Source organism: Pan troglodytes, chromosome 21, assembly GCF_028858775.2.
Source record: "Pan troglodytes isolate AG18354 chromosome 21, NHGRI_mPanTro3-v2.0_pri, whole genome shotgun sequence".
In the NCBI taxonomy this organism is placed as follows: Eukaryota; Metazoa; Chordata; class Mammalia; order Primates; family Hominidae; genus Pan; species Pan troglodytes.
Window position 1 is genome coordinate 60,436,961 of NC_072419.2, and position 56,308 is coordinate 60,493,268.

Genomic DNA, 56,308 nt, shown 5'->3' on the forward strand with positions numbered 1-56,308 from the left:
TTCGTCATGTACCAGACAGCTTCTAAGAGTTTTAGTGCATTGTTTCCATTGATTCTCTCAACAACTGTATGAAATATGTTTTGATCATTATTTCGGTTTCATAAATGAGAAAACTCAAGCACAGAGAGGTCAGAATCACTTCCCCAATGCCACACAGCAGAGGAGCTGGGATTTAAACCCAATCTATCTGCTTCCAGCGCTCAGTTCTTTTTTTTTTCTTGAGACAGAGTTTTACTCTTGTTGCCAGGCTGGAGTGCAATGGAGGGATCTTGGCTCACTGCAACCTCTGACTCCTGGGTTCAAGCAATTCTCCTGCCTCAGCCTCCCGAGTAGCTGGGATTACAGGCACATGCCACCATGTCCAGCTAATTTTTTTGTATTTTTAGTAGAGACAGGGTTTCACCATGTTGGCCAGGCTGGTCCCGAACTCTCGACCTCAGGTGATCCACCTGCTTTGGCCTCCCAAATTGCTGGGATTTCAGGCATGAGCCACTGTGCCCGGCCTGCGTCCAGTTCTTAACCACCTCGATACACTGCCTATTTTTCTTTTCTTTTCTTTTTTTTTTTGAGATGGAGGCCTATTTTTCTTTTAAATTATTTTGACATAATTTCAGAAAAGTTACATGAACAGTACAAAGAATTCCCATATACCATTCACCCAGATTCTTCAAGCGTTTGCATTTTACTACTTTGGTTTTGTCCTTCTTTTTCTCTCTTTCTACATACACAGACACACACACACACACACACACACACACACACACACACACACACACATCTTAACTCTGAATGCTGAGCTTGCCTAGAAGGAGTAACATCCCAGTAGCAACAAGCACCAGGAGCCAAAATCTCGATATCTAAATGTTCTTTTCTACTGAAACAAATTAGGACTTCTTGAAGAAATAGATGATTCCACGGTGGGGCAGGTAAAGTACAAGATCAGCCTGGAATATTTTATTGTTCCAGAAAGCACGAAGTGCTCAAAAATGGTAACAACATGTCAAAACAAACAAACAAACAAACAAAAAACCAGCAACAATGCACAGGAACCTATTTAAAGAGGCTCCCATTAGCCAAATCTGGGGCAATCTGAATATCAAAATGAATAATGACAGTGTAAAAATTATAACCCATTCAAAAACATAAGAATCTGCAAGCTCGCACTGACATAAATAGACATAAATTATAAATAATTAATTCTTCCTGACAGCACGACTGTAATCTCAGCACTTTGGGAGGCCGATGTGGGCAGATCACAAGGTCAAGAGATCGAGACCATCCTGGCCAACATGGTGAAACTCTCTACATAGCTCACCACAATAGCAAGTTTATATGCATTTCTGTGATTATTTGATTGACATTTCCTCCCCTTGTTCTTCCCCATCCTCCGTAGTAGGATACAGATGGTGTAAGAGCAGGGACATGTTTATTTTGGTTTGCCCCTGTACCCATGATGCTTGGCTTACAGATCTTCACAGGCACTCATTAAATATTTCCTTTTACCTGGTTGTCCTAGTTGTAATGTTTACAACCACCATTTATGGTAACCAATAAAGCTAGGCAAATTTCCCAGGACTTGTGCCAAGTTGTAAATCCTCCTCTCCAAGGTCTTCTAGATTACCAGGTCATACAGTGCCTGTCACAGGGTAGATGCTTAGTGACTCAGGGCTATTGTGATTGTCATCAGTAACACACGCTGCTCAGTGCTCGTAGCTTATTATGACACCTTTCTGGTCCCTATTCTGTCTCCCTCAAGGCTGACTCCATATTTTAGCTTTAACAAAATTTCCAGGGATATTTGTGGGAAACCAGTACACAATAATATATATGGAATTCAGTCCAGTTGGCTTTTGTGATGTCCAAATAATTTTTTTTTGAGAGAGGAAGGGAAAAATAAAAAGAGAGAAAGGAAAAAAAATGAAGGAGGAAATGGAGAGATCAAAGGAATTCCTCAACGTTTGTAGCAGGGATTCTACAGACCAGGTACTGCTCCCCTGGAGAGTAGGAATTATTTATAGGGAAACTACTTACACAGGGGATGGAGTGAGGTTGCATTATATGCACACTTAACCCAGGCACATCCAACCATCCATGCTTGGAGTGGAAAGATGACTATGGAAGGATGTAGCCCAGGTGATTCCAACACCCTCACTCAATGAGAACAGCAAGATGAGAAACGAGATCCACCTCTTGCCTTATTTCTCATGCACATCTCAAAATGTGAGCTCCTGATGCCCTTGGTGTGGTTCTAGCATCTGAGGAAGTGCATTTTTCATGTGACATGGACCCTAGACATAAGCCAACTACTTTAGGTTGTTTTCACCCACTAGAGCAGAAAGTTTTTCCAACACCGGAAGGAATCCTCTGTGGATTAAAACCCATTTATGCCTAGTGTTCCATTAGTGGAACGCTAAGCTTCTGGGAGTTATTGAAATCCCACTGCTTAAGGTCATCGCTAAGGTCTGATTTTTCACAAAAAAATTTGCAACCTCTGGCATAAATGGGTTAATGAGGGATGAAACTATGTGTTTATGGTATACTTTACAGATAATTGAAGGGATGTAAAGTTTACTATAACTCTAAGAAATTTTTACTCTGGTTGACTTTCAAACCTAAATCCCCAATGCGCTTTCTCGCTAATGAAACACCTGTGAGTTCCATACCCCTTAAACTTCATGCTGATATAGCAGGAAAAATCCTAGATTTTATTTTTTGATATTGAATTTCACTTTTTCGCCCAGGCTGAAGTGAAGTGGCATGATCTCGGCTCTCTGTAACCTCCGCCCCCCAGGTTCAAGCAATTCTCCTGCCTCAGCCTCCCAAGTAGCTGGGATTATAAGCACCTGCCACCATGCCCAGCTAATTTTTAGTACAGATGGGGTTTTGCCATGTTGGCCAGGCTGGTCTCGAACCCCTGACCTCAGGTGATCCATTGGCCTCGGCCTCCCAAAGTGCTGGAATTACAGGCATGAGCCACCGTGCCCAGCCAAAAAACCCCTAGATTTTAAAGTTGTTAACTTCTTTAATTTTTATTAAAGGTTTTAATTCTAGAGGAGTCATTTCCCAACTGTGTGACATGGGGAGTTTACTTAACCTCTCTGAGCCTTAGCTATTCAATGGACATTAACATATGCGATGCACAAGTGTTCTCATGAAGATTAGAAAATTTGAAATGTACGTAGCTCGGTGCTGAGCATAGAGCAGGGATGGTGTCCGAATTCTTATTTCCTCAATCAGAGAGGCAAAAGTCAAACAACTCCCTTTACCGGGGCAGAACCTGTCAAAAGAAATGTGCTGGACCCAAATGGGAAAAATGAGACAATTACACCATCTGAAAATACAAACACGATCAGTTTTACCTACTTGTGGAGCAGACCCTAAGAGACTTACGGGAAATTAATTTTTTTTTTAAGTGAAAGCAAGTTTATTAGGAAAGTAAAGGAATAAAGAATAGCTACTCCACAGGAAGAACAGTAGCATGGGCTGCTTGATTGAGTATACTTGTAGTTATTTCTTGATGATATGCTAAACAAGGGGTGGGCTATTCATGAGTTTTCCAGGAAACAGGTGGGCAATTCCCGGAAGTGAGGGTTCCTCCCCCTTTTAGACCATATAGGGGAACTTCCTGATGTTGCCATGGCATTTGTAAACTGTCATGGTGCTGGTGGGAGTGTCTTTTAGCATGCTAATACAGGAAATTAATTTACTTTTCTGTTTAGAGTCTTCTTGGGACTGATGGAGAATCACCAGGACAATTACAAAATACAGTGAACTCCATCAACCCAATGGTCTAATCATGGGAGGTTTTACCCTAAATACTGGAAACTACAAATCCACAGATTAAATTTGATACATTTGGTTTGGTTCAAATCTAGTTGCCAAATAGTGATTTTTCTAATCCCATCAATTTTGTATACTTTTATTTAATTAATTTATTTTTTGAGACAGAGTCCTGCTCTGTCGCCAGGCTGGAGTGCAGTGGCATGATCTCGGCTCACTGAAACCTCCGCCTCCTGGGTTCAAGCGATTCTCCTGCCTCAGGAGAATCTGCCTTTCTCCTCCCAAGTAGCTGGGACTACAGGCGCGTGCCACCACGCCCAGCTAATTTTTTGTATTTTTAGTAGAGATGAGCGGTACATGACGTGCATCCCACAGGGCCGGGAACCAATCTATCTTTGTTGGAATCCTGGCTTCCCTACATACTAACTGTGATTCTAAGGAGATTACTGAGCACCTCTGTGCCTCAGTTTCCCCAGGTGTGAAATGGGAAGAATGATCACATCTACTTACAGGGCAGTGACAAGGATTTGTGAATTCATATGTAGCAAGTGCTCAGAGGAGAGACTGGGGCAGCAAGATCAGTCAATAAATATTATTATCATCATGACCACATTGGCCATGTCAGTGTCGGCTCCAGGCAACCTGCTCAGGGAGGTGAGGGGCAGCAGACGTGGCCCTTGCTCCACCCTGTGCTCCTCACACTCATTTGCTGGTCTTTGTGCCCTTCGCCCAGGTTTTTCATGCTTTGCTCCTCATGGCTGGCACCTGCAGCCTTCCTCAAAGACTACCTTCTGGCCACTATAGCCATTTTGCCTGGACATGTAAAGTCTAGAAGTATCTTAGAGTTTATACCCCAAGGTGCAGCCTGAACTGAAGGAGTGTGGAAGCCCTGCTCCCTGGGCACAAGGAGAACAAACTGAGCTGCAATGTACACTCCAGAGCTCCCAGAGATCAGGCTGAGGCTGGAACTTCACTCAAAACCACACGCTTGTTTGGCTTCTTTCCCTTCCTCATCCTGCTGTCCCCACCGTCGCACAGGTCTCCTTGGGAATCACAACCCTAATGAATCCCGGTGCTGGGGACAGCCCCTGTGGGATCTAAGTCATCAAGGAAGATTTCCTTCAGGAAATGAAAGCTGGGTGGACGTAGATGGTGCGTAGGAGAAGAACAGGCAGAGAAAGAGCATGCCGGGAGGGAGACGGTGGGAAGAACCCTCTTGCTAGCATTTAAGGAACAGCAGAAACTGGCAGAAGCCACTGTGGCCTGGTTCCAGAGGCCTCTGGGGGTGGATGATGTGGGCTGAGGCCTGGGGGGATCAGTGGGACCTCAGTTGATAGGGCTTGGAAGTGTGGATTGCAGAATCGGATCTTTACGTAAGAGCAATGGGAAGCCCCAGAGGCAGGATGAGGCATGATCAGGTTTGGGTTTGAAAAGACCAGTAAGGCAAGTGTGCAAAGAACAGAGGGGAAGGAAGCAAGAGAGGATTGAGATCAGCTGGGAGCTCCTGCAGAGGCTAGAGATATTAGTGGTCCAGGCAAGAGATTGTCAGTATTGCTCCCAGCCACGGAAAATTTGGCTGTTGTAGGTCTTTCATTGTGAAATGTAAACTTATTCTTGGGAATTAAATATTCAAACAGTGAATGTGGTAGGCAGGGGCTGAAATGGTTCGTAACCTCTACCTGACTGCCAAGTGCCAGCCTCCCTTTCATGTCATGAAAGATGCAAGAGAGAACAGGCTCCCAGGCTGTTCTACCCCCCTTTCAATCACACAACCAGTGTGTGACTGATTGTGTGATTGGAAAGGGGGTAGAGATAGAAGTAACTGGACTTGGGAAATATTTAAGCAGCAACAAAATGGAAAGTTATTTTGCAATTACAAGAATAAACTTTCAGTAAAACTGCTATTAAAGTCTAGATTTATCTAAGGGTAAATTTTGTGATATAGGGCTTGTAGGCCATATAAGAAAATTTTCTACTAGTAAAATAAAGTTTGAGGAAAGCATTCAGTAGAGGGAGGAGCCAAGATGGCCGAATAGGAACAGCTCCGGTCTACAGCTCCCAGCGTGAGCGACGCAGAAGACGGGTGATTTCTGCATTTCCATCTGAGACCTGCAGCTGAGGGTCCTGTCTGTTAGAAGGAAAACTAACAAACAGAAAGGACATCCACACCGAAAACCCATCTGTACATCACCATCATCAAAGACCAAAAGTAGATAAAACCACAAAGATGGGGAGAAAACAGAACAGAAAAACAGGAAACTCTAAAATGCAGAGCGCCTCTCCTCCTCCAAAGGAACGCAGTTCCTCACCAGCAACGGAACAAAGCTGGATGGAGAATGATTTTGACGAGCTGAGAGAAGAAGGCTTCAGACGATCAAATTACTCTGAGCTACGGGAGGACATTCAAACCAAAGGCAAAGAAGTTGAAAACTTTGAAAAAAATTTAGAAGAATGTATAACTAGAATAACCAATACAGAGCAGTGCTTAAAGGAGCTGATGGAGCTGAAAACCAAGGCTCGAGAACTACGTGAAGAATGCAGAAGCCTCAGGAGCCGATGCGATCAACTGGAAGAAAGGGTATCAGCAATGGAAGATGAAATGAATGAAACGAAGCGAGAAGGGAAGTCTAGAGAAAAAAGAATAAAAAGAAATGAGCAAAGCCTCCAAGAAATATGGGACTATGTGAAAAGACCAAATCTACGTCTGATTGGTGTACCTGAAAGTGATGCGGAGAATGAAACCAAGTTGGAAAACACTCTGCAGGATATTATCCAGGAGAACTTCCCCAATCTAGCAAGGCAGGCCAACGTTCAGATTCAGGAAATACAGAGAACGCCACAAAGATACTCCTCGAGAAGAGCAACTCCAAGACACATAATTGTCAGATTCACCAAAGTTGAAATGAAGGAAAAAATGTTAAGGGCAGCCAGACAGAAAGGTCGGGTTACCCTCAAAGGGAAGCCCATCAGACTAACAGCGGATCTCTCGGCAGAAACCCTACAAGCCAGAAGAGAGTGGGGGCCAATATTCAACATTCTTAAAGAAAAGAATTTTCAACCCAGAATTTCATATCCAGCCAAACTAAGCTTCATAAGTGAAGGAGAAATAAAATCCTTTACAGACAAGCAAATGCTGACCGATTTTGTCACCACCAGGCCTGCCCTAAAAGAGCTCCTGAAGGAAGCGCTAAATATGGAAAGGAACAACCGGTACCAGCCGCTGCAAAATCATGCCAAAATGTAAAGACCATCAAGACTAGGAAGAAACTGCATCAACTAACGAGCAAAATCACCAGCTAACATCATAATGACAGGATCAAATTCACACATAACAATATTAACTTTAAATGTAAATGGACTAAATTCTCCAATTAAAAGACACAGACTGGCAAGTTGGATAAAGAGTCAAGACCCATCAGTGTGCTGTATTCAGGAAACCCATCTCATGTGCAGAGACACACATAGGCTCAAAATAAAAGGATGGAGGAAGATCTACCAAGCAAATGGAAAACAAAAAAAGGCAGGGGTTGCAATCCTAGTCTCTGATAAAACAGACTTTAAACCAACAAAGATCAAAAGAGACAAAGAAGGCCATTACATAATGGTAAAGGGATCAATTCAACAAGAGGAGCTAACTATCCTAAATATTTATGCACCCAATACAGGAGCACCCAGATTCATAAAGCAAGTCCTGAGTGACCTACAAAGAGACTTAGACTCCCACACATTAATAATGGGAGACTTTAACACCCCACTGTCAACATTAGACAGATCAACGAGACAGAAAGTCAACAAGGATACCCAGGAATTGAACTCAGCTCTGCACCAAGCGGACCTAATAGACATCTACAGAACTCTCCACCCCAAATCAACAGAATATACATTTTTTTCAGCACCACACCACACCTATTCCAAAATTGACCACATAGTTGGAAGTAAAGCTCTCCTCAGCAAATGTAAAAGAACAGAAATTATAACAAACTATCTCTCAGACCACAGTGCAATCAAACTAGAACTCAGGATTAAGAACCTCACTCAAAGCCGCTCAACTACATGGAAACTGAACAACCTGCTCCTGAATGACTACTGGGTACATAACGAAATGAAGGCAGAAATAAAGATGTTCTTTGAAACCAACGAGAACAAAGACACAACATACCAGAATCTCTGGGACGCATTCAAAGCAGTGTGCAGAGGGAAATTTATAGCACTAAATGCCCACAAGAGAAAGCAGGAAAGATCCAAAATTGACACCCTAACATCACAATTAAAAGAACTAGAAAAGCAAGAGCAAACACATTCAAAAGCTAGCAGAAGGCAAGAAATAACTAAAATCAGAGCAGAACTGAAGGAAATAGAGACACAAAAAACCCTTCAAAAAATTAATGAATCCAGGAGCTGGTTTTTTGAAAGGATCAACAAAATTGATAGACCGCTAGCAAGACTAATAAAGAAAAAAAGAGAGAAGAATCAAATAGACGCAATAAAAAATGATAAAGGGGATATCACCACCGATCCCACAGAAATACAAACTACCATCAGAGAATACTACAAACACCTCTACGCAAATAAACTAGAAAATCTAGAAGAAATGGATACATTCCTCGACACATACACTCTCCCAAGACTAAACCAGGAAGAAGTTGAATCTCTGAATAGACCAATAACAGGAGCTGAAATTGTGGCAATAATCAATAGTTTACCAACCAAAAAGAGTCCAGGACCAGATGGATTCACAGCCGAATTCTACCAGAGGTACAAGGAGGAACTGGTACCATTCCTTCTGAAACTATTCCAATCAATAGAAAAAGAGGGAATCCTCCCTAACTCATTTTATGAGGCCAGCATCATTCTGATACCAAAGCCTGGCAGAGACACAACCAAAAAAGAGAATTTTAGACCAATATCCTTGATGAACATTGATGCAAAAATCCTCAATAAAATACTGGCAAACCGAATCCAGCAGCACATCAAAAAGCTTATCCACCATGATCAAGTGGGCTTCATCCCTGGGATGCAAGGCTGGTTCAACATACGCAAATCAATAAATGTAATCCAGCATATAAACAGAGCCAAAGACAAAAACCACATGATTATCTCAATAGATGCAGAAAAAGCCTTTGACAAAATTCAACAACCCTTCATGCTAAAAACTCTCAATAAATTAGGTATTGATGGGACATATTTCAAAATAATAAGAGCTATCTATGACAAACCTACAGCCAATATCATACTGAATGGGCAAAAACTGGAAGCATTCCCTTTGAAAACTGGCACAAGACAGGGATGCCCTCTCTCACCGCTCCTATTCAACATAGTGTTGGAAGTTCTGGCCAGGGCAATCAGGCAGGAGAAGGAAATAAAGGGTATTCAATTAGGAAAAGAGGAAGTCAAATTGTCCATGTTTGCAGACGACATGATTGTTTATCTAGAAAACCCCATCGTCTCAGCCCAAAATCTCCTTAAGCTGATAAGCAACTTCAGCAAAGTCTCAGGATACAAAATCAATGTACAAAAATCACAAGCATTCTTATACACCAACAACAGACAAACAGAGAGCCAAATCATGAGTGAACTCCCATTCACAATTGCTTCAAAGAGAATAAAATACCTAGGAATCCAACTTACAAGGGATGTGAAGCACCTCTTCAAGGAGAACTACAAACCACTGCTCAAGGAAATAAAAGAGGATACAAACAAATGGAAGAACATTCCTTCCTCATGGGTAGGAAGAATCAATATCGTGAAAATGGCCATACTGCCCAAGGTAATTTACAGATTCAATGCCATCCCCATCAAGCTACCAATGACTTTCTTCACAGAATTGGAAAAAACTACTTCAAAGTTCATATGGAACCAAAAGAGAGCCCGCATCGCCAAGTCAATCCTAAGCCAAAAGAACAAAGCTGGAGGCATCACACTACCTGACTTCAAACTATACTACAAGGCTACAGTAACCAAAACAGCATGGTACTGGTACCAAAACAGAAATATAGATCAATGGAACAGAACAGAGCCCTCAGAAATAACGCCGCTTACCTACAACTATCTGATCTTTGACAAACCTGAGAAAAACAAGCAATGGGGAAAGGATTCCCTATTTAATAAATGGTGCTGGGAAAACTGGCTAGCCATATGTAGAAAGCTGAAACTGGATCCCTTCCTTACACCTTATACAAAAATTAATTCAAGATGGATTAAAGATTTAAACGTTAGACCTAAAACCATAAAAACCCTAGAAGAAAACCTAGGCATTACCATTCAGGACATAGGCGTGGGCAAGGACTTCATGTCCAAAACACCAAAAGCAATGGCAACAAAAGACAAAATTGACAAATGGGATCTAATTAAACTAAAGAGCTTCTGCACAGCAAAAGAAACTACCATCAGAGTGAATAGGCAACCTACAACATGGGAGAAAATTTTCACAACCTACTCATCTGACAAAGGGCTAATATCCAGAATCTACAGTGAACTCAAACAAATTTACAAGAAAAAAACAAACAACCCCATCAAAAAGTGGGCGAAGGACATGAACAGGCACTTCTCAAAAGAAGACATTTATGCAGCCAAAAAACACATGAAAAAATGCTCATCATCACTGGCCATCAGAGAAATGCAAATCAAAACCACTATGAGATATCATCTCACACCAGTTAGAATGGCAATCATTAAAAAGTCAGGAAACAACAGGTGCTGGAGAGGATGTGGAGAAATAGGAACACTTTTACACTGTTGGTGGGACTGTAAACTAGTTCAACCATTGTGGAAGTCAGTGTGGCGATTCCTCAGGGATCTAGAACTAGAAATACCATTTGACCCAGCCATCCCATTACTGGGTATATACCCAAATGACTATAAATCATGCTGCTATAAAGACACATGCACACGTATGTTTATTGCGGCATTATTCACAATAGCAAAGACTTGGAACCAACCCAAATGTCCAACAATGATAGACTGGATTAAGAAAATGTGGCACATATACACCATGGAGTACTATGCAGCCATAAAAAATGATGAGTTCATATCCTTTGTAGGGACATGGATGAAATTGGAAACCATCATTCTCAGTAAACTATCGCAAGAACAAAAAACCAAACACCGCATATTCTCACTCATAGGTGGGAATTGAACAATGAGATCACATGGACACAGGAAGGGGAATATCATACTCTGGGGACTGTGGTGGGGAGGGGGGAGGGGGGAGGGATAGTATTGGGAGATATACCTAATGCTAGATGACGAGTTAGTGGGTGCAGCGCACCAGCATGGCACATGTATACATATGTAACTAACCTGCACAATGTGCACATGTACCCTAAAACTTAAAGTATAAAAAAAAAAAAAAAAAAAAGTTTGAATTTGTTTTTATTTTGTTGTAACAAAGGCAATAAAGAGGGGAAGTCACTCAAATATTTAAAAACTTTTATTTTTACTTTCAGAGAATTTGAAGGTATACAGATGAAATCTGACAAGACATGTGAATTTATAATTCTAAAAATAATTTCACAGCAGAGAGAAAGCATATACCTAGATATGTACATATTTATTACAATATAAAGACATAAACGTATATTTCTGAAATATTCTAAAAATATAATGTAGGAAGAAATATTTATCAAATACACAGAATTATATACAGTATGCATTTAGGAAAAGCAGTAGTAAAAATATTAACAAATAAACCATCTGTAAACACAATTTTTAAGTCTTATAAGTATTGCATGCATTTCTGTGCATTTTACATTTATGAAATCATATTTTTCCTAGGAGTTCAAATCACAAAACAAATGTTATATAACAGATCTCTAAGTTTTGCATGCTTTACACTTGTCCCATTTAATAGACAGAAAAATTATGGCATGGGAAATCATTTTATAATATTAAAGTCACACTGAATGTTTTTAAGCTGTGACTAAACTTTGAAACATTGCCCTGCACCACAGATCCTAAATCAAGTACTGCAAATATTAAAAAAATGACTGAGGCAAATTACCATTAGAACCCACACACACATACACGGACACACACACAGACACACACACACATGCATGTCTGTGCTTCATATGCACATACACAATTTAAAAATTATTGCTTCATCTTTACCCTAATGCCATAAAGGAATCACATTTAAAAAATAAACAATTTTAAGGTCCTCTAACAAAATAATGCCCCAGTGAATCACTAGTCTTATAAGATGTTTGACTTCGTTAAAGTCCTTTTAAAAATAGAGGTGTTCTCTAGTTTCCTAATAATGTTTTTATTTCGATGCAGGAAGAACGCAATTTCATGGGAGGCCTGATAACTTTAACCATCATTTAGCTTGGCTTACATTATTAAGCAGGGACATTTTCCTAAGTAGTACATGAAGCAGAGCTACAGTAAATGGATTGTCAGTATTACTCCCAGCCCCAGAAAATTTAGCTGTTGTAGGTCTTTCATTGTGAAATGTAAACTTATTCTTGGGAATTAAAGATTCAAACAGTGAATGTGGTAGGCAGGGCCTGAAACGGTTTGTAACCTCTACCTGACTGCCAAGTGCCAGCCTCCCTTTCATGTCATGGAAGATGCAAGACAGAACAGGCTCCCAGGCCATTCTAAGCACCTGAAGATGGTGCTGACACAGGTGAAGTGTAAACCAGCAGTGAACCCTGTAGAATGCCTTGGATCCCAGCACTCAGTCCGCTTCCCTGAGTTGGATATGATGTTAGCAAATACCACCATCTAGAAAGACAGTACAGCTTCTGGAACAATTTTGCAGAAGAAAAAGTATCAACACCTGGGCCTAAATATTCTTTATAAGCTGTTGTATGGTGCGGTGTTTGAAGTTTGCTTTCCGGTAACGTAGAAGCCATAAGCACCATTCTTGCAGAAAAGTTGAAATGGCTGTTTTGGTCTTGGTAAAAAAAAAAAAAAAATCTGAAAAAAAAAAAGGTATACCCTAATTGTATATCAAAGAAGTGTATTTAAACAAGACAAATTATTAGCCAAAGAAAAAATGCTAAAACTTAAATTGCCATGGGCTCATGCCAAAGGTGTGGCTTACTGTGATAAACATGCATGCTCTTTGCTGAAGGCTGGGGTGTCACAGTTCAGCTAGAATACTTTCCTTACCCTACTTGATTCAGTTCTGTTGGTTGGGATGCTCAGAATTTGACAAATTTCATAACAGCATCAGACACTTGGTGGAGGAATAATAATGTATTCATTTGGGCCTTCTTCAGAAATTTTATCTGTAATTGCATGTTTCTCTAAATAATCTACCAATAAGCAAATGCTCCTTAACTTGCCATTGGCAAACAGCATTTTTTTCTAGGAAAATCCTAGGAGGTGCTGCTAAAAGAACACAATGATAGAATCTGGGTTTAAACACCGACATGTCAGTCTATAAAGCCATATGTTACAAATGTCTTATTTTCACCACCGGGGGTGGTGGCTCACACTTGCAATCCCAGCACTTTGGGAGGCCGAAGCGGGTGGATCACGAGGTCAGGAGTTCAAGACCAGTCTGGCCAACATAATGAAACCCCATCTCTACTAAAAATACAAAAAATTAGCTGGATGTGGTGGTGTGCACCTGCCTGTAATCCCAGCTACTCGGGAGGCTGAGGCAGAAGAATCGCATGAACCCAGGAGGTGGAGGTTGCAGTGAGCTGAGATTGCACCATTGCACTCCAGCCCAGGTGACAGTGTGAGACACTGTCTCAAAAAAAAAAAAAAAAAAAAAAAAAAAAAAAAAAAAAATTAGGGCCTTCTTAGGCTAACTTTTGATCACTTCAATAGTTTTGAATTCATTTTAATGTCTATTAGGAGAACATAACTAGCCTTACTAACTCTTAATTTCATTACGGAAATTATTACTCCGGATGAGGCCAACATATACTATTTGGCTTATGTTAATTTAAAGGAAATAACTCAGTAGTATTGAAATAAATAGCACCTGGTTGGTATATGGACATGGCAAAAGTTGTGGAGGGAACATGAGAACTCCTCTATTGTCAGAAAAAATATTGAATGGCATACTGCAGAAAAAATATTCTATTGTGTTCAATACAGGCTGATAAATATATGCATTTATATTACATGTGGTTGCATAACACAAACCTAGACCCTAGGGCTAAATACAGTCCACTGCTTGTTTTTTATAAAATTTATCAGAACACAGACTTTGTAGGCAGAATAACAGCCCTCTTGAAATGTGAATGCCCTAATCCCTGGAACACGTGAATATACTACCTTATATGAAAAAAAGTGCTTTCCAGATGAAATTAAATTTATGAACTTTGAGATGGGAGACATGATCCTGGATAATATCTTGTCAGACAGAAGCAATGTAAGAAGAAAGAGAGATTCAAAGCATGAGAGGGACTCAACCAACCATTGTTACTGGCTTTCAGTTGGGGAAGGTTTCATGAGCCAAGGAATATGGGAAATCTCTCAAAGTTGAGGATCGCCTTCAGCTGACAGCAGCAAAAAAATAAAGACTTCAGTCCTGTAACCATGAAGAACTAAATTCTGCCAACAACCCAAACTAGCAAGAGAATAGAGCCTCCTCTAGAACCTCCTGACAACACGATAATTTTAGCCTGGAAGAGCCTCATCAGACTTCTGATCTATAGAACTGTAAGATAATAGATGTGTGTCGCGTAACTCACTAAGTTTTAGTAATTTGCGGTGGCAGCAATAGAAAGCTAGGACATCAGCTCACTCATTAGTTTACAAATTGCCTGTGGCTGCTTTCATGTTCCAAGGTAGTATTAAGAGGATGTGACAAAGACTGTATGGTCCACAAAACCTAAAATATTTGCCAACTGGCCCTTTACGGAAAAAGTTTGCCAACCCTTACTATTCACATGCAAAAACCATGAACAGCTGCTAGCATTTACTGAACATTTAATTGATGCCAGGCTCAGGAATAACTACTTGGTATTCATATTAAATTTTTGTGATACACTCTCTTTGGGTCATCATTTTACAAATGAAAAAAAAAAAAGGAAGTAGAGAGTTTAGGGAACTGCTCAAGGTCACCCAGCAAGTTAGAGGTGAGCTGGGATTCAAACCCCAGTCTGGCTGACTTCCCAGCAAAGCTCATCCCTTGTCATTCTCACTACCTTGCAGAGGATAATGAACCGCCTAGATGCTCACCTGAGGCGTATTATCGCTGGCAAAACGCGATGGGGAGCTCCCGGCTGGGCACCAGGGTGCCTGAGTGTAGTATCTCAACAGGCTCATTGTCTGTGGCCTGGATGTCATATTTGCGGACAATCTGTAATGCACACGCACACAAAAACAGATATTACCCCTCTCTTCTGCCTTGTGAAATAGCACAGAACATAATTGCAGAAACCGGTAAAGGTTTTACCCAACAAAGAGCCAAATGCAGTTGAAGCTCTGCTAATCGGCGACCAATGCACATTCTTTTTCCAATGCCAAATGGAAGATGCGCAAAAGGATTAATTTTTTCCTTCTCCTGAAGCCAACGTTCAGGTCTAAACTGACTTGAATCTTCAAAATTGTCTTCACTGGATCCCAACACCTGGGTATTTAGCATGAGCACTGTCTAAAAACATGCAGAGACACATAGTATTTAAAATAACCAGAAGAGACCTTTGAATGGCAAAATTGACACAAGTTGTCACCTTACAAATCAAAAGCCAAATCCACAAATTTATAATAATGATGATTGCCAACATGCGCTGAGTGCTTAAAATGTGCCAGGTAATAAGTAGGTAAAGGGCTTTAAAACTGTGCACCATACTCACAGCAACCCTGTGCAGCAGATTCTGTTATTAAACCCCTTTTACAGACGAAGTTGAGGCTCACAGAGATTATGTAACTCACTCAAGACAACACAGATAAAGGTGAAACTGAATCCAGGTCTCCGTCTCCATAGCCGTGAATTCTAATTCTATACTATGCAACATGTCAACTATTCTCTACCATCTCTGTATTCCCAAAATGAATATTTTCCACTACAAAGTCTAGGGAGATCTGGTGAATATTTGCAAAGTGTATATTCCAAGGTTTTGTAAGGTGTAGAATATACAAATTCTACTTACTCCTTTGGGTAAAGCATATTCACCCAGAACTGTTGCCTTGTCAAGAGTCCGAGTTGTAAATGGTATACTCGGCGTAAGCCTGAAAAGATAAAATCAAAGATGTAAAGGTGAGCACAGTCTAAGTTCTCTCTGAAGTGTCAATGGGAATGCAGATTGGATTAAATAAATGCTGCCCAAGTGCATACTCAAAGAGGCAGCATGATCACAGATCTTCCTAAAGAAGTTGTTTTTTTCTTCTCAATAATTGTATCTCTTGTTCCTCTCATCTTCTTGAGTTAGTTAAAACCCCAGTGCAAGGCTGTTTAGTAAACTGTTAACGTTGGTTTTCCCCCTTCATTCCAGACTAAAATGTGTATGTTTCCGTGCTAGCCCTTGAAGCGTGATGTTTGTTCTATGTTTCTCCAATCTACTCTTCACAAAGTTGACAGTATCCTTCTAATCCTAAAATGTTGTGAGTTTTGTTTTCCCAAAAGGATGTAAAAGGAATTTCCAAAAAATGTTTTATACCAGAGGCTCAAAAGCAAAGCTTTCTCTATGTCCTATTATATAATAATATAGCTCTTTTGTGAGCTTCCATCTCATAACCTTCAATCATGCCCCTATCTTAATTAGTGCTTACAGCGTTCATTAGAGTAGCAAGATTATTGAATTAAAGGGGAGGGCACTGACTTTCCAAGATTTAATAGAATTTGCCCAAATGATTTAGGAAATGAGTGCCAGAAAAGAAATATGGCTCCAAAGATTTTTTTGCAGTGTGATAATTGTTTCTAATTAGCTAGGGGAAGCCGCCCATGAGTAGGGGACCACTTGTTTTGTGTTTACGAGAACAGTGTTCTAACACATTTATATTGGCTCAGAGATAGGCTCTTACCTCATAGATTCTTTCAGACAGGCTTTTAAATACGGCATATTCCTCAAATCTTCTGCCCGTGGCACCTGATTCTCAGGTAATACACTTTGAATTTCCTTAAGAAGCTTTTGTTGCACTTGGGGATTATGGGATAAATTGTAGAGAATCCACATTAGACTGTTTGCTGTCTGCAAGCCAAATGGACATAAACTTGAGTTTTTGTAAATAACTGCATTAAACCACTATTAGCTAAAAAAAAGGTGATGCCCACCACCTGATTCTGCAAATGTATCAGTGAAGCTCTTTCACGCGTCCTTATAGCTATGCCTTTAGACAAATCCAATATATAAAAAAGCAGACTTATTTCATAAAACATATCAATTAAGGATATATTTTAAATTATTTACTGAGGGAATCAAAGTATAATCCTTTAATCAGCTGCTTCAGAACATTTAAATACAGTTTTTTTTTTTTTTTTTTTGAGATGGAGTCTCACTCTGTCGCTCAGACTGGAGTGCAGTGGCACTATCTCGGCTCACTGCAACCTCCACCTCCTGGGTTCAAGTGATTCTCCTGCCTCAGCCTCCTGAGTAGCTGGGACTACAGGCGTCCACCACCATGCCTGGCTAATTTTTGTATTTTTAGTAGAGATGGGGTTTCACCATGTTGGCTAGGCTGGTCTTAGACTCTTGACCTCAGGTGATCTGCCTGCCTTGGCCTCCCAAAGTGCTGGGATTACAAGCATGAGCCAACTGTGCCTGACCTAAAATACAGTTTGACACAATAATTGTTCGAACACAAATGAGTACATGTAAAATTGGTGAAATGAGAATATTAGTGGGTTAAATCAATGCCAATTTTCAGATTGTGACAACGTTTCCTCGTTAGACAGGACATTACTATTAGTGGAAAACTGGGTAACGGATGCAAGGGATCCCTTTCTATTTTTTCTTAGAACTGAATGTGAATCTACAATGATCTCAAAATAAACATTTAATTAAAAGTTGCTTGATATAAAAAACATTCATATAAAAATGGAGTAAACAGAGAGGGATGGTGATCCTCAGGGTGTTGCTAATGAGAGGCTTTAAGAGAATGTTATAGTGGAAATGGACAATAAATGGCATTTCTGAAATTTAAAAGTTCCTTTGGCCACACCCTAAAAAGTCACCACAAAAATAAACAGGCACTACCTACACTCAGGGTTACAACCACATGTAAACAGCCCTCATATGAGGGTGCCAACACCAAAAATAAGAAATTCAAACATTGAGTTGAGTACTCCAGCTACAGTTTCTGACAAAGGCCCACACCCTTTTAAGTGGCATCTTTTATTTCCTCTGCACAGGCAATGACTAGAGAAAAAATATTGGTGGAAACAGCCAATGTAGCTTTAAGCTACATAATATTCACCACTAGTAGTCATATGTATTTATTTTTTAGGCCGTACTTCGCTAATTTAAGCCAAATATTTCCTGAAAATGATCATTGTGTCCACCTCCGCAGACATGAAGACGCTGTTGCTAAGTGCCATGTGCCACTCACACAAATGAGCACCAAGTGCAAGACCATTCAGAGATGATGGTTATTTTATTATTTTTGGAAGAAGATGCCTCCAAGGCAGTCTTCTTCATGTCAGAGGACTGGCAGCCTCGGCTGCAAATAAACTGTAGATGCCATTATTATAAGAGTCTAATTTACAAAACAGGAAGAGGGTGTAGCCATCAAATTAGATACACTTTCAAATGGTTCTGATTTTCCAAATGTGAGTTTCAGAATAGCCAGGACCAAAAAAAGAAACAGATTTAACCATATCAGTGAGTCCCTCACCGCAAGTACCAAATAGAGTTTCCAAAAGGCAGATGACTGTAGCTTTTACCAAAGCCACGTAAGACAGTCTGAGCCTGTAGGGAAAACTGCAGGGGCTAAGCTGCAGCAGCTGATTTGAGGGGAAGTGGCCTGGAAAACCTCAGGGGCACAAACTATCCTTGATTGACCTCCATGGAACAGACCGAGCTCATTGACTGGCCTGCTGCACCCACTCTCTTGGCTAAGTCTATTCTCCATCCACCAGCCAGAGCCCACTTTTAAAAACATAAATGATCAGGTGATTCCCTTGCTTAAAATGCTGCAAGAGCTTCCCATCACAGGTGCAATCAAATCTAATGCCTTACCCAGGCTGGGCTCACAAGGCTCTGGCTAACATGGCCCATCCAATTCTCCAGTCTCAGCTCTGACCACATTTACTAGTTCTGTAGCTCCATCCCTCTTTCTGCCCCAGGGCCTTTGCATGGGCCGTTTCCTCTACCTGCAGTGTTCTTCCACGAGGTCTTTCTATGGCTGGCTCTTCTCATTATTCCAGAGTCAGCTCCAGTACTGCTTTCTCAGAGAGGGCTCCCCTTTAATCATCTCCATCGCTCTATATTACACCATCCTGATGGCATCCTCCACAATCCACATCACTATCTAAAGTGACCACATTTGTTTGTTTACATGGCTACTGTCTGTCTTCCCCACTTGCATACAAGTTCCATGAGAGTGGGAACCCTTGTCTCTGGTTCATGGTGGTCTCTCAAGAACCTGGAACAGTCCCAGGTATACAGTAGGCACTCAATAGTTCCTGAATTCCTTCATTTATTCAACAAGTATCTATTAGCCGCTACTAGATGCCAAGTACTGTTCTATGTCCTGGAAACACAGCAGTGGACAACTCTAAGCCATTGCCCTCAGAGAGGTCACGTTCCAGTTGAAAAAATAAAAGAATAATGGGTGACACTGTACTTTGATCACTGGAAGGAGCCACCCAGGGTAAGCAGTTCAACAGGAAAGTGAGCAAGGATGGATTCCCACTTTCAACAGCCTCGTTCAGCAAGAGGAGAAATGAGAACCTCGCTATCTCCTGATAGAGAAAACCCTACCTTTACTCTAGGCAAGAAACAGCACAGAAGGGGAAGCACGTGGAAAATAAACAACTGCTTTACATTTTGCTTAGAGACTTTAAGGTGCATGAAATGTTGGACTTAGGAGGAGGTTAGCGTGCGCCACTCCCATCACAGCTAGAACTAGTATCCAAGTCGATTAAACCTACCTGAATGCCTATGGCAGGATTTGTTTGGGGTTGGTCTCACTTAGTATCTGCTATCTCCTAGGGAGTATCGGCCACATCAGAGACAGAATTTTGGTCTTTACAATGGGCCGTTTCGCTTCAGTTGAAATCCACTTGTCCCAGACTCTTTGGGACTTTGTTTACAATTCTAAGCAGATAAAAATATTATTGGCTTGAAAGAGAGTATGCCTTTTTTTTTTTTTTTTTTTTTTTTTTTTACAGTAAGTAACAGCCACAGTTAGGCACTTTGGGGTAACATGTGCAACTGAACAAAATACTTCCAATTTTGAAAAATCCGGATTCTGTATCTTGCCAGGGCAGGGAACTTTACTGCTCCTGAACTCCCGTAGCAGTTTGCATGGACATCATGGCACTCATCACATCCTACTCTGGCTTTTTGTCACTGGGGCACATGAAGTCTCCTCCTACCCAGAGTTTAAGCACAGAAGCCCGTGCATGGAGGCACCGTGGCGTCTAGTATGAGGCCGTGCGCGGAGGCACCGTGGCGTCCAGTATGAGGCCGTGCGCGGAGGCACCGTGGCATCTAGTATGAGACTTTTCATTTTTGTGGAGTTGGTGCTAGTGAATCCCAGTGAAATGAATGAGATGAATTACTATTTAAAATCTGTCATCTAAAAATTGTACAGACCGTTCATTTAGCAAACTCAAATCCAGCCCACCCTTACCGTTTCCACCGCAGCCAGCTGGAGCTCTGTGACAGCAGCATACAATTCTTTCTTTGAAAGCCGATTCTGGTGATAAATGTCACAAAGGAAATCTGCACTAGGCTGCTGAGAATACTTCTCTAACCGGTTGTCGATACAAGCTTTGACTATTAGAGCAGAGAAGAAAGAGAGGAAGTCAGCTGAAAATTGGGATGAGGAAAATTACAAAAGAAAACCTCAGTCCAAACTCCTTCTTGCAATATCTAAATAGTCTTTTCAGGAACACTGACAATTTGCTACACACACTAATTATATTATTGCCTTCTTGTCAAGTCGGCAAGGATTTTTCAATACCGACATGAGCAAGGCTTCTCAAACTTTAATGTGGATAGGAGTCACCTAGGCATCTTCTCAAAATGCAGAATCTGAATCAGGGCTTGGGTAGGCCTGGAACTCTGCATTCCTAATAAGCTTCTAGGTGATGCTGATGCCACTGGGCTGCAGGTCATAGTTTTGAGTAGTAAGAGTTTAGATCTTGGGAGAAAAAAGTGTAAAAGAAGGTAGGATTTGGGTTCACTTTCAGAATCCAACTTGGATCCAGATATTACTAAGCACACATACCCCACATACATACGCACAAGTAGAGTGTCCATCCATGTTGACAATAATGGTAAAAATTTCTAATATTTATAACATAAAATCTAGGCGTGTACCTCCCTCACTATTAAGCAAACAACCACCAGGCTCATTATATGGTAATAATCATGCTGATCACATATGGCACAGCAGTTAGAGTTCGAGTCCTGGAAGCTCTTTGTCTGGCTTCAAACCTTGGCTTTGCCATCACCTAGCATGCAATCTTGGGAACGTTGGCTAACTTCTATGTGTCTCAGGTACCCCTCTCAGGGCTAATAAAAGGACCTACCTTATAGGTGTGTTGTGAGGATTAACTAAATGTATAAGTGAACAATGCCTAGCATCAAATATTCCCCTTCGTCATGTGGCAGAAATAGATCTAGTCCACGGAGATACTGTGATATGCCAGGTTTTTATGTTAACTGTAATCTGTAGTAGACCCAGAAACAGTTACATTGAGGTAGGTTCTCTTATTATTATTATTAATTATTAGTCCATTTTAGAGACAAGGCAACTGAGGATGAAAAGGTGATTGCACATTTGGCCAAGCCACCACAACCAGTGACAGAGCTGAACTTGAACTCAGGAGTCCCTGACTCTATAAATTTTACTTTTTTATTTTGAGATGGAGTCTCACTCTGCCTCCCAAGATGGAGTGCAGTGGCTCAGTCTTGGCTCACTGCAACCTCCGCCTCCCAGGTTCAAGCAATTCTCCTGCCTCAGCCTCCTGAGTAGCTGGGATTACAGGTGCCCACCACCACGCCCAGCTAATTTTTGTATTTGTAGTAGAGACTGGGTTTCACCGTGTTGACTGGGCTGATCTCAAACTCCTGGCCTCAAGTGATCTGCTCGCCTGGGCCACCCAAAGTGCTAGGATTACAGGGGTGAGCCACTGCACCTGGCCAGATTTTACTTTTAACCACTCTTAATTCCCAAAGAAGACTACAGAAAGCTTGTTACTTAGAATTTGTGTATGCTGGGGCAATCCCCAATAACACCTGTGTTTGCAAAACCTAAATGTGGTGATGAGGCTCAGATCACTCCAGACCTCCTCTCTGAAGCTCCAGACACGGGGGTGCTGGGCTGGTTCTGGCTGGTTGTGAAGGACGGCCCTTTACCTGATTTGAAAATGGTGTCCCAGGCCAGAGTGTGGTCCTGCCAGACCTTGGTGTTGAGGCTCTTGTGCAGCTCGACTGGAGTGACCATCATCCTCCCAAACGTGCTCATCATCTGAGAGAAATGCAAATGCCTTTTTATTCTGAATTCTCCTTCTCTCAAAGACAATGTTCGTTCTGGAAGAGGAACATTCTAAACCGCAGCACCCTGCACTTTTTAAAAGGCTGGAATTACAAGGACACCCCCGGCTCTCTCTGCACCGGTCCTGGGAGCAATGCCCGTACCCCACCTCCACCTCCTTTCAATATTGAAGGTAATGTGGGGGATGATTTTCCACTGGATGTGTTTGATAAAAATTGTAATCTTATGACCTAGTTGTAAAAAAAAAAAAGAGGAAAAACTATAACTTTCATATTCACTTCAATTTCTAATAATTTCCAAACTTCAGTGATTTCCAAACCAATTTCACAGCGTTTATCCTATCCACACGCCACCCAAACTATTCAAAAAGATAAAATCTGAAAAATTTTGGGCTCTTTTTAAAAAGTGTTTTTAATCAACTGATCTTTAATTAAAATAGCTATTTTAGCCTTGCCTAAACAAAGAAATAATGGATTTAATGTGCTTCTTTATGTTACGTGCATATATCCAGGGGTCCCCAACCCCCAGGCCATGAACCAGTACTGGTCAGTGGCCTGTTAGGAACGGGGCCGCGCAGCAGGAGGTGATCAGCGGGCCAGCAGGTGTTACCACCTGAGCTCTGCCTCCTCTCAGATCAATGGCTGCATTAGATTCTTACAGGAGTGTGAACCCTATTGTGAATTGCCTATGCGAGGAATCTATGTTCCACACTCCTTATGAGAATCTAATGCCTGATGATCTGTCACTGTCTCCCATCACCCCCAGATGGGACTTTCATGTTGCACGAAAACAAGCTCAGGGCTCCCACTGATTCTACATTATGGTGAGTATATAATAATAACAGAAATAAAGTGCACAGTAAACGTAATGCACTTAAATGGTCCTCCCTCCCCTGCCCCACCACCCTGCCCTGTCCATGGAAAAATTGTCTTCCACGAAACTGGTCCCTGGTGCCAAAAAGTTGGAGACAGCCGCATATATGCACATAAATATACTAAAATATATAATGCACATTAAAATGAACACTTAACTATTGAAATAAAATATGTGTGTATGCCATTTTTTGGGAATCACTGTGAAGTTCTGTAAAAATCGATCTGTAAAACATCAATCAAGAAAACTGCTTTCTTAAAGAGGCTGCTTACTGTTTTGATGGCCATGATGAAGTTCACAGCTTCATCCCCTGCATTCTTCTGGAGAAGCCCAAATCTCTTCTCATACAACACGAGGCAGATACCTGTCATTTAAAATAATCATCACTTTACACAAACAGCAATGCTGGAGTTGGAGTCTATGTTTATCTGGTTATTAAAGACTCAATTCTACGCCTCTTAAAAGTGTGGGATTTTCTGAGAAAAGGCAACAGTCCAAGAATATTGAGGAAAAGCAGAGTCTGAAAGGGGACACCATCACTTTCTTTTTCTAGAAATTATCTCTGGGTCCAGTGACTCATCACCTTAGAATGTCATGATCAGAGATCCACTGTCCTGAGTCATGTAAGTCACACAGGAGATCCAGGGGCCCTAGCAAAGGTGCTGCAGGGTTGGGTCTGCCCTATGCCTCTAACCCAGCTGTGTTTTTAGAGTCACTTATTGGATTCTATCTCCTGACATAATGAATTGGAAGCCATTCACCAGAGGAAGAGAAGGGAAGGGAATAATTATGTTCTAAACACCCATTACACGCCAGGTACTGGGCTAGCACTTCATATAGGGTTTTTTTTTCTTCCATTTCATCATTTTATTTAGAAGGAACCTTTTTACAAATAAAATTCTCAACTCTTCATTTCAAAACTTTTTACCTAGAGAAAAGTTGAAGGAATGGTAAAATGAATACCTGAATCCCCTGAACTCATCAACATCTTGCTGCCATTTCTTTCTCTTTGTGTGTATGTATGCATACAAGTGTATATGTGGTTGTGTGTGCTGAAGCACCTGAAAATAATTTTGAGCTCTCAGGACACTTCACCGTTAAATACTTTAGCAGTAATGTCCTAAGAATAAAGCATTCTCCAACATAACCACAATGTCATTAACATCCCTAAGAACCTTAGCGACCATTCCATAAAAAATCTACTGTGTCCCATTTTAAAATGTTCCCCATTGTCCTAAAAATTATCTCTTGGAACCTTTTTTTTTTAAAAAAGGACACAGGGCCGAGCGTGGTGGTTCACACCTGTAATCCCAACACTTCAGGAGGCTCGGGCAGGCAGACTGCTTGAGCCCAGGAGTTCGAGAACAGCCTGGGCAACATGGCAAAACGCTGTCTCTACAAAAAAATAAAAATAAAAAAATTATTCAGGCATGGCTACATGTGCCTGTAGTTCCAGCTACTCTGGAGGCTGAGGTGGGAAGATCTCTTGGGCCCAGGAGGCTGAGGTTGCAGTGGGCCGAGATCGTACCACTGGCCACTGCACCCTAGCCTGAGTGACACAGTCTGGAAAAAAAAAATTATACAGGATTACTGCAACCACCTTTTTAGTGGTGGATAATTGGCTCTTGACTTATAAAGTAGGAAACTAGCATTAAAAAGGTAAACAAATGGCCTAAAATCATAAACCTGAGGAGTGAGAGTCAATTAGCTTAGTCAGCACCCACTCACAGCTTTTCCAACTACCTCCATGTTTTCCAAACTCTACTTATTTCTTCCCAGCCTTTCAAGGTTTCCCCGTATTTGTGTTCCACAGTGGTTGGCAGGTGCACCACTGGGAATATGTGAGATAGCTCTGGATGGTACATGAACTTTAAAAATAATTAGTTACTCTGCTGGGCACAATGGCTCATGCTTGTAATCCCAGCACTCTCAGAGGTCGAGGTGGGAGCATCATCTGAGGTCAGGAGTTTGAGACCAACCGGTGGCAAAACCCCATCTCTACTTAAAAAACACAAAAGTTAGCCAGGCGTGGTATCGCACGCCTGCAATACCAGCACTTTGGGAGGCCGAGGTAAGTGGATCACCTGAGGTCAGCAGTTCGAGACCAGCCTGGGCAACATGGTGAAACCCCATCTGTACTAAAAAACACAAAAATCAGCCAGGCATGGTGGTGTGCACCTGTAGTCCCAGCTGCTCAGGAGGCTGAGGCAGGAGAATCGCTTGAACCCAGGAGGTGGAGGTTGCAGTGAGCCGAGATCACGCCACTGCACTCCAGCCTGGGGCAGAGTGAGAGTCTGTCTCAAATAAGTAATTAAAAAAAAAGTTACTTATATTTATCTATTTATGGCAATTTCTGAACTTGAATTTATGGAAGTGTTATAGGTTTTCCTTCTATCCCTCCCATCAGCAGCCACAGTGATCCTCCCAGCAAATCTGCCCATATCACACTGCTGCTGAATACATTCCCACAGCTCCCGGTTACTTACAGGCTAAAATTCAAACTCCCGCTCATACAGCCCTCCATGAGCTGGCTGCTCGCCCTCTGCCAGCCTCTGTTACAGGATATGCTTGTCATTCTGCACTTCTTCTGCAGGGACACTCTCCTTCCTCCCTTTTCACCTGGTGAACTCCTACTCAACCATCAGGACTTAGCTGAGGGGTACCATCTCTGTGAAGAGACCCCTGGCCATGTCCGGCTTAGGTGGCCCTCTCAGATTCTCCCACAGCCCTGAATGTCCTCAGCCAGGTGCTGTCCCACCTGATCACAGCTGCCTGCTCTCCTCCTGCACCCCTATGGGCAGTGAGCCCTGCCCTTTATTTCCAGAGTAATTTTTGAAGAAAGCGGTCATGTCCTCCCTCCCTTACTTGCCCCATCTGAGTCAGATGAGAGGTAAAGTCTTGCCAGGACCTATGAGCTGTGCCCTGTTGGACACCTGCCTTCTTTTTGACCTCATCTCCTTTCACAGGCTCCCCTTCCTCCTGGCTTGTTCATCGTGATCCACTCACACCAGCAGCTTGAAGTTCGTCAAACTCGGCGCTCATGCTTCCACCTCCTGGCATTTGCACTTCCTTCTCTGCTGCCTGGAACAATCCTCCACAGGTACCCTCATGATTTGCTCCTTCCCTTCCTTTAGGACTTACCTCAAATGTCTCCTTACTAAAAAGGACTTGCCCCTCTTTCATTCTTTCATGTTATTTCTTTCTCTCTCTCTCTTTTCTTCTTTCTTTTCTTTTTTCTTTCCTTTCTTTTTCTTTTCCTTCCTTCCTTCCCTCCCACCCTCCCTCCTTCCTTCCTTCCTTCCTTCCCTCCCTCCCTCCTTCCTTCCTTCCTTCCCTCCCTCCCTCCCTTCTTCCTTCCTTCCTTCCCTCCCTCCCTCCTTCCTTCCTTCCTTCCCTCCCTCCCTCCCTTCTTCCTTCCTTCCTTCCCTCCCTCCCTCCTTCCTTCCTTCCCTCCCTCCCTCCCTCCTTCCTTCCTTCCCTCCCACCCTCCTTCCTTCCTTCCTTCCCTCCCTCCCTCCCTTCTTCCTTCCTTCCTTCCCTCCCTCCCTCCTTCCTTCCTTCCCTCCCTCCCTCCTTCCTTCCTTCCCTCCCTCCCTCCCTCCCTCCCTCCTTCCTTCCTTCCCTCCCTCCCTCCCTCCCTCCTTCCTTCCTTCTTTCCCTCCTTCCCTCCTTCCTTCCTTCCTTCCTTCCTTCCTTCCTTCCCTCCTTCCCTCCCTCCCTCCCTCCTTCCTTCCTTCCCTCCCTCCCTCCTTCCTTCCTTCCTTTCTCTGTCTCTCTCTCTCTCTTTCTTGAGACGGGGTCTCACACTGTCACCCAGACTGCAATGCAGTGGTACAATCAAGGCTCACTTCAGCTTCAGCGTCCCAGGGTCAAGCAATCCTCCCACCTCAGCCTCCCAAGTAGATGGGACTACAGGCATGTGCCACCAACCCTGACTAATTTTTGTATTTTTTGTAGAGACAAGGTTTTGCTGTGTTGCCCAAGCTGTTCTCAGATTCCTGGGCTGGCCTCAAGTGATCTGCCCACCTCAGCCTCCCAAAGTCCTGGGATTACAAGCATGGGCCACCGTGCCTGCCTTTCATGTTCTTTCTTAACTCCCTTTCTCTTTTCCTTTACTCCTTGGAAGAGTATATTTTAAAATGTGTTTACTTGTTGACTATCACCTTGTCTAGCATATAAGCTCCCCAAGGGTACGGGGGTTATGCGTTTCATTCATTGTCATATCCCTAGTACCTAGCACAGTGCCAGACACACAGCAAGTATTCAACAAATGTTTGTTGTATGACTCATTAACAATCCATAGTTCAAGGCATAACTTAAGCACCTAAAAGAAGCATTAAAAGGGCTGCTCTGGCCTTTCCCTAGGCAGCAATAATGCCTGTTTACAAAAGAGTTGTCAAAAGAGCCATGTTTTATCCGCAAAATCACCTGCAAAATCAGTGAGCAAGTCTGTGACGACAACTTACTTTCAAACGACCATTTGTTCAGTTCGCTGTACAAGTCTTCAATGTGGCCTCTTTCATCACAGAGCTCATCTATTCTGCCCATAAAATCAGCCAAGACCTTCAAAGAAAACAACCGCAAAAGACACATTTTAAAGCCGTTGAAGGAAAACAAAACTTTAAAGCTCACTGAGCTAACTTCAGGTCTTGCTACATCGCATATTCACTGGCCATAATGTTATTCATCCTGAAGTCACACTAATTATATATTCTTCCTGGGAACCCACCTTATCCCCTAACGACCTCGTCCTGGGTTATTTCCTGAGCTTTTCCTGAAGCCACCCTGAAGCTTAAGTTTCAGCTTTTGATCTAAAAATAATTCTGGCAATTTAAGAAAAGGAAAACATTTTTTTTTCTAATCAGAATGGGGGAATAAACCACAAAGGAATCAGCTAACTGTCCCTGTTGGCCCAGCATCTCAAAGACTGTGTTGCAGCAGCTATCCTGAGGTGTGCCCTTCCATATCAGGGCAAGCAAACGTCTCTTTATTGGTTGGTGGTTATGTTAAGCATGTTGAACTTGGAACCAGAAGATCTACCAATTCTGGACACAGCTCCTTCCCTAAGTAGTCTATGACCTTGGGATAGTCACATAAGACCTTTGGATGCCAGTTTCATAAACCAGAGTTTTCAATAACTAATGCCTCACATTTAATGAGGTCCATATGGTACCAAACACTGTACGAAGTGTATTGGTTGATCCTCTGACAACCAAGTAGTAGTAGGTACTGTCATTACTCATTTCCCACGTAATAGATGAGAAAGCTGAGGCTTAAAGAGGCCAAGTCACTCACTTATGCACACAGAGCTGATAAGTTGCCATCCTGGACCCTGCCATGAGCTGGTGTGGCCATAAAGTCCACATGTGTGGATTTAGTTTGCATGTTTAATTTGCCCGCATAGTGCATTTAAAAGTTCTTTGAATTTGTTACCATTAAAAAAACAAGAGGTTTCATATGAACATATGGATTTACCACTACTAGTTTAAAAATGTAAATAATAATTATGAGACTTGGTGACATGAGGTCTGCATTCTGACATGGCATTCGTTTGCTGGAACTGGGGCTGCTGTCCCTCCTAGGAGGGGCATGCACTATCAAATTTCCTGAAATTTTTACTGGGTCTGCCTTATTATTTTATATTAGTCATGTGGCCCCTGGAAGCTTCTGAGTTTGCAATCCTTCACCTATATGATCCCATCTGGGGACGCATCCAGTTCAAAATAAACATCCAAAGTGAACAGAAGTAAAAAGAGATTACTTTATGCTTAAAACTCCCTTTGACTCTGTGCTGGCTAAGGGATAATGTCCAAATACCTTAGTATAATACAAAAATATTGTTAAGACCTATCCAGTATCATTTCAGAGAAAGCCTCACATCAGCTACACTAAATGACCGATTCTCTGAACACACCACGTCATTTCATGCCTCCCTGTTTTCAGAAGGCTACTCTGTCTGCCTTAATGCCTTCCCCCACCTTCTCTGCTTTCAGACTCCTCCTGCAAAACCCAGCTCAAATATCACTACTTAAGAACTTTACAAGGTTATCTCATTTAATTCTCACAGCAAACCCGTGGGGTGGGAACTGTTACTCCCATTTTGTAGATGGGGAAACTGAGGCTTAGGGAAGGTAAGTGGTCTATAGCCAGGTCTCATAGCCAGGGAGTGGAAAGCCGGGGTTCAAATCCAGGGCTGTAGAATACCAAAGTCCACACTCTCCATTGCTCCCTCATTGTGATATGACTTTAAAAGAGGGTGGAGGAGGGAGAAATAAGGGTTTGGTGGGGAGGAGGCTGTGGGAAGGAAGGGAGAGGAAGAGAAGACCCCCACTTTGAATCACCCGAATTGCATTCTTTTTTCCTTTGTACTTTGTAGCTGTGACTTGAAGCTCCACCAATATCCCTATGTCCCCACGAGCCCCAGGAAAGCTGGCCCCAGCCTACAGACCTCATTGATTTTGTTGTCCAGCTTCATCACTTCCCCTGGTTTCATTAGTTTCTTTTGAAAGGCACTCCGGACCCGCTGCCAGTCTTCCCCTTCCCTGTGAGAGAAGCAGGAATACATTTAGAGGACATTGAAAAGAAAAGAAGGAGATGCAGAAATACCTCCAGCTGCAACTTCAGGAACCATAAAATCAAACAAACACCGAGAATCATGCCAAGAAATAGCCAGAGAATATTAGCATCAGAATATTTGGGATAAAATAGTGATCATCTTTTGACAATAGTTTGACAATAGGATGAAAAAGCACCTTTCCTCCTAGTCAAAGATTGCACCAGAAAGTTGAAGTCCAGATAATTTGGGTTCAGGGATTTTGAGCTGTCCTTGCAGGGAGTGGGGCTGGGAGGCCTGGGGACAATTCCTAGCGGTAAAAGGGGGCATGTGAACACCCCATCACCAGCAACTCAGATCTGTTTGAGGGAAGAATCTTGTCTTCTTTCAACTCATTGGTGTGGGCTTCATATTTACAAAATATCTCAGATTTAGAATTTTGCCATCGCCTCCAAATAATAACATACAGCCAGAGAGTCACTGGAGTAATAAAAAGCCTTTTGCGATTGTGCACTTGTAGGCACCTGCCCCATAGCAGACCATACAGCCTGTGAAGCACCGCGAATTAATAGGGTTTTTAATTCCAGTCATTATATCCTGGAAAATGTAACTATTAGGCATTACAGTTTGGGGGTAAATAAAGGTGCTAACTTGTTAAATGCTAACAACTGAAAAGCAGAAGAATCACACCCCATCGTAGCATTTATCGACCTAAAACACAACTTTGATATCCCTCCTTATTCCACCTTTACAAGTAGAAATAAGGCATGTCCCCCAGTCCTCTGCAGAAAATGTCACTGTAAAAAGCCAAAGAGGCTAACTCCTGGCTTTTGAGCTTACAAGGTGTTTCAGGGAGTTTTAAGGGATAATTTTGTTTGTATAAGATGTTTGCCTGGTACGCTGACTTCAGAACCTCATCCTGCCCAAGAGTCTGAACACCACAGTTTGTACAACCCTGTTTTGGCGTTTCTTTGATGGGAGGGTGTGGCCCTTCCCTGTTGCCAGAGAGAACGCAGGTGCCGGGTGCACAGCACGGCTTTTCCGTGGACCGACTCTAATCTGTACAAGAGCTCAGGGTTGCAATGGCACGGGAGAGGGGCTTTGGTATCCGCCCTACATAAGAAGCTTCCAACCCCAGGGAACTCTAACTCCGCCTCTTCACAATTTCCAGGCGCCGTCAGGCTCATCAGGTCTGGCCGCATGCCCAGGTCCCTCGGATTGGACTCACAGGATCAGCAGCCCGTAGCCTTCTTCGCGGTAGTCGCGATAGGCCTTCCACGGTTTGATCTCCAGCCGCTGCGGGTAGGCGCTCTCGGTGCGGTACAGCGCTTCCAGCAGGCATGGCGAGCCCAGGTGCACCGACTCAAAGGAACCCAACTTCATGCGGAAAATCTTGCCATACTTCTTGTGGTACTCCACCTGCAGCCGGCCGGGCACAGCGCGGTGTCAGCGCGCATCCTCCGCCGTGCCCGAAGCGCTTTCCCTCCTCCCGCCTCCTTCCTCCTCGGGGACCGGGGACCCTCGCTGCCCAGACGCCGAAGCGCACCGTGCGCCCGAGGCGCGCACGTCGGGCAGGGTTTGGAGCGCCACTGGGAGGGTGGAGGAGGGAGGAGAAAGAGAGTCGGGCGCGAAAAGGTGTTTACCAGGGTGTCGTGCTGTTTCTTGAGCCCCCCTTTCCAGAGAATCTGCAGCAGGCTGCCCAGCAGTGGCCACCTGGTGGGGCCCGGCAGGGCAGCCGCGTTCTGAGTCTCGCCACCAGTTGTCAGCGGGCAGACTGGCACCTCTCGCGGCTGAGGGGACGTGTACGCCGTAGATGTCACCAGTCTCGGGGGCTGCCTCGGACTGCGCAGCTGCTGCAGGAAGGCGGCAAGCGAGCGGCTCTTGCTGATGGGGGAGCTCATGGCAGCGGGGGACACCGGAGCGCGGGAAGGCAGGAGGATGGGGTGGGGCGAGGTTGGTACGAGGTGCTAGTGGGAGTCGGGGCTTAACGATTCTGGGAAAAGGAAGCAAAGAGGGCCAGCTGGTGTGATGGAGCGGGGTGAGGCGGGACAGGCAGCAGAAAGGACCTCGGCGAGGATGCTCGACGCTGCACCACGCGACAGCCTCAGAGCATTGGTGCCTCCTTGCACTGGCCGCAGGGGCTGGAAGAGGGTGGCCGGTGTCTGGGGACCTCTTGAAAAGGGAAAGCTGGGAGTCCTCCTGTTGGTCCGCAAGGCTGACCTCTAGGGTCTGGCTGGAGCCACGGGGAGGAGGTGTCAAGGACGGTAGATGAGATGCTGCTGGCGCTGCGTTTCCTCCTGTCCCTCTCCATGTTCCTATGCCCAGGGACCATGCATTTATGGAGACAGAGCATGCCCTGGGTGGCCAATGAGCACGCAGAGGAGGGCGGAGTGGCCCCCGGCTGGCCAGACTCCGAGGGACGCGGGACCCAGGGGAGGGGGGTGGAAGGAGGATGGAGTCAGCGAGGTGAGCGAGGGCGTCCGGGCCTCGGGTGACCGGGGCTATGTTCGCTGGGCGCGGGAGGTGGGGTGGGGGCGGCAGACTCCACCCCGGAGATAACCCCCAGGAAGGCATGCGAAGCCCGGAGTTCACCGGGTGTGCTTCGAACGCGCCTCCCCGCCCTCCCCCGGCGGGCAGGAGCCGGCAGCGGCGGCCGTGGTTGCCGCCCGGCGCTTGCACAATCGCGATGCCGGGCGGGCGAGGTCCCTGAGTGCGGGCCCAGAAAAGCTGCCGGCGTCTGCCAGGGCCCCGGGGAGCCCGCGCGTCTCCCGGGGAGCCAGATACCCCCAGCCTGGACTGAAGTGTATTTCCTCCCCCTCCCCCTTTTTTTTTGAAGGAAGTTTGGCTTTCTGCGCCTCCCAGGGTGGGGAGGATTTGAGTCTTACTGAAATGCACCAGAAGAGGAGACTTTCTTAACATGAGCAAGAAGGGGAGTTTGTAGAATTTCCTTCCTGCTGTTTCATGTTTGGTTGTTTTGCAGATTAAATGAATTAATGCACGTAAAGCGGCAACAACGAAGCCTTGTCTATAGTCAACAGTCAATAAAAATTAGTTGCTGTTGTTACTTCTTTAGGAAGTTAGGAAATGCGCCTTGAGAGCGTGGCTTGCACCAACGATGCTTGAATTCGGGCTGGGCCACCTCCCCTGTGTCCACTGCCCGCCTCTGTTCTTGTACACCGACTACCTTGTGCAAAGGAGGGGCACACAGAGCTTGAAACCACCGCCCCCAGTACTCCCCCTCTCCCCCAAGGTGCGTCCTAGGCAGGTCCAGTGACAAACATACACAATTTCTAGAGTTATCGCGGCCGGCAAGAGTAGAACTCACTTTGCTAATTCAGGAACGGAAGTTGGAGATTTTTGTTGATTGTTTTAAAGTGGCTCGAATCCTTTCAACCTGATCCAATACAAAACTACCACCAGCCAGGGAGGAGCGGAGGGACATTCTGTTTCCTCGCCCTGCTTTTCGGTTACGTGTCTCAGTCATTTTTGCCCCGAGTGTTGGCAAATCCTTCCCTGGTAAATTCTTTTGTAAGCCTCTAGTTTGTTTCTTAAAAATCTTTTGCAGTCCAACTTAAGCTTTAACACCATCATTTCTGATTTGTCTGGAGGGGCTAATGACTGTTTATGTTAATAAAAATAATAGCTATTGATATATACTAAACTTTATGAATCTTATACATATTTATATATACATTGTATGGTATATATGTTACAGCATACACTATAGATTATGTTATATGCAATACACACTAAATATACATAATATAGTATAGATTGCATACAGTATGTAGATTCCATATGTTATATAATATTCTCATGAAAGCTTTCTAGGGCTTATGATAAGTCAGGCACTGAGCTAGACATTTTACATCATTTTTTCCATTTAGTTCTCATCTCAGCCCAATGTCAATAAAATGAAATAAAATAAAAAACAAAAAAAAATCAAAGACAAACAAACAAAAAAACCCTTGACTCTTACAGAGCTAAATAATTTGCCCAATGTCACAGACATTACTATTGGCTCAGGTGGGATTCAGACCCAATATTTTCTGATTCTAGGCTGGGCCCTAAATAATACACCCATATATATCATGCTATGTTATGTCACTTTTTCTTAAACCAGAGTGTCTCAGAATATTGGAAGTATTTCTTAAATGCGAATTATCACCAAGAGGAAAGTGGGGGGGATCAGAATGCCTACCATGTCAGTATGTGTGGGGCAGTGTGAGGCAAACGTTTTATGTGCTGACGGTGGTGAAAAAGAATAGCTCTGGCTGAGTGTAGCGGCTCACGCCTGTAATCCCAGCACTTTGGGAGGCCGAGGTGGGCGGATCACCTGAGGTCGGGAGTTCGAGACCAGCCTGGCCAACATGGTGAAAGCCCATCTCTACCAAAAATACAAAAATTAGCCAGGTGTGGTGGTGCATGCCTGTAATCCCAGCTACTCAGGAGACTGAGGCAGGAGAATCGCTTAAACCTGGGAGGCGGAGGTTACAGTGAGCCAAGATCGCGCCACTGCACTCCAGCCTGGGCGACAGAGTGAGACTCTGTCAAAAAAAAAAAAAAAAAGCTCTAAACAGAAGGTCTATGTTTTTCACTACTGTGTACCTTGATTCTGGTGAGGTGCTTGGACACAGTGAATGGTCTATTGTTATTTCAACTATTGAGTAATTTTCCCAATTATTCTTTCTTTTCCTTCTCTTTTGGCAGATATGCACAAGGAGAAGAGGAAATAATTTCAGATTTGCTAGGTTTTTCTAAGAGTTTCATGCTATATAGCTTTATATACTCTAGATATTTAAATATATGGGCAATGATTAGTTACATGATAGCTAAAAAGAAAATTCCTGTTTCAGGGATATTGGTTTCTCATGTTCAGTGGAGAAAATCCCCAGTAATTTTTAGACCGGATTGCAGAGGAAAGCAAGACTAGTTCTTTGAAACTTCATTGACCCCAATACATACCTGTCCTTGAGAAGTATGATTAAATTCAAAATGACTATTTTTGATCCCGCTTCCAGGAATTCACTATTCCTCATTTGTCCTCATCCTTCACTCACTACTTAGCCTCTATGAGTCATCCGGACAGGGATCTTGTTAGGAATTACTAATGAGAGATCTTGAAATGCCTCATAAATGCCTGCCATCATTACTGAGACAGGCTCAGGCCCTCTGTTTTGCTCTGGGAAATCTTACCAAGTCCTGGAATGGATAATTAGACTTCAGCCCTCATACCAAGGGACCACCCATGACAACATGTGTGTGTGAGTTCACACACCTGTGTACACATGTATAATGAGGGTGGGGTGGAGGAGCCTGTAGGAGTTCAAGGGCTGGTTTCTCTGCACTGGAAAATACAAAACACTTTCAAGTATATGCAATAGCAATATAGTTTTGTGCTTAAAACTGCTTAGGCCTGGCATGATGGCTCACGCCTGTAATTCCAGCAATTTGGAAGGGTGAGGCAGGCGGATCACTTGAGGTCAGGAGTTCAAGACCAGCCTGGCCAACATGGTGAAACCCTATCTCTACTAAAAAATACAAAAATTAGCCAGATGTTGTGGCAGATGCCTGTAATCCCAGCTACACGGGAGGCTAAGGCAGGAGGATTGCTTGAACCCGGGAGGTGAAGGTTGCAGTGAGCTGAGATCATGCCACTGCACTCCATCCTAGGCGACAGAGCAAGACTCCATCTCAAAAAAAACAAACACAAAAAACTTTGCCTAAACTGGGGCGTGAGTACTAGATCCACTTTCCGATTGCGGAAACCTGGAGGACTTACTTGCCACATTTGTTAAATGGACAGTGTTGGTTCCAACCTCATGGTAAAGTTCAAGCTTCATGGAAACAGGAGTAGTAACAATAGCCAATTTCATGGGGTTGCTGTGAGAACACTGCAAATAAAATTCCTACCACAGTAAAGTGCCCAGCAAATATGACCTTGTAGCTTTACTGTATTGCATGCCTTGGTTTTTTCAAAGTCCACAGAAGGGAGGCAATTTAGATGTCTCTGACTCAAGAAACTGTGTACTTGAATAAAGCCAAAGGAAGATTAGCAATGAAATGCTGGTGCATTCAAATCCCAGCTCAGCCACTGAGCAGCTAGAAAAACCAGGGACAATTTACTTGTCTCTCTCTCGGCCTTAGTTTCCTCTTCTCAAAAGTGGCGATCAGGACGGGTGCAGTGGCTCACACCTGTAATCCCAGCACTTTGGGAGGCCAAGGCAGGCGGATCACCTGAGGTCAGAGTTCGAGACCAACCTGGCCAACATGGCGAACTCCCGTCTCTACTAAAAATACAAAAATTAGCTGGGCATGGTGGTGGGTGCCTGTAATTCCAGCTGCTTGGTAGGCTGAAGCAGGAGAATCACTTGAACCTGGGAGGTCGAGGTTGCAGTGAGCCGAGATAGCGCCACTGCACTCTAGTCTGGGCGACAGAGTGAGACTCCATCTCAAAAAAAAAAAATGGTGATCATGGTAGTTCCCACTCCATAGGGTTTTTCTGAGGATGACAAAGCACTGAAAGTCCCTAGCACACGTGCTCACTGTTAATGTCATTAAGAACTACAGGAACTGGGCTGTCAAATAATTAAGGTCATAATCTTTATTACATGTGTCTTGGAGTTCTTTGCCCAATTAGACAAACCTTCTTGAAATTATAGGCCTTTTTTTTTTGTCTTTGTTTTTGTTTCTCCTAAAGCAGATGACACAGTGCTGTTTATGTTGGCCAGCACCCAATAAGCAAATAATGGGAAATTGATTATTGATTATTTCCTCATTCCCAAGTGAAAAGGAGAAAGGTTAGTATCAATGTATTCTTTGTTTTCTGAGGAAATCGTTGGGAATCCTGGAGGGCTTTATGTGTGGGTCATCTAGAAAATAGTTCTATATGGCAAAAACAATAGTTTTGGTCTCAAAAGCTTGGGCTGAAAGCATGGCTTCACCACTCATTAGCTGTGTGATCTTGGGCAAGTCATTTAACTTCTCTGAGTCTAGTTTCCTTAATGGTAAAATTGGAGGTTACTATACCTGTGTCTCAGGAAGGTCAAGATAAATACTAAAAATATTAGACAAAACACGATTGTCTACACTAAAATCTGTTTGGCCTCTGTACTTGATTGATAATTTCTGAGTAGAATTCAGTCATGTTGGTAAATTAAAGTTATATTACAGGTATGGAAAAATGGACCTTAAGTGCTTTAAAATGCAGTTCCGGGTGGGGCGGGGTGGGGGGAACTTTTCAACAGATTTATCACTGAAAGAGCTGCTTTATTGCAAAGGAGATGAGAAATACAGTATGCACACTCAAGTTTATGAATCATTCCACCATTACTACAAATTATAACTTATTAAGGAACTACTATGTGTGTGGCAGACATTGTATTGTCTCCACCCACACAACAACGCTGTAAGGTAAGTTTTGTTATTTTCCATTTTATAATGACAAAACCTCACTTTCTTACAGAGTTTAAGCCAGACCTGGGTTGAATCTACCCTGTTACATATTACCATTGTTACCTTGTCCTCATCTATAAACTAGAAATCATAACAGTGTCTCTTACATATTATTATAGTATTATAATTATAATAATATTATATAGTTACTGCCCTGTAACTTAAAGTCTAGCTTGCTTCAAGATGCCAGCTTCCTGAGGACAGGAAGACTGTCTGTCTTACCCTCTGCTGTATTCCTAGCACCTATAGCTATGCCCAGATCCGTTTAGGTATACTCAAGAAATGTTTGTCAAATAATACTATTGCAAAAATAACAGCGATTAAGTGCCTTACTTGTTATAACTGTACTTGTTCAATTGAGTCTATCTTTCTGTTAAACTTAGCTCCTGGTAAAAAGGTGTGTCTAACTGCAAACCTTATATATAAAGAAGCATTTTCCTTTGTTTTTTTCCTATTTTCAAAATATCTAGTAAAATAGAGATCTGTGTGAGACAGATGTGCACTCTTTAACGGGTTATCTCCACATGAAAACAGAGAATTTATTAAATGAATTAATATGTGTAAAATATTTGGGAAGATATAGATATAGTATAACTACTGATTTAGAGCCAAGCGAAGCCAGCTAATGAAAAATATCCATTGATTTTTTAAATGTTCCAATGGTGCCGTACATGTTTCATAATTTAGTTTTAAAATTACATAATCACATAGATACCTATTTTATCCTTTCTTGCATGATATGACTTGGCTAATACCATCAGAGTGAAAACTGGGGAAATTCCATGACAGGATTATTATTGTTGATTCATTTGGACCCAAAGTATAGTTTGCTCTGCTCCTATATGTCAAAATCCTGCCTCCACATAGCATCTTATTGGTGTTGACTTGGACAGCATTCTGCAGCATGATTGAGCTTAGGATGCATTTTTGCCAGAGCTTTAATATGAACCAACAAGCATACACCTTGATAGGAAATTGGCACCTAAAGGCACCTGGTGGAAAGTACCTCTGTGGTTAGATGAGTAAACTCCAGGAGTGAATAGGGATATCCGGTTTTTTGTTTATGAACATAAAGTGGCGAACAAAACAATTCCAAGCCAAGAAAAGTCTGGAAGTATCCTTTTATCTTTGGGAAAAAAAAAATCAGTTAGCAGAGTACTTATGCAGTCTTTGTGCAGTAGCAATTGCCAAACACCCCTCACAATCCAGATTTTATTACTTGATTTTTCACCAACAGAGAACAGCGATGTAACCTCCTTCTGATTTTTGTGCCATATGAAACAGTGGTGTTCACAGCATTGAGGAGGAAGTTTCTCAGAGTTCAGCCCTATTGCAGCTTGCATGGAATAATTTGGGATCTTACTTGTTTATGTGAATATTCACAGATTCCTTTAGAATAATGGGACTTTCCATTGAAAAATAATGTAATGTGAATTTCCAGTGATTTATTGATTTGTTTTATACTCTGTCCAGTTAGAATTCTTTGAAAGTGGAATCAGTCCAGAGACGGTTATTGAGCATCTACTATGTGCCAGGCACCATTCCTAGCACTAGGGATACAGTGATGGGCAAAGCAGACCAGGCACCTAGCTTTTTGGAGCTCAGATTCTACTGGGGAAGACAGATCACACACATGTAAACAAAGAAATAGTATAATTTCAGGTAGGCATAAAACTAACATTTGAGCTCAGACTTAAATTGCGGGAAATGGTCAGCTTCACTAAGGCTTGGAGGAAAAGAGGCAGGGGGCCTCTCTCAGCATCTTGAGCTCAAGGTGTAAAGAGAACCACGAAGAGAATAACAAAAAGGATGCTGATCAGATGCATAAATATATTTAATATTTATTCTAAAGACAAAGAGGTCATATTCCCTACTCCCATCTCTAAATCTAATTATCAAATGGCTCCTGGTTGGCATGCTTTCATGTTGCAGAGGTGTTTTATTTTTTCAAGATCATTTTGTTTAGTGGCACAGGTGTGAAAGTTAAGAGACTTTAAATAGACATGAAGCTCTTAAAATAAGAAATAAACTGAATAACGTCATTAGGATTACCTTCTTTATTTCCACCAGTTCACAGGTGCAACAAGGTTCTATGGGCTAAGCATAAGAAGAATGTAAACGTTGGTCAATTTCTCAAACACTGCAGATTACATTTAGAAGTTATTTGAAGGCCATTTGATCAGCCAAACACAGCACAGACACCCTTGAGCACCTGCAAGGTTAGAAGCACATGGCTAGCCTCTGTTCTTGTCCCTGAGGAATCTACTTGTTCTCAAATCATGTGTTTAAAATGAAACAGAGCTGGAGTCTGTGTGATGAACTTCCTTGGGTTTTACCTGTCCAGCAACCAAGATCTCGTCTTCTGATTGCTGAGTGGTTCACATAGGCTAATCTCACCCTACAAGGCAAAGCCCATGATTTAGGACCAATCCACACATTCCTTCCTCTTGGCTAAAGTTGAGTGCATCCATCTGGGATGAACTCATGTTCCAGGTTAGTCAGATCAGAGTGAATGTGGAGACTTCTGCTGGAGCAACTAGGAAACAGAAGACTCTTTCCCCTGGGAAGGTTACTTGAGGCCCTTGATTTGCTGGGGCCACCAAGTAGAGAAGGCTAGCCTCATGGCAAAGCCAGCACAAAGGAGAGCAAAACTAAAAGAGGAGATGGAGGACAGGGAAGAGAAGGGAATGTCAGATCCTCATGCCATCGTTCAGGGCCATTCATCCATCTCTGGATTTCCTGTACATGAGCCAACAAATTCCTCATGTTGCTTATTCCACTTTGATCTGAGTTTCTCCTCTTGCGATTTGAAGAATACTGACTGATATAGTCATTCTAACCTATATATTGCTATTTGGATTTTATTTATTTTTAATGATAAGAAACATTATCTGGGACTAGGAAAGGGTATAATCTTTCTGGCCTCAAGCAATTTAATGGAGCATAATTATGCATGGACCTAGCTAGAGATCCCAGTCCTGAAATCAACAGTATTTTATTTCTTTATTTTTGTTCATTTTACATAGATGTTCTATCCAGTATGCTTTTCAAAAATATATTTAATTGTTGGTTTGGAGGCATAATGTGGTGGCTACACACGTGGGCTCCAGATTAGGTTGCCACCTTCATTTTTTCACTTTTCAGCTGTGTGAGCCTCTCTGAAGATTCTTTTTTAAATTGGGGGAAGCAATATTTACCACGTAGCGTTATTGTAAGGATTAAGTAGGATAATATAAGTCAATTACTTAGCACAGTGCTGGCAGAGGGTAGGCTCTTATTTAAATTAGCTCTTATTATTATTCAATTGATAATATATGGCCCATCTGATGTCACGTGCTTTAATCTGGTATTATTTGTGTTTATCACATATGCTTCCCTCACAAATCAACCACAAGCTATCTGTTACTTTGTCTTTCCCTTTAGGTATCTCTATTGGAGATGAACACATGTTCAATACACGTGGCCTGCCTGAGTCATTAGCAAAGTGTCCAACAACTCTGAGGTACTGAAAAATGAAATGACTAGTTAACGTAGATTGAGAGTCCACATGCCAGTCACATCTCGTCTCACTTAAATCTCCCACCAAACTTCTAAAAAAGATGCAGCCGAGATCATGAAACTCAGGAGGACACCAAGTCACACAGCACTCAGTTGTGATTTGAACCCCCGGGGATCCCTGACTCCTGAGCCATCACCCTTGTTCACATTGAGACTGCCTGTATCCCTGCCTTTCCACAAAGAATATTCATAACTTGTAGGGCTTAAAATGCACGCCCATGACTTGGATATGAAAAAGAATAACTATTTTCTATGACTGGCTTCATCTGGCTGTGTAACCCCTATTCCTGTTGTGCCACCCTTGGATAAATACCTTGGAGTAGAATAGCTGGCTCCTCTTGTGGTTGGGTGTTTAGCTGTTTAAGAAACTGTTGAGCTGTTTCCCAATGTGATTGTACCTTTTCACATTCCTACCAGCAGCATAGGAAAGTTCTGATCCCTCTACATCCTCCCCAACACTCCTTGTGATCTTCTAAATTTTAGCCATTCTATTAGGTGCAGAGTTCTATTTATTGAGTCAGTTTTTATGTTGTGATTTTTCAGGAAATCTGTCCATTTTTTTCTAAGACATTGAATCATTGACATATAATTGTTTATCATATGTCTTTATTATCTTTTTAATGTCTGTTAAAGCTGTAATTATATCCCCTCTGTTATTCCTGATGTTGTTTTTGTTTGTATGTGTTTCTCTTTTCTTTTTTTCTTTCATTAGTCTTACCTTGGGTTTATCTATTATAGTCATCTTTTCAAAGATCCGACTTTATGAAATTTCTCTTTGTTTACTATTTCACAGATTTTTGCTATGATATTTATGACTTCACTTATTCATTCTGTTTTGCTCTTAAGCTCCCAATATTTGGACACTGTTATGGATATCTTATCTTGTATGGTTATTGATTTCCAATTTAATTCCAGTGTAACTGGAGAACATACTCTTAAATCTTTTAATCTTTTAAAATATATTGAGACTTATTTTTTCGATCCAGCACTTAGTTTATCTGGGGGAATATGCCATTGAGCACTGAAAATGAAAATGTATTTTGCAGTTGTTGAGTGTAGTGTTCTACAAATATCAACTGGGTTGTTTTCCATTTATTCCTTCTGTTGTTGTTGGTACTACTGCTGTTAGAATATTGCTCTATTCTTGCCTTTTTGGAGGGGGTTAATCAAATCTTTAAGCATTCCATTTTATTTATTTGATTGTCTTCTTTGCTATAACTCTTATTTGTTTATTTTTGGTTGTCTAGGGTAAATAATTTGCATTCAGAATGTATCAAAGTCCATTTAGAGTCAAAAGATGTCATGGCCTTCAACAGTACAATTCTAGTTACACATCCCATTTTTTTGTGTGTTCTTGTTATTATATCCTTTACTTCTACTTACGTTGTAGATTCCAGCTTACAATGCTGTGAATTTTGCTTTAGTTCTTTTAAGAAAATTACAGGAATTACAGGAAGCATAACTTTTTATGTTTAGCCATTTATTGAACATTTCTGGTGCTGCTCCCTCCCATTGAAGATCCACTTTATCTTTCTTTCAGCCAGAAGAACATCTGTTAGCCTTTCTGGGACTCTCGTCTGCTTTTTCACTTAATCCAGCAGTTTGGGAACAGCATCAGGCCTCTTGTTTTGTTTCCAGTTGCATCCTCCTAACAGCATGCCCTAAGGGTGCTTTATCCAATATTGTAAAAGGAAACTAAAGCAAGATTTGTTTTGAGGATTGCTTGGTGCTCCTTTAAAAAAATTAGACACCAATCCAGGAAAAGAGTTGGAAAAAAGTACCCCAAAATTTTCCCATTTACCTAGGCTGTCTTTAAAACCAATATCAGTCACCAGCAATTACCTTTTGTTCCCAGACAGGAAAATTGAATGACTGCATCAACGCTAAAAAGCTTGGATTGAATCAGACACTTTCCTCAGAAGTGAAAAATACCTGACCACAAGCCCTAGTTAATTTAAGGCCACTTAGATGGCAACTCCAGGAAAATTCCAACTCAGTACCCCAAGATTTCTCAGGGACTTGGATTTCTCCCTAACCTACTGGAAAAGAATTTGTCATCAGCAAAGCTCTTCCATAGAGAAACTTGAGATAAAATGGGTCTTTCAACAGGGCTGTGATTGTGTGAAAGGATATAAACTGGCAAGAATTGTGCTGCTCATTCTTGATGGAAGGTTAACATGATTAGGATCTCCAGAAGTCTCATATAGCAAGATTAAATTCTATTTTACATACTGAAGTCTCAGATATTCAAATTTCCACTAGCATGTTAGATTCTCAGTGTGCTCCCTTTATGTGGGAAATCTGTAACAACCACGAGGCACACTCAATCCTTCCTCAGGCATAGGCACACCCAGACCCACCCCCATGCACACACACCCATACGTCCACACGTGCACCCAGGCACCCGTGCTGCATGCCCTCACATGGACAACCCCACATGCAAGCACACCTCCATGCAACTTTCCTCACCAACACGAACATGCACCCACATTACACACCCATATCTATTCCCCCACATGCACCTCTTCCCACAAACACATCTTCCGCACATGCACGCCCCCCGCACTCATGATTTAATGGCACACATGATTCAGAATGTTTGTGAAGCCATTTCCAACCTGTTTTTGTAATAACCTGTGCTTCTCAGTCCAAAAGATAGTGGAACTTATGTTTCCAGGAAAATATGAAACAGGAATTTCTCAATCTCCTAGCAGCATCCCCACCCTGCTGTACTAATATTAGTCCATGTTGCCAATAGCAGCAGCCCATGTCAGACTGGCTGCCTCTCCTCCCCACCTAATCCCCACTTTTCTTGTTTGTAATTGAAGAACAACCGACTGTATCTCATGCTCGGGCTGACCAGTGAGTAAGCAAAAGTGTTATGCGGGGAGACAGCCTTCTAATTCTGCAGAAATTATTAAAATAATCCAACACAGGTACCTGTGCAATCAATTTTCAGTTTCTAGGATGAGAGATATGTCACCTTGCCTTCAAAAGGCCAAACCTGGCTCGCTTCATTGGCTCCCTTCTCAAGGTCTGATACAGGACCCAAAAAGGTCTATGCATCCTGTGGCAAGAAGGTGGTATCCTCACAATCTGGGACCTGACTCTGGTGAAAAGTGTTGTTTAGGGAACAGATGCTTGATCTTTTTACTTTCGCTGCTCACCACCCTTTAAGAGGAAAATCTTCCCCAAATCTCTCTTCAAATCAAATGCCGGATGTCAATGGTTCTAAACTAAAGCTGAGCCCCTAGAATCACCTGGGCAGTGTTTTGTTTTATTAATGCTGATTTCTAGCCCCTACCTGAGACCTACTCCATGAGACTGTCTGGAGTCTCTATGAGCCAGAATTTGGGTAAAGTTACTTGGGAAATCGAGGGGAAGCCAGGTTTGGGAATCACTGGCCAATATGGCGATGCCTGTCTAGAGCCTGGACTTTAGAACCCAGTGATGTCAACCACACTCATTCCACCCATCGTGCCTCGAGATGTGGGTTCCATGTGCAGGGGGGGCCTCTGTGCATGGTGGTCAGAGAGCTCGCCATCCCTCTTACCCAGCTCTCCAGGCAGTCAAGGGCTAAAGGGAGAGGTAGGTGGGAGCTCCCTTGAGCAGAGGGGCCTTTGTAGGGTGATGGAGGCTCAAGAGGGAATTTCCTGCCCTGTTCTGGAGCTTGGGCCCCCAGTCCTGCCTGAAGTCCCAGGGTCCACAGTGGCACAGATAGAGACAGCTTTCCGGACCTTGGAGAAGAATCTCAGTAATAACCGGGGGCAGGGCGGGGTGCTAATTACCAAAGGACACTCACTCCCTACAGAGTTCTCCTCCCGAACACAACTTGATGGAAGGTAAACACCCACACAGGACATTTAAATAATGCCCAAGCCGGAATGCGTTGATAACCAGTGGCGTGGACATTCGGCAGCTTTCCATTTCCAGAACATACTCGACTGTGGAGAAAAGACGATGGTAGCTACCTGAGGGCCTTAGCATTTGAGCCCTGGTAGGTGAGGGAATCTGTCAGAGTGAATAATAAACTCAGTACTCACAAAGACCACAGCCTCCCTTAATGGTGTACTCCATAAACCCTCCTGATTTTTTTGCAAGAATTCCACTTGCTCTCTAGTTCTGCTACTTACATTTTCCATAAGTAGTGGTTAAGACCAGAGTGAGAGAAACCTGCTTTTAAGGTATGAGACTGGGCAAGTGAGCCCATCTTTCTTAGACACAATTTTGGCTTCTGTGAAATGGCTGTACTTACTTCATAGAATTGCTTCAGGAATTAAATAAGATCATGAATATAAAGCATCAATAAATATTGGCACATAAATATCAGTAAATTACTAATGGTAAATTACTAAAAACTAAATTAACTGAAGCCAGAGAAAAGGGAATTCCTTAGTTTCATAAGAAATGTTTATGGTAGATGTTTTGAGCAGGTTAATTTGTGGTGGAAATTTTGGCCAGGTGGCATTTTTATATGTATAATTTTATACCATAATTATATGTATATGTCTTTAGAACCCTCCATCATGAGAGAAGAAGAGAAGATTACTTTGTGTGTGTGTGTGTGTGTGTGTGTGTGTGTGTGTGTGTGTGACAGAGTCTCACTCTGTTGCTGAGGCTGGAGTGCAGTGGTGCAATCTCGGCTCACTGCAGCCTCTGCCTCCCGGGTTCAAGTGATTCTCGTGCCTCAGCCTCCCGAGTAGCTGGGATTACAGGCGTGCACCACAAAGCCTAGCTAATTTTTGTATTTTTAGTAGAGACAGGGTTTCACCATGTTGGCCAGGCTGTTCTTGAACTCCTTGCCTCATGCAGTCCTCCCGCCTCGGCTTCCCAAAGTGCTGGGATTACAGGCGTGAGCCACCACGCCCAGCCTAAAAGAAGATTACTGAAGGGAATATTTATATAATATCTTGAAAAGCACGCACCTAGAAGCAACTTCCAAGGATCACAGCCACCTGGTTAGCTTTAGAGAAAAAAGTGCCTAAGGTGTTACATTTTCAAGGATGTTTGAAGAATGTGAGTGGAATTTTCTACGCAGTTTCACAGGGAGAGCAATTATTTGGGTGTCCTTCAGAATTCAACACTACATCTCTCTCAGTCCATCCTAATTTAAGGCACTTTCCCTGCTACATAACTTCATTCATGTTAGTTCTGCTTCTAGTGGAAATGGGGAATTCATATATAATAGTATTTCTAATGTTTAGGTTTAATTTTTTAAAGTTGTGAATTTCCAAGCTCTCACCATCTCCTTAGATCTTCACAAGTCATGAGATATATACCAGGTTGACCACCATTTTACAAATAAGAAAATTCCGAGAGCAGAGAATTTAAATCCTGTCTTTATTCAGCTCTTACCATAATCCCCCATTTTCTGTCTTGAGTATAGTGTCTTTCCATACCTTTGTTGATTATTGAGTTTTCCTTACATTTAGATGACAAATACGACTCCAAAATACACATTTATCTTGAGTCCTTCGCTGACCAACATTTGAACCTACAGTATTTAGAGAAATCCTAAAACAGACATTTGCACTAATTCCAGAAGCTGAAGGGGCTCAAAACTCCGGGCTCTCAGCTCTCCAGTGGCTAGAGATCATGTGACTAACCTCAGCCAATCCCATGCTCTGTCTGGAGGTGTTCAGTGTGCAAAGAAACATTGCAGACTTCAGATACATTTGGTGGCAGCAGCCACAGAATTCAGCGTCCAATGCCAGCAGTCTGTTATTGCTTGTAATAGTGTCCATGAATATGAATCAAACCGGACTTTCCCTTTGGTATAATTTTGGCCACAGTTTGGCTGCCTAATTTCCCTAGATGCCTGCTTATTTATTCAGGCCTGGTTGTCCAGCCTTCTTATCAATTCTACGGACTCCCCAATATCCATCAACAAATTCCATTGCTGCATAACCGCGAAAGACATCTGTTCTTCATAAACAAGAAACGCGGCCATCGCAACCACATGATAAATAAAAGAGGCGGTATTCTTCCCAGATGTTTCAGGGCATCTTCTCTTAAACCTTCAAAGGGTCCTGAGCTGCTCATTTCCGGGACTTGCTGAGCCCTGACAGTAAACAGACTTTTAACAAAGACTCTCTAAATGTTCAGATTTTTTTTTTTTAAATTAAAAAGAGAATGGTCCATTTTCTTTTCAAATCTTAACACAGAGCTGGCAGGATGTCCCCCATAGAGTTCAGAGTCAGAAGTTGTTTTTGATGCGCCGACATTCCGTTTGTGATACTCTTGCCTCTATCCGGCACTTCTCAGGCCTCATCTCCTTGGCCTGGTTTGTGCAGTGGTTAAAAGGGGTTGATTTAATCCAGACCACCTGAGTTTAAATCTAACTTTCCAGCTTTCTGGCTACACAACCTTGGGCAAATTGCTCAGTATCTCTGTGTCTGTTTCTTCATCTATAAAATATATAGATTTTGATAATATCTACATCCTAAGGCTATGAAAATGGTTAAATGAGTTAATTCATATAAAGCATGTAGAACAGTGCCTGGCTGGTAGTAAATACACTGTAAATGTCGTCTATTAACATATCATCCTCACCTCTGATGCATACTTGCTCACTTACCTTTTCTTTTCTCAAAACCACCTCTCATAAAATAATCTGAAATTCCTTATTGATCTCATTCGAAATCTGTTTCTCTCACAGGCGTATCCTCAAATGAAGCCTTGTCTCTGTGAAATTCCTGGTAAGAGAAGTTGAGGCATCAATAGTGGATCAGGAGGTATTTTTAGGGGAAGAGGAGTCTCAGTATTCATGGAACTCAATGAGACCTCCACCTACCCAACGCCAAGGCTGCATATGGATGTAGAGAAATAAAACTCAGATGTTGAAAAGTATCTGAAGAGATGATAGCAAAGGGAAATTATCTTTTATCTTTCAGATAAATCGTCATTTTATGGAATGCCACAGGAAGAAGTTTTCTTTACAAGTTCTGAAGACTTGTGATGAATGAGTCCATAGTTTCACCTTTGAAAATGTCCCTGGGAGTGTCAACCCCATCACTTTTACTTATATTACACTCACAATCAGTTCATCTCGCCAAGAAAAATAATATTATCCTCATGCCCAAACTTGTGACTTGATTTGAAAACCAGTAAGTCAGAAATAAAACTTCCCATGTGTTTTTTTCCTACATGAATCCAAGTGACTCAGATATTGTGTTATTCAATAAGACTATTACCATGACTCAGGTAAAAGGGCCGTTTATATTTTCTGAAGTCTCAAGTCTAGGGTCCAAAATAAAACTAGCATCTTTTATAGAATAATTTTTCTCTAAAATGAAAATGTGTATGTCACCTGGTTGTCAAAATCCTTATTTAAATCTTTAAGGAGAAAAGCAATGGTTTGGAGAGTGGACTTAAGCAATTGAATCTTGGATTCAAATCATAGCTCCAGATTGTATCAGTCTCTATAACTATGAGCAGGTGGCATTACCTTTCCCAGTCTTGGCTTTCTTATTGGTGAAAGAAAAAAAAGAGAATATTACCAGTCTTGAAATGTTGTTGCGTGTATTCCTACTTAGCAGAGTGCCTGGCACATATATGCAGGTAATATAAGACTCTGCTTCACTTCTGGCCAAACTTCCTGGCACAGGAGGACATGGTTCTTAGATGTGAGAACATGTTCTGTCTTCTGCAGGAAACCAGAAGGGGTTCTCCCTTCTTTGATTGCAGGAGGAAAGAATTCTAATGGAATCCATATGTTCTTTGGCCCCATTTAAAACTCCACACTCTGGAAAAGTAGATGGCATCCTGGAGTGAATCCCAAAGTCAGGCCCACTGGAAAGGGTCACTGGGCTTTCTCCTGCTTCAGTGGCCTGGGATTTTAAAAGTTGGAAAAGTTGATCCATACAACTTTATTGGAAATGATTGTTTTTTATTCTATTCTTGCCCTTTTCTTTTATGGTATAAAGTCTTTGCTTTTATGTTGTTAATTTTAGATTTAGGCTTCTTTGATTTCATTCACTTCCTTAGCAAAGTAAAAAGTTGGCAACTCTTTGAAGTTGCTGCAACCATATTCCCAACTACAGCATCCTTCTATGAGCCTCTGCTCTCTTAATGGGTATAGCCTAAGGGATAGAAATAGACCAATTCTTGGCCGGGCGCGGTGGCTCACGTCTGTAATCCCAGCATTTTGGGAGGCCAAGGTGGGTGGATCACGAGGTCAGGCGTTCGACACCAGCCTGACCAACATAGTGAAACCCCGTCTCTACTAAAAATACAAAAATTAGCTGGGCGTGGTGGCACATGCCTGTAATCCCAGCTACCTGGGAGGCTGAGGCAGGAGAATTGCTTCAACCTGGAAGGTGGAGGTTGCAGTGAGCTGAGACTGCACCACTGCACTCCAGCTCGGGCAACAGTGCGAGACTCTGTCTCAGAAAAAAAAATAGACCAATTCTTTTTCTCTAATCAGGTAAAATGAACAAGGATATTTAATTTTAATTTTTTAAAGACAAAGTCTTGCTCTGTTGCCCAGGCTGCAGTGCAGTGGCATGATCATAGCTCACTGCAGCCTCGAACACCTGAGTTCAAGCAATCCTCCTGCCTCAGCCAACGGAGTAGCTGGGACTATAGGGGTGTGCCACCATGCTTGCTAATTTTAAAAATATATGTATTTTTGGTAGAGATGGAGTTTCCCTATGTTGCCGATGTTGGTCTTGAACTCTTGGCCTAAGCAATCCCCCCCACCTTGGCCTCCCAAAGCGTTGAGATTCCAGACGTGAGCCACCATGTTTGGCTCCAGGAAATTTATAACTAGGACAATAAATGAAGGCACAAGAGAGCAATCCCAGTTGTTCTATCCTCTACTATTTTATTTGTCAACCAACTTTCAAGAAACTATCATTCGTGACATTTATAAGATGGTGGCCTCTGCTGCATGCCAATCTTGTGAAGTACACACAGGGGGCATGCCAGGTATAAGACAGTAATTACAGACTCCAACACAGAACTTCCCCAGAATGGAATCACGGCTCAAAGAATCCCACAAGGAAAGACAAGCAAGTGAGCGTGAAAAGCCAGATGTGAAAGGCAGCAGAAATGCTTCACATGAAGTAAGTAACTTATGGAAGCTCTAGAAAAGCAGGAAGGGATTAAACATGCATTGATTATGATATGCTAAATGGGCTGGGCGCGGTGGCTCACGCCTGTAATCCCAGCACTTTGGGAGGCCAAGGCGGGCAGGTCACGAGGTCAGCAGATCGAGACCATCCTGGCTAACACAGTGAAACCCCATCTCTACTAAAAATACAAAAAATCAGCCTTTTACTCCTAAGCACTGATTTGGGATTTGAGAAAAATTTTACAAAAAATCAGACTTTTACTCCTAAGCACTGTTTTGGGATTTGAGAAAAATCCAGCTCATCCGTCTGATCTGGCCTCTTAATCTCAGAAGCTAGGGGAGACCATTTTTGCTCCACACATAACTAAAGCCAATAGAGGAAGGTGGTTTGCAGAGGTAAAGAGGATTGAAGCAGTTGAGCAGACAGCAAAGAGGAGAAATGAGGCAAAGGTCTGATGTCCTAATGGTTTCCATTTGCAATCTCTTCCAAAGGCACTTTCTGATCAAGTAGCAATTTGGACTTTTTTTAGTTGTAAGCAACAGAAACTGGCCCGGCTATCCTCATCCATAAAGATTGTATTGCATTTGGCAAAGGCTTGCAAAAGTGTGGCTGGATGATCAAGCTTGGGATGTGGGGAGGATTCCAAAATGGAAACCCACCACTGATGCATGGCCAGAACCCCCCACCAGAGGATCCTGCTGTGAAGAATTAAGAGCCGCGGATCCATCGACGCCAGGTCATCTACCCACCCTCTGGCTGCTGGCAGTGGGAAGAGCGAGTTAGTGCCCTTCCACTTCTGTAGTTGATACTGGGGTCCTGATTGCTACCAGGGTGCTCTGGTTATATATCACACTCCAGACTTGGTGGTGTGAAACAACCGTCTTTTATTATTATCATACCTCATCATGCTGGGAGATGACTCTCATCTCCTCACTGAGGTTTCCTGTGCAGTTGCAGAGAGTTGGTGACCGGGGCTAGATTCACCTTAAGGCTTCCTCACTCAAGTCTGGCAGTTGATACTGGCTGAGAGCTGGGGTCTCAGCAGGGACCATTGATTGGAACACTGCTGGGTGCCTGGACTTCCTTGCAGCACAAAAGGTGGGCACCAAGGGTTAGTGCCCCCAGAGAGAACAAGGTAAAACTAGATGACCTCTTCTAGCCCAACCTTGGAAGTCATATGGCACCTTCTGCTTCTGCTGCACTTTTTTGGTTAGAGGGGACTCACCAGATAAGTCCATATTCAAAGGAAGGGAAGTAGGCTTTTGATGGGAGGATATCAAAGAATTTGCAGAAATGTTTTAAAAGTACAATTGCCTCAACACGAAGGAATCTACTTGATTTCCTAAAACTAGAATCCTGGTTGCTAAAGGTTCCATAAGACACCCCATATATTGCTTAGCAAATCACCATTCATTGTTTAAAGTAGTTCAAATTAGTTTCAATTTCTTGCAGGCAAAGACACCCAACGGAAGCATTGGATTCCAAGACATTGAGTTCCTTGAAAGAAGAGATTTAAAAGTACCTAGAATACAACCTTCCATATGACATTTATTAAAATTGGACAACTATACTTTGAGAAAATGATTGATATGAATTACAGTGTGATTGACCTATGGTCTCAGATCCAAACCGTAAACCCTACACATTCCCACGGCTAATCATTTTAGCAATAGACCAATCTCCAGATAATAAGTGAAAACTCAATGGATTTTGGAAGTCAGTTTGGCACAAAGACCCTGGAAAAGCTTCTGGGGCTAGAGGTGGAGATTCCTATTGCTGAGGTGGAAGATCACGAAACAATCAAGAAACATGCCTCTTCCATGGCTTGAGGTCAAGTCTAAGCTTGCTCAGTATCTGTAAGTTACTCTCTGGTTGAACTGCCCTTTAATTCTCCCATCAGCCAAGCCTTGTCTCTGAGGTCTTATAGGAAGTTTTTGCCAAAGTGGCACAGGTGGTGAAGGACACCACGACAAAACCTGGAGCCAATGAAGCAGAAAGACTTATTCTGGAATACATGGTGTGGCATCCTAGAAAACTCTAGATATGACAGGTAAAAACCTGTGGAGGGAAGAGTACATTAACATTCAACATTGAAGTAAGTTAACCTCAATGAATGGTTGTTTGGTTTATAAAAAATAGACCCAAACAGAGTGATATTCAGCCAGTATCATTCAAATACCTGTGGGTTATTTGAACAACATTCTTGCTTTCAATTTCTTAATGCTCAAATTTCTTAGAAATTTTTCTTTCCCAAACAGGTGGGTAAATCTAACTTTTTTGGTGTCTCTCTTGGACATCCCAGTTAATGCTGATAGTTAAATTTATACTAGACAATCCCATAGGAAGCTGCTCCTCAGAGATCCACCTGCTTCCTGGAGACACTTCTGACATTCTTCAAAATCGCCAGATAACATTTGAATAGCTCTGCGTTAGAATAGCCAATAACCCCTGCATTAGAATAGCCAATGTAATCACTGATTCTTCAGCTGCACTCCAGAGCCTTAGGGAATAAGTTGCATGAAAAATTTTATGTGTATATAATATATAATTATATATATATCATCTACATATATTTATATAATATATAATTATATATTATTTTATCTACATATATTTATATAATATATAATTATATATTATTTTATCTACATATATTTATATAATATAAATGTATAAACATTAGTTTATATAGTTATAGAGGACAGAGGGCATAGCATGGATGAGTGCCCCCAGAGAGAATAAGGATGGAACAAATATATAATAAATATCTATATTTATATATATAAACAAATGGAATATATATAAATATTATATGTGTATACGTGTATATAATAAATATATATTTTAGATATTTATGTATACATTACATATATAAATATATATATACATATAGTGAATCAAACTCGCTATAGCGAGTGCTCATGCTGTGAAAGATATCTGGGAAAGAGACTGATGGAGGGAACCGTATACACCCCAGGCTAGACTCTAAGCTTTTTGAGTGTGGGTGCCATATCTGTTTTGTTTGCCAGTGTATGCCCAGAACCTAGCACAGTAAGTGACACCTAGATGACAGGACGGACTTTGCAGGCATGCAGCCCGTGTGGTCACACAGGGTCCTGCACTCAGAAGATCCCCGCACATGACTCAGTGCTCTACTGTTGCCATCCTGAAATTGTTAATAGTGTTTGAACAAGGGGCCTTGGGTTTTCATTCTGCACTGGGCCTCACAGTCTGTGGTTGCTCCTGATGACATTCAGTAACTATGTGTTGCATGAATGAGTCAGAGGCCAAGGCCAGGATTATGTTCCTACCCTACCCTTAAACTCTGGGTCAAGGTGAGAGTGTTCCTTTACCGGAATCGAAGGTTCGTCTCTCTTGCTCTCATTTGCTGTTTTCAGGCTGATTTTTCCAGCAATGAGTAACAGCAGGGGCCATCCGTTTACTTCAAGGGAAAACTCTCCTCCCCACGTGCAGCTGGTCTGACCCGGTTCTGCAGCAGGACAATTCACCAAGACTTTGATGCAGAAAATTCCCTTAAGAGGACTTATTTGGTCCTAAGTATCGTGTGTGAAAGACATCAATATTTAAGTCCTGGTTGGGCTTCATCAGATCCAACCCTGTTCTTGTCCAGTTTTATCAAAATGTATAAAGTCTAATCTTAGGTAACAAATGTGCAGTGATGCTAATGAATTTTAATAGCATTGGACATCTTTGATGCCTTGTCTTATGTCCTCCTGACCTATCTTGTTGCTCTGGCATTAAGTTGACAAACAGCTGTGGCCAGGTGAACCTGACCTCAGTAGTACCTCATGTCCTGGGGCTTTTCTACTGGCCACAGGCAGCACCTGCAGCCATCTAGCGCAAGACCAAACTTGAAAGTGCAGGAGAGGTAACACCTACCGGGGCAACCCTTGGCTGAATGGGGCTGGGTGGATAAATGCTGTCTCTGTAGTGAGGACAATTCTGAGGGACAGGTGCTGGAGACCAGAGGGTTTGCAGGAGGAACAAGCTCCAGCGGCCCACAGGGTCATCAGCCCAGTGGCAGCCCTTGGAACAGCTTCCTATCTTCACCTTTTTCACTTTTCCTCCAGCTTCCCCAGGATCCCTTCCCACCATGAACTCCCTGCAGCAAGCCCTTGTCTCAGGCTCTGTCCAGATGTTAATATAGCCATGATGTATCAGTGAGCACTCTTTTGATTTTAAGTGACAGATAACTAAACCAAACTTTCCTAAGCAAATGAATTCAGTGACTCAAGTCATTGAAAAGTTCAAGGGGAGAGCTAGCTTAGTTCTCAGTGTGACTAGGGGAATGCTTTTTATCAGGCCCTGTTTTATCTCTCCCTGTTCCTCAGTTTCACTTCTGTGTTGGTTCCGTTTTTAAATGAGTTCACTCCTGATATGGCAAGATACCAGCCACTATGCTAGAACTGCCATTTCTACAGCTTCACAGCAAATAGGAAGAGAGGGCTTCTGGCTCCCATTGGAATCAGAAGTTGAGGCTCTGATTGGCCTCAGTTTGGTTCTGTGCTTATTCCTGAACAGTCATGTCACCATGAGTTGCTGAATGGCTGACGGCTGTTCTTAGGCTCCACCACTAAGGTGGTATGAGAGTCCACCCAGATCACATGGACTGATAGGGAGGAAGGGGAGGGTCCTCACATTGAAATCAGGGCTATTGCTAGAAGAGCACGAAATGGGTGTTGGGAGGCAAGCACCACATGTTCAGGAGAAGTAATTCTTCTTGGGCAGCCAATCAAATGTGGAGTCTGATAAATACAATTTTGCTTCCCATTCCCCATCAGCAAAGAGATTATTACAAAATAAAGTCTGTAATGATGAGTTACAGTTGGATATAAACCTATTAAAGTAATGCATTATATAGATTAATTCCCTATGTATGCATTATTCAAGTGCTTTTAATACAATTTCCCCCCTTTGGGGAGTGGGATCTTAAAATAAAAAGGAGAAAAGTTTTCATTGCTATGTTGTCCTATATATCTTGTCAAATTATGCAAAAAATACATGTAGACTTGTTTCACAAACATAACTAGATAGCATAATTACTTGGGTGGTACTAAAATTTGTTTGAACTAAGTTAGTTCTAAAGGAAGTGAGGCAGGATTCTTTTTGAGAAGTATAATATTTAATTTTTATGGGTATGGGAAAATACAGTGTAGATGAGAATAACTACGATTTGTATCCTTATTTTATCAGATAACAGTTATATAAGGTATAGAAACTTAGAGACATTACCCAATTGTCCTGAGCCTCCTTTCACCACCTACAAAATGAAAATTATACCTATAGTTTGAACTGAATTAATTTGCAAAATTAGTTTAAGAACCCAAAGTATATATTAAATGCTTAAGAGAAATACAGCCTCTTTTTAAGGCCATTGACAATTTAGGGACTGCCCCTCCTCCTCATGTCTTCGCAGACAGCTTTTCCGGAGCTTAGCAAGTGGCAGCTCGCAAAGTACTGAAATCTTCTCCTAGGATCCATGTCCTACACTGCTACAAGAATCAGTGATTACATTGGCAATTCAACATTTATTAGGTCAAATGGAATTCATTGTAGCCAGGACCTCAGCTCTCCTTCAGTATGCTCAGATAACACCTGACCGAATATGGGAAGAGGCTCATTGTGTTAACACAAACGTGGAAGTGCCTTTTATTAAAACAAGATTTTACCTGTAGAAAGATTTGAGCATTCAATTTGCCTCGAGGTAGCATCTTTACCTGGAAATGAAATCTCACTCTGTTATTGGAGCCAATGTGTTTATGTCACCATTGGATGCAGGAACAACTTAAAAAATAATAGTATACATATGTTATGATTAACTCTAAACTTTTGTTTACTTTAAGGATAAGCTAAAAAAACTCACTATTGTCAAAAATAGCTTCTGTAATTTGTTCTTTTCACAAGAAGTAAAATTCTTGTGTTATTTTTTATTCTCTGTACCTTGCGAAAAACTCATAACTTAGGAGTTCCCAAGTTATGTTCATTCCTCCATTGCAATCTCTGTCCCACCCTTCCCTTTCTTTCCATTTCCGCTGCAATGTAATGTAAGGTTAAGAGCATGGAATGCAAGAGGTGCCAGTTTCAACTCTAGCTCTACTGTTTCTAGCTCTGTGTCCTCGAGCACATTGTGTCCCGTACTCTTGCCTCAGTTATACCATCTGTGTGTAATAATGATAATACTACCTCCTTTATAGGGTTGGTTAACTAATGGTCTGTTTTATAAAGGTCTAAAAACATTGTATACGTTGAAGGGCTTTTAAAAATGCTGTACTTTTAGCCAGGTACAAATTCGGTTAAGAATTCAAACTAGCAAAAGATGATTCTACTTTGGCCCAAAGGCAGTGGTTTCCTGGGTTTGTGTCATCTTGCTTTGCAGCGTGTAGCCAATTCTTCAGGAGTTGCAGAGAGAAAAATAACA

General features: G+C 42.3%; 1 protein-coding gene across 1 annotated transcript; it reads right to left on the reverse strand.

Annotated features, from left to right (window-relative positions):
• Positions 1–11,193: 11,193 nt before the first annotated feature.
• CYP24A1 (cytochrome P450 family 24 subfamily A member 1) lies at positions 11,194–32,093 on the reverse strand. The gene is made up of 12 exons (XM_016938159.4): positions 31,426–32,093; positions 31,011–31,201; positions 29,678–29,771; positions 27,696–27,792; positions 23,502–23,593; positions 22,218–22,329; positions 20,485–20,630; positions 16,714–16,880; positions 15,843–15,921; positions 15,146–15,343; positions 14,929–15,049; positions 11,194–12,702 (listed from the first exon to the last, which is right to left on the reverse strand). The coding sequence occupies exons 1-11, from the start codon at positions 31,681–31,683 to the stop codon at positions 14,939–14,941; spliced, it is 1,545 nt and encodes a 514-aa protein (XP_016793648.2). The 5' UTR covers positions 31,684–32,093; the 3' UTR covers positions 11,194–12,702; positions 14,929–14,938.
• Between the last annotated feature and the right edge of the window lie 24,215 nt (positions 32,094–56,308).

Bases quoted from the DNA above. Each gene is read 5' to 3' on its own strand.
- CYP24A1 (XM_016938159.4), bottom strand. From the start codon at position 31,683: ATGAGCTCCCCCATCAGCAAGAGCCGCTCGCTTGCCGCCTTCCTGCAG. The intron at 27,793-29,677 runs GTCTGTAGGCTG...TTTTCTTTGAAG, and splicing joins TGGACAACAAAATCAATGAG to GTCTTGGCTGATTTTATGGG. The intron at 16,881-20,484 runs GTAAGGGTGGGC...TTTGGCTTGCAG, and splicing joins AGCTGGCTGCGGTGGAAACG to ACAGCAAACAGTCTAATGTG.